The sequence below is a fragment of the Pollicipes pollicipes genome, unplaced genomic scaffold (genome assembly GCF_011947565.3).
Source record: "Pollicipes pollicipes isolate AB1234 unplaced genomic scaffold, Ppol_2.1 Scaffold_7261;HRSCAF=8764_pilon_pilon_pilon, whole genome shotgun sequence".
NCBI classification, from domain to species: domain Eukaryota; kingdom Metazoa; phylum Arthropoda; class Thecostraca; order Pollicipedomorpha; family Pollicipedidae; genus Pollicipes; species Pollicipes pollicipes.
In genome coordinates this window covers 2,369,160-2,435,718 of record NW_023597054.1, presented here as the reverse complement: position 1 = coordinate 2,435,718, position 66,559 = coordinate 2,369,160, and the positions used below count along the sequence as shown (strand labels likewise).

At 51.4% G+C, this 66,559-nt stretch overlaps 2 protein-coding genes across 8 annotated transcripts; one reads left to right on the top strand and one right to left on the bottom strand.

Moving 5' to 3' along the window:
- Positions 1–6,316: 6,316 nt before the first annotated feature.
- LOC119112452 (chondroadherin-like protein) lies at positions 6,317–21,479 on the top strand. The gene is made up of 4 exons (XM_037236651.1): positions 6,317–6,405; positions 19,538–19,670; positions 19,809–20,509; positions 20,843–21,479. Exons 1-4 carry the CDS (start codon positions 6,317–6,319, stop codon positions 21,477–21,479), a joined length of 1,560 nt encoding a protein of 519 aa, XP_037092546.1.
- A 3,970-nt stretch (positions 21,480–25,449) lies between these two features.
- mip40 (Myb-interacting protein 40) lies at positions 25,450–35,044 on the bottom strand. 7 transcript variants are annotated; one of them, XM_037236271.1, is made up of 5 exons: positions 35,017–35,044; positions 32,954–33,075; positions 32,463–32,663; positions 31,424–31,601; positions 25,450–26,504 (listed from the first exon to the last, which is right to left on the bottom strand). In XM_037236271.1, the coding sequence occupies exons 2-5, from the start codon at positions 33,067–33,069 to the stop codon at positions 26,349–26,351; spliced, it is 651 nt and encodes a 216-aa protein (XP_037092166.1). In that variant the 5' UTR covers positions 33,070–33,075; positions 35,017–35,044; the 3' UTR covers positions 25,450–26,348. The 7 variants fall into 7 exon arrangements, with proteins under 7 accessions (XP_037092166.1, XP_037092169.1, XP_037092164.1 ...); XM_037236274.1 differs by having other exon boundaries at positions 33,033–33,075; positions 35,017–35,034; XM_037236269.1 differs by lacking the exon at positions 35,017–35,044 and adding an exon at positions 34,807–35,008.
- Positions 35,045–66,559: the final 31,515 nt, after the last annotated feature.

Below are 66,559 nucleotides of genomic sequence, written 5' to 3'. Positions count from 1 at the left end.
CAGTGTCTACAGCGGTTCCGTCGCGGACACTGCCGACCCATATGGTGCCCTGTGCGGCCGCAGCTAGCCCCCCCCCCCCCCCCCCCCTCTAACACCGTTGAGGCCAGACGCCAATAGAGCGAGTCCGAGTCGCTCAATACCGGAACTACAAGGGGTCTTATCCTTGACGATTAGGTCAAAGCTACAAAGGTTTAACACATTCTTCTTTTCTCGACCTTGGTCATCTCTCTTAGCGCCACATATTCAGTCAGCCTGCAAGCGCCTTCCCCAACGTTTGGACCCACGGCTGAAATCCGTTCCGTAAAAGTCTTGCCTTGTAGACGGCGAAAGCTTTGTGAGGCTCTGGATGTCCCATGACGCCGACATTGCAGCGTTGTCCCGGCGCCGCACTCGGCAATGTGGACGGCCAGGATGGTGGTCCTTCACAGTTTCGAAGAGCTATAAATCTAATGGCGCGACGGAACGGACTGCGTGGTGGGCCAATCACGGGGGTTCAATCTCGTGACTGCCTTGCAGGCAGCGAAACTTTGTGAGGCTCTGTAATGTCTACCATGACCCTGGTCCGCACTGACAAACCCAAACTGTTCAGCGGCATGCACCATTTTTAGGTCATTTTGTGTTTTTGCGGACGACTCCGATGGACAAAAGCATGATTGTTTTTATCGCCATTTTTCTCCGAATCATGCTGATAACAAGGACATTCTCCCCTTGTCACGGTCAGCGACAAACTTCCCGGTCTCACGGAAAGAAGATGAGCACAACTGCCTTATCTATGGTCGTGTATGCCTTGTATGAGTTTCAAGGGCATCCGCGTAACGTAAATTGTAACGCTCTTTACGGCTACAGGTCCACTTGTCAGTTGAGGACAATACAGCTGGTCGTATGGTGTTTACAATGGTCTCAGTCGGACAACCAGGCTGTGCAGCCCAGGCACGTGAATGTACTAGACGATCTTGGTATTTTCACTACCACTTTGTATTTCCATCCCTCATTAACAGGTGACCAGGAGTGCCCATATTCGGCCACCGCGGCGCACAGACCCCACCTTAAAATAGACATTGGTAACCAAAACGCTGAAGGCCACAACACTCCCAACAATAAACATGAAACCTACGAACAAAACAAAAAATCAAACGCACCCAAACGATTAGAAATTCATCATTAATGCTGTCATGGTAGTATTTGTTAGTGAGATATGACCGAAAGCCGCTAGTTTTAAGGCTGATCAGTGGCAGGCCGTTAGTACCATCACCCAACCAGCAGGGTGTTGCGACATAAATTTACTTGACTGACTGTTCTGAATGAGCAAACTGACTTGATTAGATTGACTTGTCTTCTCCGGCCATCACATTATGTGTTAAGGTGTTAACAGGTCCAGGACATTATGCCTTGTTACGGGCGCCGTGACCTCCGTGATAGTTACAAGGTTGCTTCTAGCGCTGGCTTCGGCCGAGCCTCTCACCAAGGTCAATGTGTCCTGAGGTGTGGCCCCGGCCCCGGCCGACGGCTATGACCTGGGCTCCGAGCAGAGTTGCATGTGCCCCTTTTGTGCTAAGGATATTCGACAAGGACCTAACGTGGTGCCAAGCGTGAAATGCGTATAATCAAGGGATATATCAAGCATGAATACTATATGGAAGTATGCCAGCCTCGTGAAGCGCTTGAAAACTGGAACCAAACATATGGAATGAGCTCATGTGAATCAAAACAGCTTTCAAAGTAAGCTTTACTCTGGTAGTCAATGGACTTACATAGTATTTGGCGTCGAGCCGGACGCGTTAACTAGATATAACACTCTTTTGGATGAAATGGTTGGTGCGCCTTTTTTCCAATAGCCTTTTTACACGGGATAGTCAGAAAGCTGGCTCAAGAAACTGAAGTTCATGGCCTTCCACACAGTAACGATAGTAAACGACTCTGATAATGGCAGTTACTCTCCTAAGTCGTGCAAGAAGCGGCAATGGTCTGACGTCCAAGACGGAAACCAAACCGCGTATTGGATAGTGTCCATTACAGATTAGACAGTTGTTGACGAATAGTGAAATATGCTTCTTCGACTCCACCATAACAACCGCATGAAGATTCCTTACACGATTTTACAATATTCTGTAACATCTGATTGTGAATGCTACTGACAACTCAGATAATAATGACACGTTACGTTTCATCAATCGAGTACCACGGAGAAAGATGGCTGTTGAGAAAAAGAAAAAAGATCTAGATGGTCATAAAAAGGGCATTAAAAGACAACCATGTTGGGCTCGGAAAGATGAATTCCACACACATTGTGCCAGATTCAACAAATTGTTGCTGTTAAAATAAAAACTTCAACCAGTCCCGCTTTTTAAGTCAATATTGAGCTGATTTTTTTTTTAGTTGGTGCTTAAGGGCTCACCGACGGCTTAGGCCATTTTGCACCCAACATTTCTTTAGGGTGATAGTGCTAACCGATTCTTTCCCATTTCCGATTAGAAGCTAGCTGAAACTTGAGAAACCCTGAAACGATACGAAGCATGTCAGACCTGGGATGTTAAAATGAATGCGTATTTGCGACAACTGCGCCCATGGCGATCACCTTAAGATCAGTTCTCAAAGTCTTACTTTTTGAAATGATTTATTCTTCCTCAGCAAAGAACGAACGTTTGTCCGAATTCACACTGTGGGCTTTAGGCTTTCAGGCCCAATGGATCATGAGTCCAGCGGGATGCGGATCCATGTCATGTCCCGAAAATGTGCGATTGAATATCTTGAACAGGTGTGATTGAATATTCCGAAGAGGTGCGATCGAATTAATTCCTTTCCATGCACCTGGTGTTTGGCATTCCCGTTGTTCATTGTTCCACGAGCATGTTCACCCGGGCGCGATCGATCGTAACTTATTTCTGGAACGTTCCTCGGCACATGTACGTTATGGACGACGAGCAGCTTACCATATCACTTCCTGACGTCATTGTGAGAGGTGCCGTTTTCTGGAAGTTCTGGTCCATCCAAAATCGAGTCGTTCAATTTTTTCTTTTTTTTGTTGAAAATATTAAAGAGCTACAAGTTACCACCAATGCCCCTAGTCACCACTTGCTCAGCTACATTCCCTCACTCGCGTCAAATGACATACAAGCCATTTAGTGTAGTTAAATAATGAACACCACAGGCTTTCGTGTGGACAGCTTTCGTGAGCACTTCAGATTAACCTAGCGCGATCAACACACGACATCAGGGACGGTAGCCGTAAAACAAGTCTTCCGAACTGGTACCAACTGGGACGAATTGCAAATGTCGTGAGAATTGGTGTTCGCGTTTCCGCCTTAATTTACAAGTGCCGTAGCATCAGAAATAGGTGGTGGTGTACGCGACGATGGTTTCTTTGTGATACTTTTTCTGATGTGCGCTAGCAGCAACTTGTTTATGTTCCAGAACCAATTATTTTTGAAACGAGTGGCACTTTATAAGTTTAGATGGGCATGACTTTGCGACACGATGGAATGATGTCGGTTGTCCAAAAAGTTCCAGAGGTTTTTTAACCTAACCGTCCAATTTCCAAATTCAACTTTCCACATTTTGGGAATTCCGAAAATTCGGAACTCAATCGACACCTCTAGTCACTGCAGGCCCCTCGTCTGTCACCTGTCAGTCTGCAGGTTTACTCGTGGACCTCTGTCGAGAGGGCCGAAACGAAACGGGCATCGAGCGCGCCCGGTCGTGCTCCATCAGACCGTGACATCACCTATATCGGCTGTCCATGCGACGGCGATTGGTTGGAGAACGCGGCGAGCCGAGAAAGTGACGCTGCTCACCGTCCTGCGAGCCATGTGTTAGGACCCGTAAAAAAATCCTTGTGCCATTACGCAAATGTTGGGGACACGAATACCTGTCAGCACCACGGACGAACGAAGAGTCAGTGAGCTGCAAGTATTGGCGCGGGAATATCTGTGGCGCGGGAGTCTGTGCATCTGCATTCTGGTAATTTATCGTCCACGCGGAGATCATTCCTGCTCGGGAAATTCGGGGATTGTTGTGGTTCTTTTCCTTGTATTGACAACAGTCGGAGGTGGGTTTAATGTGCCGCCGCTTCCCTTTCTCTGCCTGCCACTCCGCCAACGGTTAGCAGTGTCGGCTGAACCTTCCAACAATGGCGAAATATACCAGCTGCAGCCTTATCACGTTGCATACATAACTGACGTGCACCCGTATCCAACCACCTACCCCTTCCATTCACATTGTATGTAGCAGGGCCTGACCCTGCAACACCTACTATTGAAATAAACCCACGCATTGATGGGACTATCACATATTTGGAGACATCTCAAACGCTCTTCTCCCCCCCCCCCCCCTCCCCACCTGACCACAAAAAGATTCTGAACTTTGGCATAGCTCCTTTGAATGTCGTACGAAAGAAATTTACTCGAGGTGCTGATCAGGGCTTCAACAGTTCGGAGCAGGACGAAGATCTTCCCCGACTGTAACTGTTGTCCGTGGGCACACGTACTGTCGAAGGCACAGTGAGCCGCTGACGAGAGAGAGCGGCTGAGAGACTCTGGCCGCTGTCGAGCGAGAAGCCGCTGACGGAGAGAGCGGCTGAGAGACTCTGGCCGATGTCGAGCGAGAAGCCGCTGCCGGAGAGAGTGGCGGAGAGAGTCTGGCCGATGTCGAGCAAGAGGCCGTTGACGGAGAGAGCGTCGGGGAGACTCCGGCTGCTGTCGAACAAGAAGCCGCTGGCGGAGAGAGCGACGGAGAGACTCTGGCCGATGTCGAGCGAGAAGCCGCTGACGGAGAGAGCGGCGGAGAGACTCTGGCCGATGTCGAGCAAGAGGCCGTTGACGGAGAGAGCGGCGGAGAGACTCTGGCCGCTGTCAAGCGAGAAGCCGCTGACGGAGAGAGCGGCGGAGAGACTCTGGCCGCTGTCAAGCGAGAAGCCGCTGACGGAGAAAGCGGCGGAGAGACTCTGGCCGCTGTCGAGAAAGAGGCCGCTGACCGGGAGAGCGGCGGAGAGACTCTGGCCGCTGTCGAGCAAGAAGCCGCTGACGGAGAGAGGGGCTGAGAGACTCCGGTCACTGTCAAGCGAATAGCCGCTGACGGGGAGAGCGGCGGGGAGACTCTGGTCGCCGTCGAGCGAGAGTTCGGTGCTGTTCAAGTGGCGATTCCGTTGCTGCTGTTCTGCTCAGCAGCAGGTTCACGCCTGCCGGGAAACGAGGCAGGGGATCGGGTCGGGACACGGTGGGCTCAGCATGCCTAACACAAAAAGGGGATGGGCGCTCAGAACCGCATCGATGCAAACAGACTCTGAAGCAGTGTCAGTGGGACGCACGCCAGCCAAGACTGCTGCCTCCCGCCTCAGCCACACGCCAGCTCGCAGCGGCAGAAGGAGGCTGCCCTTGCGCCCCGGGGCCCGTGCCGGCCCAGTCCTTATCAACGCAGCTGATGGAGCCGTCGCCGTGTCGGAGCTCGACCAGCCGTGAAGCATCCATCACCGGCACCTTTGTTCGGCCGTTCACGCCATCATAAATTCTGATGTTTTCATCATGAGACGGCAGCGGCGGCGGCGGCGGTCGGCGTCGGCCAGCCCGGTGGCCGTTAGCGCCGCTGTCGAGCCGGTGCTCGGTCCGCCGGCGGGCAACACGGCCGGCCGGCTGTCGCGCTCCGGGACCGGGACCGGGACCGGCAGCGTCGCCTGATGCGCGCAGCAGGCGGCTGACTCCTGGCCCGCCAGCACGCCGGCAATAATGATGGGGCGAAGGTAGCCATCCCCGGCCAAAACTGCCCAGCGGGTAACAGCTGGCGATGACGCACAACCATTTTGCCTAGACGAGGTCAGTGAGGATCCTGCTAGCAGAGTCCCTTAAGACACACGAATGTATTGTAGAACAAAGTATAAAATTCGATACATCCATGCAATACCACCCATACGCTGCAACATGAAAAAATAATACCGGCCAAATGGATTAGCCAGGCCGAAAACTGGGTTCCCTATCAATACTTGGCGGGTAGAAGATGCTCTCATGTGCGCACCAGGCAAGAAACGAAAGGTATTTGGATATTACCAAATAGCCTTTGTTCATCGCACGTTGGGTAAGGAAAGCGAAAATATATAAACAGTAGCAGTATATTCGGCTACTCAGTTATGCCCACCTGTCGGTGATGGATGCTTCACGGCTGGTCGAGCTCCGACACGGCGACGGCTCCATCAGTAGCAGTATATTCGGCTACTCAGTTATGCCCACCTGTCGGTGATGGATGCTTCACGGCTGGTCGAGCTCCGACACGGCGACGGCTCCATCAGTAGCAGTATATTCGGCTACTCAGTTATGCCCACCTGTCGGTGATGGATGCTTCACGGCTGGTCGAGCTCCGACACGGCGACGGCTCCATCAGCAGCAGTATATTCGGCTACTCAGTTATGCCCACCTGTCGGTGATGGATGCTTCACGGCTGGTCGAGCTCCGACACGGCGACGGCTCCATCAGCAGCAGTATATTCGGCTACTCAGTTATGCCCGCCTGTCGGTCCAGATGTTGCCTCGTTGATAGCTCGCCCCTGCTGGCTGTTCCGGCACGTCACGCGGCGACATCGAGCTCCCTCTCATGCACCCTGTGTGGTCTTACTGTGGACATTAGCGCTCCACTACCGACCAGCTGTTTGAGCCCCAGCAGTCTTCCCGTTGCTAAGGAGTCCAACTTTCATATCATTTTCCCTTGTTACTTATAATTGACCTTCTGTGGACTGGCCTGAGGCAGCCCTGCCCAGCGGCACCAATGATACTGGCACCCCTGAGTTGATCTGCTGCATCTCGTCTCGTGTCTCCCAACTTTGCAGTTCCATCAGTCAGCCCGACGTGACCTCGTTTCCAGCATTGCATGCTCAGCTCTACGCTATCAGTTCCAGCACTCTGCCAAGAAAGGAAATCATCTCGCTGTTGACTCTGCGGTGACTGGGACTTGGCGCTTTGCCAGATGGAGCGTTCTAGGGGATACGAGTCGTTACCACTCGTTGGTTGTGATCATCAGCAGCTGATTACTGCTCAGCTGATGCGTCATCTCGAGGTACATGCTGCGACAGTACAGCATCCACCGACTGCCAACGAGCTCAAGGTGCCTCTAGGAAGGTCTCCCCTATTTGGGAGAGCTATGTTCGCTGCGCGACGGGGCCCGCCTGCTGGGACGGATCAGCTCGGTCGACCCTGGGACCAGCGCTCTGGCCGGGCCAGCTGAGTAACTCAGAGGGCCCAAGTCTCGGCGCGTGGCTGCCGGTACAGCGATCTCGGAGGCCGGCTGGCGCTCCTCAGCTTTTCGTGACAGCATATTCTTGTAAACTTGGTCGACGACTCCGTGTCCGAGTTGTCATTTGGTCTTTGCTTCACGATCCGTGCGACACGCAGGATTATTGGATCGACTCATCGCGTCATTTCCGTCTCGGAGACTCGGTGCGGCATCGATCCGGTGGCAGCTGCTCGTCTCTCGAGCAGCGTCTGTCGCCGTACCGGCCAGCTCCGGTGACAGCTGCAGCTATCTGGGGCGGAAGCCGGCCAGCTCCGACGACAGCTGCAGCTGTCTGGGGCGGGGGCGTGCCTCATTCCCGACCAGCACTGGTCCTGGGATGGCACGGCTAGGCTGTCCCCAAAACCTGAGCAGGTCATATCAGCGGACACCGTTTGTGCAGTGGATCGGGACTGCTGCAGGGGGAGGGCGGCTGTGCGGGGGTCGGCTGCGGGGAGAGGGCGGGTGTGCGGGGGTCGGCTGCGGGGAGAGGGCGACTGTGCGGGGGTCGGCTGCGGGGAGAGGGCGGCTGTGCTGGGGGTCGGCTGCGGGGAGAGGGCGACTGTGCGGGGGTCGGCTGCGGGGAGAGGGCGACTGTGCTGGCGGTCGGCTGCGGGGAGAGGGCGGACTGTGCGGGGGTCGGCTGCGGGGAAAGCTTGGCTGCGGGTACAGGTCAGCTGCGGGGAGAGGGCGACTGTGCGGGGGTCGGCTGCGGGGAAAGCTTGGCTGCGGGTACAGGTCAGCTGCGGGGAGAGGGCGACTGTGCAGGGGGTCGGCTGCGGGTAAAGCTTGGCTGCGGGTACAGGTCAGCTGCAGGGGGAGAAGGCGGCTGGCTCCGGTCGTCTTCGCTCGGACCCGTGTCAGTGCGCTCCTGATCGGATGGCGGACGGACGACGGACCGGCAGCTGCGGGCAGAGAGGCGGCCGGCACTCCTGCTGCCCCATCACTGAGTGGCGCGGCGTCGGGCAGCTCAGAGTCGCTGACAAAGATGAGCTCAAGAACGGGAGCATATCAATAGCTCTAATGGCGGCCGGAGTGGCCTATTGCACGCTATGATAGCATGGGATGATGACCTGTCAAGTAGGTCATCATAGTGAAACACCCCATTTCGTATTGGTCGAAAGAAAGAAACGTGATATAGCATTTACGGATCAATCTTCTTTTCAGAGCTCCTGGGAATTGCTATCTATCGGACCCGACAATATCCGTCAGAGGCTCGGGTTTCCAGGAGCGGCACATTGGAGATCAGGTTAGGGCACTCACATAGCCATATCCCTCGAGACCCGCTTAATTCGAAGATCTGCTGGTCGTTAATACAGAATTTTCGGCGATGAAGATTGCTAGCCGCCATATTGTGGAAATTCGCTGATGGAAGTTGAGAATTTACCCAATAATGTGGGCATTCATTTATGGCAGATGTGACAAGTGGTTGCCGCTTGCGTCGCTGCGCGAGGAGGCTACGCCGCTAGCGCCGCCATCCACGACGTCACGGTGACTTGCACACCACCTATATGAAGAGGATCTCCCTCAACAGGTGTTGGCCATTTATAACTTGTGGATCAGTCGGACGCATTGTCCGCGCACCGGCTGCGTGACTCAAAGGGGCCGTGGCCCCTGGGCTTTAGATCTGCGTGCCGGCGTCGGTTGACGGTCCCCGGCATCCGGAGGTGCCGTCCGCGCACCGGCTGCGTGACTCAAAGGGGCCGTGGCCCCTGGGCTTTAGATCTGCGTGCCGGCGTCGGTTGACGGTCCCCGGCATCCGGAGGTGCAAGGCTCACTGTCGCTCGAGCTTTGCGGTGTTGCCACAGGGAGAGTCAATGTAAAGCAGTTGACTGGCCCACATACCTTCTCAGTGCAAATTGTGTTAAGCTTCCATTTGTGCTACTATGAACATGCATATTCGATTATGCCGTTCACAGGCCCTCAAATCGCGTTGGAAAAGGGTTTCATGCAATAAATAGCAGCGCCTATCCCATGTTGTACGGGCGAATGCGGACATTTTGTGCCAACCTCCTCGTCACTCTAACACGAAAGTTCCGTTCTGCCTTTTTAACGCTCATGAAGTTCAAGATCTAAATTACGTAAGTTGTTAGTACATTTGCGAGAAACATAATGCATGCAGATAACACAGCAATAATAGCCTTATTCTTTGCAGCATAAACCAGGATAATGGAGAAATAGATGCGTTGGTGTTTCGGCAACATGCCTTCATTGATATGGACATCGGAAGTAGTATTTGCATCGATAAAGGCATGTTGCCGAAAAATCAATGCATCTGCCTCTTCGTTCCCCTGTTGTTGTTGTTTTTTTTTTAACGAGGAACAATTCTTTATTACCGTCTTAAGCTCAAAACCTATATCTCATAGGCGTTTATTGCAGTCAAATATGTCAGGTAAAAACAGACTTCTACTTAATACCGGTGTTTTGCGTAGCTTTCGCAAAAGTACCACCTTTAACCAATACCTGACGTGCTTGTGACTGTTTGTGGTCGTTTTCGGTGGGTATCACCATAACGCCATTCGCCTGACCGATGCATCATTGCTGGGCTTTTTCAACGCTGGGAAAACATCAGGCGTTTTAAGTAAGGTTTGACTGCACTGAGGATGGATTACGTTATATAATCGTTTTATGCTTACTTTTTGATCGAACGATCTTTAAGTTTAGGACATTCTTCTAGCTGGGAATATCAGTATTTGTGAGAGGCTGTTTTGTCGAGCTACTCCAGCGTTTGACAAGCCGACACTGCCTGGCCGTTTTGCAGCTCAACGGTATTGTTCGTCAGAGAAAGTCCAACACAAGCAGCACAAGCGACGACATTGTGGTTGAACACAATCGCACGACTGGCAGCTTGGTGGCAGCTAACATGCTGGCGTGCTCATACTGCCAGGGTCCGTGTAGGTTACTGCCGTCTCGCTGTTCTGGTTGCTGCTCACGGCCGCACGACATCGAAAGAGGACGACTCAACACAGCTGGACTATGTCCACGTAACTGTACCAGTCAGTTCACCAGTCAGTCCACCAGTCAGTCCACCAGTCAGTCCTCCAGTCAGTCCACCGGTCAGTCCAAGAGTCAGTTTACCAGTCAGTTCACCAGTCAGTCCACCAGCAATCCACCAGTAATCCACCAGCAATCCACCAGTCAGTCCACCAGTCAGTCCACCGATCAGTCCACCAGTTGATCCTGGCCAGAAGTTGCCCGCCCGCTGCCCCAGTCCTCCGCGTGTCCTGCCGCCTTCCGCTGCTCTGCGGTGTCAGGGGACACCAATCTTGCGAATAATATTGTCAGGTCGCAAAGCGGTCAGGCAGTCCTGGCTCGTCGAAAGCTGGAGTACCGTAAAAGAAATGGCCTCACGCAAACATGGACAATCAGTGGCGCGCGTTGTGTTTTGGCTTTTAAGATGTGATTAACTGCACCAATTCCTCATGCGTCAGTCAGGTAGTACTGAGCCGTTTCAATTGCATAATGTATTTGCAGTAAGTCTTGAGGAGGGAGCCGGCACGTTTGTGTAGGTCACGGGAGCCAGCGCGGTCAACGGCGAACGGAAACCACGCGCTTGCCGCAGGTATTTGTGAGTGGTTCTGGCTCCAGGGACGGGGATGCGCTTGTCGGACAGGGGCAAAACAGTTCAACACCATATACCGCAAATGCTGCACAGGGCGTGCAATGAGCTTATCTAGATGCCGCGATCCGACGTCCTATGTCGACAAGAGGACTGAGACAAATGGCGACATTTGGTTGTCCCACACCAACAAAGTTGTTTTCTAAGAACAAGGTTATCACCTTCCATTGCTGCCTCTGAGTGCTGCTTGTGTTGAGCCGCGCCAGTCACGTCGGCGTTTTTCGCAAATGTCTCGGCCTATTCTTTTTTAGTTGATTCCGAACGCTTTGTGGAATGACCTGTTTGACACCATACTCGCCCATTACGACAGCAGAGTTTGGCTGCAGCCATCCGGAGGCACCTTGTACGTGTCATCAAATGCATTGACACGGTCCCGTCGTATGACCATGGAGACCCCTTGACCTCCCGCCAACTGGCACCTTCTGGGTCAAACATTCGGGCACATCCGGGACTGAACGCCAGGTACCTACCACGTACGGCAGTCAGGAGTCTAAACTACCCGGACACGACAGTCAGGAGTGTAAACCACCCGGACACGACAGTCAGGAGTCTAAACCACCCGAAAACGACAGTCAGGAGTCTAAACCACCCGGACACGACAGTCAGGAGTTTAAACCACCCGGACGCGACAGTCAGGAGTCTAAACCACCCAGACACGACAGTCAGGAGTCTAAACCACCCGAAAACGCCAGTCGAGCCGGCATAAACGTACATATACCGGTAATTTTCCATTGATAAACCACCAAACCGCAAGCTTGCAACAGGCTGTGACGTAGCTGCTTCGGCGAACGACACGGCCGTCGTCTGAGGACCTAGCGCCATTGGTTTGTCTCATGGGGCGGAAGCTCATTTAACAGTATTCATTATTTAATTCAATATCAAAGCGCAATCCAAACATTCTACACACAGTTCACTCAGTCCCTTTGGACGGTTACATGAAATATTTCCAAATGAATTGCGATGGTCAGGTGAAAAAGCTATGACAGTGATCACAGATGGTGTTCGCAGCCTGGCACACATTTTGGCTGCGTACACAAATTCTAAGTGAGATGGCGTAATCAGGGCAGCTTTGCGGAGTTGCATGAATCATGCTGAAGGAGGCTCAAGTGAATGTCGGCCGCTGGACAGGTTCATGTCTCAGGCTGGCAGTCTCCAGAACCTTGATAGTCTGCCGTGGTGGGGTGAAGTGGGGAATATTCGGAGATAGGTGCTGTCGCTGTCGCTGGCGTCCCACCTGCCTTACACACCAATATGTCGTCGCGCTGATCCATATATCCAGAACTATACAACAAAGCAGTCACACGACCGGTGCGCAGTCGACCGTGCGAGTGGCGGCCGTCGTCGGCGGTGCAAGGCGGCGATCGCCGACGCTGGGCGGCAGCACGGCGCCGGCAAGGAAAATCTAGAAGGCATTCCTCCGTTCTGTGACTTAGTTCTTAAAGGGAAACTCCGGTTCAGTGCTTTTATGACATTATTTTTGGCAAGCCGTATTTGAAGCTTTCAAGTTTGCTTCTGCTTGAGATGCTGCTAATTTTAGAAAATCGCATAGGCTTGTTTTCTGAATGCTGCTTGAGTCATGCTGGTAAGATCGTGCACAAGCCAAAAATAACTGCTGCTGTGTATATAAAGCACGGCGATGGGAGATCTACCTATCTCCGAAATGTGTTATGATAGATTAGAAGTGGGCAAAATCCTCCATCCCCATCTCCGTCGCCCGGCCTTGCTTCCCAGGAAAAGTTTCTTAGCATGCCCCTGGCCTGTCCCCTTACCCACTTTTTAAAACGTTCTTACGCCTACGCTTCAAGGTGCGAAAAGAAGCCTGGACCTCCAACGATTCATCAGACGAGTCAGACGTTCAATGGAAGATCATAATGGGTTGGGTTGGCAGGGTTGGCAGGGTGAGTTGAATTGGTTTGGGTTCGATTCGGCTGAGTCGGATTTGATTGGATTGAATTGAATGAATTGGACTGGATTCGGTTGGATTGGATTGGGTTATACGATAGGGTTGAGTACGGTAAGAACAGGCTATCGCCTACGGTGATTGCTGTCCTTGGCGATCTCCATCCCTGATAAGTTGGTGCGTAATATCCCTATCCCTGGCGATCCTGCTGGATATGAATGCTCCTGGATTGGAGGCTCAGGGCCCCGATCCGGACCTAGACCCTATTTCTTATGATAAGGCACGCGCCGAGACTTGGACACGCCAGGATGGGGGCGAGGACTGGCGTTTGCCGGCCCAAGCCCACGCCCGCCATTATTGGTTGACAGACTGGATTGCTAGCATCAGCGGCGCTGTCGCCTCTGCCAATCAGGGCGCCTGTTGAGTCGGTGCCGGCTGGCCTTCGCCGGACGGGGCAGTTGCGCGTGTCCGCGTGTCTGCTGCTGCCTCGTCAGCACCTCCTGCGGACGGCCACCAGCCGAGCTCTGCCTCCACAGGCCTCCTCCCGACAGCTGCCGGGGCCGGCCAGCCTCCGCTCTGGCTCCTGAGACCTTTCCACCCAGTTGCTCTGACCAGGCACCGCCTCGCTCTGCCTCGATGCGGATTTCTCTCGTCAGGGACTGCTCTGGCCAGACGGCCATCGATCGCGTCCGCGTCCGCCGCCGCTGGCGGCCGGCGGCCCCGTATCGAGCGCTGGCCGCGCCCGGCCGCCGGCGCCCGGCCTGGGCCCTGCACTGCACGGCCACGGCGGCCGGCGCACGCCGCCGGCCCAGCAGGACAGTCACCTGACACACTGCTGACCCAACACGACAGTCACCTGACACACTACCGGCCCGACACGACAGTCACCTGACACACTGCTGACCCTCGAGCTATAGGATTAGGAGTAACTGTGTGACTGCATAGAGGGAAACTACTCGTTTACACCAGCAGGCCTGGTTCCTTCGATCACCTCATTCGTTCCACACTCAAACACTAACACAAGATCTCGTAAATTCAGCGACACACAACACGACATGGATCGCAGCGGCACACACGTTTGCTTGCCGACGGAGGTGCTGCTGCAAAGCACACATTACCTTGTGATGAATTACGGCAACTCATTCTATCAGCACTCTGGCACGGAATGTGCTCTCCATGCGTCGCATTTGAATATCTATATATTGCTACCTAATCGATCAGTTCGCGTTCATGCTTACGGTTCCCTCAGTCCGACAAGTTGATTGCGGGAATTTCATCGTTTTTTGCTCCACTACGGGGTCTTTCCTGCTAATGCTTAACTACAAAGCAACACAAAGTTATAGCAAAATGATAAAGATAGAAGCAAGCTCACACACTCACATGATCACACACACACACACAAACACACACACACACACACAAACACACACACACACACACACACACACACACACACACACACACACACACACACACACACACACACACACACACACACACACACACACACACACACACACACACACACACACACACACACACACACACACACACACACACACACGTACAGACATGCATCAGTCACTGCTTTCATACCACCGTCCACCACACATGACCACTTACGATGCCTCGCAAGACACGAGCGCAGCATTTGTGACATGGCATTGAACTTGAAATCATTGATCAACGGCACACACAGCAACCATATTACGTGGTGCAACACAAGAAAGACAAAGAGAAGTAACGCATACATACACATCAAAGACCATACTTTCATACAACCTTCAGGTTTGCCATACATGCTCACGCGGAAGTATGTACTAGCACTATGTTTTTTCTTCAAAAGCTTGCAAAGGCGTAAGAATTTAAACAATTCGAAAATGAGGGCCGGACGATCATTGCCGATTAGCGATTTCATACAAGGTGGCGTTCCATATTTGTGACAGATTTCCACAATACCCCGTCGCTGACGCGCAAACTATGGGCATTCCACAAACTTGCGTAGTACTGGTCGAGGGCATACCCAACTCTCACAGGTAGGTCTTAGTTCTTGATCCATGAGGAAAGAATGGGTATATCTAGAATGTCCTAGTCGTAGTCGTAGTCGGCATAGGATGATTTCTTCGCGCCGGTTGGTCCTCGTTGGGAAGTTCCATTGTCCTACATTCCTCTTTACCACTTTCAGTGTTGTATGTGGTCCGTGCCAATGCCAGGTTTTGTTGAAAACATTTCTCATGGCGGAGTGCAAAGTCGGCAGGTACTCTCTATATCTTATTTGGGTTTTTAAGTATTTCGTTTAACAGCACTGCCGCTTTTTCCTGCGCACCTGCTATTTAATTTACTTCGATACCACAGTGACCTGGAATCCACACGATTTTAATCTCGTATCCTTTTTCCAGTAAACGGTGCGAGGTTCCAAAATATTTATCCCCATTGGATGGTTAGAAGTCGAATTTTCAGTGCAGTGACCACCGACAAAGAATCAGCGCATATTACACATTTTGGTATACCCTTGCTTTCCACATATTTCATTGCCTGAGGTAAAGCCACGGTTTCAACAACGAACGCTGAACAGTTTTCCGGCAGCTTAAATAAATTGAGCGTAGCTTTCTCCGTGGACGTAGGCACCGCCCACTGCCCAAGTAGTTTTTGAACCGTCCGTAGAAACATAAGTAACATCAGGTGTATCCATTCTTAGTTCACAAAGGTCATTTTGCATTTGACACACATTCAGAGTACTCTTATTTTCATTCGTGAGTTTTTTGGTTTCACATTTGCGTAGCTTCTAAGGTGGCATGGGACATTTATTTGACTCTAAGTCATGGGGAAGTCGAATTCTATCTCTTTACAGATGCTTGTCATTCTTTCGCACAGTGGAAAACCAGAGATTCTTTTCGTATATTCTCTTTCCACTTGGTGTGAAGAAGCCGTTTCAGTGGTAAGCCTCTGACACGGATGATTGTCCTCGCCCCGTGCCTTCATGCAGCATCTTATTGTCAATTCATGTCGTCGAAATCGAGGGGGAAGAATATCTGTTTTGGCCTGTGATGGAACGATAGGCGAAGTTCTCAACGCCCCCGTTGCTATACATAAGGACACATTTTGAATACGTTCTAATGACTCGATCGCTGTGTTATTGGGCCCATCTAGGATGGGGCATGCGTACTCCAAAGTGGGCCTGATCATTGCTTTGTAGATGCGTATGAGGGTGGCTCTATCCGTGCCACAACGTCGGCCAGCCAGACATTTTAGAATTGATATTCTTTTTAAAGCCCTTGCCTTGGTATGCTCAAAATGTTTATTCAAGTGAGTCTGGAGTCCAACATGACTCCGAGGAATTGTACATGTTCAGAATAAATCACAGGCTGGTCATGAATGCGCTGCACTTTGAAGGCGAAAAAAACAAGCCCCCAGTGGTCCACCCAGGCTCAATCGTCATCATACAGCACGTTGGACATATTTCTAGGGGCACCATTAAAAATGTCATTTATCGTGATGTTGAACAGAATAGGGAATATCACCCCACCCTGCACAAGTCTATTTTCTTGTTCATATATGCTGTAGAGTACACCGCATTGCACCTGGAAGGTTTTACCGTCTAGATAAGACTTTAGGTAATGCATTAAGTGGCCTCGGAAACCGAGCCGGTACATTTTCGTGAGGAGTGGCACCTTCGAAGTCAGGTTATATGCGCTCTTTAGCTCAAGGAAGACCGTTAATGCCTATTTATGGTAAAAAAAAACCTCTTCTGACCTCAGACTCCAGTCGAATTAGATGATCAGAGGTGCATCTTCCCGTCCTAGAAGCACATTGATACTCTGATATCATGTTATTTTCTATGCACCATGAAAAGCTTTTGGCCACCATCCTTTCCATTAATTTGCTGAAACACTGGGTCAATTGAATCGGTCTATACGAGTCAGATTTATCGCCCGGTTTGCCAGGCTTCATAATTGGAGTAATAGTGAAGTGTTTCCACTGGACCGGAAAGTTTTCCGAACATCATATATAACGAAACATTTTAAAAACTTCCTCTAACTCTTTGTGTCCGAAGAAAGCATAATTTATTTTATCTGGCCTATCGAGGCGTTTCTTTACGATGTAATGAACTGTTGGACCTCATCCATGGTGAAAACTGTGTTACATACCTCATTGTTGTCCGAAGAAAAATTTGGCACTTCTTGTATCAGTTCATTTCAACGCTGACACACTACCGGCCCAAAACGTCAGTCAGCTGACACACTGCTGGCCCAACACGACAGTCACCTGACACATACAGTCACCAGTCACACGACACGACAGTCAGCTGACGCGCTAACACCAGCTGGCAGCACAGAACTCGTTAAGCGTGCTGAGGAAGCACGAGTAGCCCCAACCGACCAGGGCCTCGCCCGCTATCGCCATACACCGCGCCTCTGGCTACGAGGCATCTCCTTACCCGCTGGCGCGAGACGCTGCTCTTCTGCCAAACAATGGCGCAGTCGTTAACCCAGGCATACCGTTAGGCACAGGCCAAGCCACGTGATCTGCTCAACAAATGATGGAAACGTTTGCGTGCCGTGAGACTGCTGTTGAACCACCTGGGGCTGCATGTTGAATAGCTGACATCATCAGTCAGCAAAACTGTCACTGTCAGTAAAACCTGAAGGAATGAGGCTAAAAACGTGGCTTATCAACACCGATCCAGTGGTATAGACAGCGAGGCACAGCCAACACGCTGCCTCTGGCCTACGGCCCCCCTCTCAACGTGCCTCTCAAAGTCCGGAGGGGCCAGAGAGCCCGGAGGAGCTGAAGATCAAGAGCCTGATTGGAGGGCCCGAAGATCCCGAAAGGTTGGTCGTAAGTTGTATTAGGGACCCCGACCTGTGGACCCAGCCCCTCACATGCTACTCAAAGGGCCTCTTGTATCGATTGGGACCCCGTGGCACATCGAAAGCCCCTATGTTGGCCAGAGGCCACCAGCACTAAACCTTCGGCTCCGTGTCGGACTGAGCCCTGGTTAAGCCTGGCGGCACTGGCCGCCCACTACAGCAGCTAGCAACACTGGACGGCGGGCACCGGACGCGCGGGCGCAGCCGTGTGCTGTGAAATATTTTCGAAAGTATTTCAAAAACATTGCTGCTGTTAAAACGTTAGACTGTGGCATATCTTTCACCTGTGAAATTTTAAGACATTCCTCTGCACGTATAAGCCGTTAAACCACCGATAGACATTCTACCATCAAGTTTTCGCATCCATACGTAAACATACACACATTTCACGATGGCATTCATTACGCATTACGAGTTCGTGGTGCCGAAAATGTGAATCCGTTCTTGTTGAAAGTCTGAAACTCGCAAAGGTAAAATATTCATCCCGGTCCTACCTGCTGAATGTGCGGTTTTATTTCATAACGGGTTCAGAGGTACTTATTTCTTACATGAGGTCGTTTTCACCTGGGTCCACGGGGCTTCAGCCCCCCCCCCCCCCTAACACATCGGATTCGAACGCAGCTCTTCGCCAAAATATTCTCAATGCAATTCCAGAATCTGTCAATCAGGTAAACTGGTTTGGTCTTGAATCATATGGACATTACCACCCGCAGCGGCTGGAAGCGCTCAGCAGCCGTAATTTGGCAGCAAGGCTGGCAGATAGCCGAGTCAAGATGCACTGTAAGCAGCTGAACAATGTTTTAAGGCCCCGGGACAAACTGCCATCGATAGTTCCTTCATCATTGACACGCTACGTGCTCACCTATTTACGTGTTTCGAGCATGCTAGTCTGTGCGCAGTGCGTGGGCAGGTCAATGACAATGGGCCAGGGGCTCGCTCGTAAAAAAACTACCCCGCCGTCGCAAAGAACGGTAACCCCTCCCCTGTGAATTCTGGCTCCACCCCGTATCCCCAGACAGATGACGTGCGCTGCTTATATCAATACACTTGTCCGACCCATTGTGATCTACAATTTACGTACAATCTACGGAACTCTCAGCATCTCTGGAACGCCGAAAATTGCAGCAAAGTATTCGATACTAATATCTTGATAAAGGGTCCTCTTAACCAATATAACATAAGTAGCTCCGGTGCGATGGTTTATTCGGTGCAGTCCGATGTTTATTCGGTGACTGATTCTTTCAGTTTATTGGCTTCACAATAGAGCATGACTTGCTTCACAATGCAGCATGACTTGCTTCCTCCACACTCCACTGTTTTCCGGTTTGTTCTAGATAAAGAAAGCAAGAAAGTGCTATTTGTGCTTGATATGTGCTATTTTTAACAAAGAAGTGCCTGCCACGTTTTATGCAAGAGCTTAGCCGACAAACAGTAAACAATGTGAAATGTCCGACAGGTGAATGCAAGACATTACAACCACTGCACGTGGCTGTACCGAGCGCCCTCTTGTTGCCACACGCGCGGCGAAAGCCAGCCCGAAGCCATGGAAAGAATGGCGTCGCCATCCAATCCGTCTCTCTTTGTAATCCTCTCGTCTCGCCCCAGTGCACTGTTCTAGAACCCCGCCAGTGTAACGGCCTCGTGCGAGCGCGCTAGAATCCCACCAGTGTAACGGTCTCGTGCGAGCCCGCTAGAACCGCGCCAGTGTAACGGCCTCAGGCGAGCGCGCTAGAACCCCGCCAGTGTAACGGTCTCGTGCGAGCGCTCTAGAACCGCGCCAGTGTAACGGCCTGGTGTGAACGTGCGCTCCTTGCTTCTAGAGCGGGGAGGAGCTGGCGGCTGCAGCCATGCTGCGGTCGGCGCTGCTGGTGACCGGTGTCGCCGCTCTGGTGGCCGACAGCGAGGTTGCCTGCCCCGCCGGTTGCCGCTGCACGGTGTCGCCGACGGCGCGCTCCGGCCAGCCGCTGCGCCAGGTGGTCTGTCGCCAGCGGGACCTGGCCGCCCTCCCCGACGCCCTGGACAACGGCACGCAGGTGCTGGACCTGTCCTTTAACCGACTGCGCGGTGGCCTGGCGCAGCTGGGCCAGCTCGACCAGCTGCGCGAGCTGCGGCTGGACAACAACCGGCTGCAGGCGGTGCCGCGCGGCGCGCCGCTGCGCCACCTCCGCCAGCTACGTGTCCTCAGCCTGGCGCGCAACCAAATCCGCACCGTTTACCGGGACACGTTCCGAGGGCTGGGCCGGCTGCGGGAGCTGGTGCTGGCCTCCAACCGGATTAGCTTTATGGAGGAGGAGACGCTGGCCGAGTGTACAGCGCTGACGGCCCTCGACCTCAGCGGCAACCTCCTGACAGCCCTGCCGGCCGCGTGGTTCCGCCCGCTCGTCAACACCACCACGCTCAATCTGTCGTACAACCGGCTGCATCACGTGGCCGCCAACGTGTTCGGCGCGATGGCCGCGCTGCGCTGGCTCGACCTGACCGGCAACCAGATCCTGAGCCTGGACGCGGGAGCGCTGCGAGGTCCGACCGCTCTCGCCATGCTCAACATCAGCCGCAACCGGCTAGCGGTCGTGCCTTCCGCGGCGCTGAGCGGCGCCGCCGGTCTCGACCTCGTCAACCTCGGCGGTAACCCGCTGACCAAGATAGAGGCCGGTGCCTTTATCCGCCTGGACGTGCGGGAGCTGCAGCTGGCGGCGCTGCCTGAGCTGCAGCTGATCGACGACGGCGCCTTTACCGACCTGCCGCGGCTGGCCGTACTGTGGCTCTGTGACAACACGGCACTGCGCTACGTGGCGCCCGGGTTTGTGGCGCGCGCGCCAGCGCTCCGCCGCCTCCTGCTGCACAACACCAGCCTGGCGAGCCTGGCCGGCGCGTGGGCGGCCGGCGCCGCAGCGCTGGAGCTCTCACTGCACGACACGCCTCTGCGCTGTGATTGTGTGCTGGCCTGGCTGGCGTCCGGCGGCGGCGGCAGCGCGCGGCTAGCGACACCTGAGCGGACGCGGTGCACGGCGCCGCCGCCGCTGCGCGGCCGTCGGCTGGACGAGGTGGGCGCGGCGTCGCTCGGCACCAGCTGTGGTCCGACGCTGGTGCCGCTGGGCCCGGCCGAGCGCCGCCTCAACATCGGCCAGCCGCTGACGCTCGAGTGCCGCGCCGCTGGCCGGCCCGAGCCGCGCCTGCGCTGGCTGCCGCCGCACGCCAACGCCAGCCGTCCGTCCGGGACGCTCGTGCTGCGCCATGTGCACGAGGCTGACGCTGGTCGTTACTGGTGTCTGGCGGAGAATTCGCGCGGCTCCGATAACACCTCGGTGCTAGTGCGCGTCCAGGAGATGGACATCCACCTGTTCGCTACCGGCGTCTCGTCGCGCTTCGTCACCCTCGTGTGGAACGGCACGGCGCGTAACAACTTCCCTCAGTACGAGCTGATGTACCGCGCGGTGGCGGACGACTCAGCCGAGAGCGGCGCGGCGGAGGGCGGCGACTACCTGTCGCGCACCGTCACGCCCTTCAGCCGCTCATACACCATCAGCGCGCTCCAGCCAGACACGCGCTACCAGTTCTGTCTCAGCTACCACGACCGCCACGGCCGGCCCGTACGTATCTCGTGCACGCACGTGCGCACGCGCGACGCCAGCTTCATGTCACAGGGCATCCGACGGGAGTGGCCGGCAGCGGCGGCAGCTGTGGCCGGTGTGGCGGTGTTGGTGTTGGCCGGTCTGACGCTGCTGGCCGTGGCGGCGCGCCGCTACCGCAGCCGACTCTACGACGACGTCGACAAAGACACGGCCAGCATCCCGCTGGAGAACTTCTACAGTCCGCTCATCAGCCAGCCGGGCAGCAGCTGACAGTCGCCGTGCGGCGCCGGCCGCGGCTCGGCGCCCTGCTCGCGCCAATGCACCCCGCGGCCGACGCACCGCACACGCCGCCAGTCGACGCCGGCCGCCGGGCCCCGCCTCCACACATCGCGCGGCCCGTCCCGCCAGCCGCAGTGCGACTGTGCCAGCCTGCGCGGGACACCCGTCCCAGCGCGCCGTCCAACAGACGCCAGCGCCACCGGCGCCCAGCGCCCGACATCGGCGGCGCCTAAGGAGCCGACAGGTGTCGCTGTGTCGCAAGGAGACGTCGCCGACGGCATGGTCATGCGCACTGACCAGTCAGTGGCGGACCCAGTCGATATCGAGACGTTGCCTATTATTGATCAGGAGCTGAAGAGCTAGGACGGTGGCTCAGTCGCGACCGGCACGTCCGGCGGAGCTGCTGGTCCCGGCGTATAACCTGAACATGGACTGCGACTTCCGCACTTAAGCACCAAGTATTAGTGAATTAATGTGCCAAACACTACGCTTAACATTCGATGCACCAGCGCTTTATAAATGCACAGGAGAGGTTGGATGACTTGTTTGCTGCTGCGTTGCTGTGCGGAATGGATGAAAACGAAAAGGATGTAAAAAGTGGTTCTTAATAAAGGATGGTGTTTCGGTCTGTGCTATTTAATAGATCACCATGTCAGGCGAAGATGAGGCTGCCAGGCCTGATAGGCAGCCTGTGTTGTTCCCACCTCTGAGAATTGACAGTACGACCAATGTTTGCTCAATGCCTTCGTTGCATCAGTACCTCCTGCTGCACTGAAGGTCGATTATTGTCAGTTGTTGTCAGCTTGTAAGAACATAACGCCGAAAAACCAATACCCTGATGTCGTCCTTGCTTCCATCAATCATTTGACGTCATTGCATCTGTACCGATTTCCAGGCGCTGCCTGTTACAGCAGACGCTGCTGCGGCACAGCTCCGCAGGGCCGGGGCCTCGGCGCCGCGGGCTGGGGCCTCGGGGCCGGGGCCTCGGCGCTGCACGCACGGGTTTTCCGGCCGAGTCCCTGACATTGTCGGAACCCAACCTAATGGAACCGCTGCGGCTGATGTCATCGAGGCGAACCAACGCGACGGAGATTTCAGTCAGCTTCCCGCAGCGCGAACAGGAGTCACCAAACGTCTACTGTAGCAGTCGATGCAGTTACGAATACGCACTAAGTTCACCTAACTTTGGCGCTGTGGCACCAGCCTTGGAACCCTACCCTCCCCAAGGCTAAGCAAATGTTGTGCCAGACAACCTTAAAAATGCACGCGCTATGTTTCTGCCTGACTTGAGCGTCATTGCCCAAACTCTTGCAGCATCCCTGCAGCAGGTGACAATGGACAAACGTAAGGACACATCAGTCAGCTGGCAGACGTAAGGACACATCAGTCAGCTGACAGACTAAGAATACATCAGTCAGCTGACAGACGTAAGGATACATCAGTCAGCTGACAGACTAAGAATGCATCGGTCAGCTGACAGACGTAAGGATACATCAGTCAGCTGACAGATTAAGAATACATCAGTCAACTGACTGACGTAAGGATACATCAGTCAGCTGACAGACGTAAGGACACATCAGTCAGCTGACAGATTAAGAATACATCAGTCAGCTCACAGACGTAAGGATACATCAGTCAGCTGGCAGACGTAAGGATACATCAGTCAGCTGACAGATTAAAAATACATCAGTCAGCTGACAGACGTAAGGATACATCAGTCAGCTGGCAGACGTAAGGACACATCGGTCAGCTGACAGATTAAGAATACATCAGTCAGCTGACAGACGTAAGGATACATCAGTCAGCTGGCAGACGTAAGGATACATCAGTCAGCTGAAAGACTAAGAATACATCAGTCAGCTGACAGACGTAAGGACATATCAGTCAGCTGACAGACTAAGAATACATCAGTCAGCTGAGACCAAGAACACATCAGTCAGCTGACAGACGTAAGGACACATCAGTCAGCTGAAAGACTAAGAATACATCAGTCAGCTGACAGACGTAAGGATACATCAGTCAGCTGACAGGCTAAGAATACGTCAGTCAGCTGACAGACGTAAGGATACATCAGTCAGCTGGCAGACGTAAGGATACACCAGTCAGCTGACAGACTAAGAATACATCAGTCAGCTGTCTGGGGATGGACGGGTCTGTCTGGCGTGGTCAGAACACACGGGGCGACGCCAGGACAAGCACTTGCTGCGTCATGACAGCCGCCCCTGACGCCGGGCACCGAGGGCCGGACAGAACCGCACAGCAGAGGCTGGTGCGACTGCATGAAATGGGACTCCTGGGACTCCACGCGGGACGAAACACCCGAGATCGTGTGCTGGTGTTACCCCACTGAGCTACATCAGACCCTTATACCCAAAGACACCACTTAAACATAACCGGCCAAAACGGCATCTAATGATTTTAGCAACTGATAAGATAAGCCAGACGGATTAAGGAAGACAACAGTCTAGTCCATGGACCCCAAGCTATTACAGCTTCAGTGTTGCCAATGCCATGTTAACCATGGCTGTTGACTACCACGCCGCACAGCGAGCTGATATCGCGCGTCATCCGGCCCTCATTCTGATAACAGGACTCTGCCATTCAACCATATCACTACTAGCAGGACTCTGCCATTCAACCATATCACTACCAACAGGACTCTGCCATTCAACCATATCACTACTAACAGAGCTCTGCCATTCAACCATACCAGACCGCAATGTACTCTCAAAACACTTTCATACGGCATGAAGCGATCGTAAGTTCAAATACCGGCGAATTTAACACTGCATACTGGTCCTTTGCGTGTTGAAGGCACTGACTAGTGACTGTGAGCTGCCTATATCGTGCTTGGTGATTCAGATTACGCCCTCCCCTGCCACTCACCCAATGCCCTCGGAGGCGGGCCAAGTAGCACCAGCGTGTCATTCGCACGTGCGCAGCAGAAACAGCGATCCAGTTGGTACACAATTGTACTGATGGAGTTCGCGATGAAGACCAGCTGCATACTCCGTCATTGACAACCGAGTACCGCCAGTCACGGCCGTCACCGACAACCGAGTACCGCCAGTCACGGCCGTCACCGACAACCGAGTACCGCCAGTCACGGCCGTCACCGACAACCGAGTACCGCCAGTCACGGCCATCATCGACAACCGAGTACCGCCAGTCACGGCCGTCGCCGACAACCGAGCACCGCCAGTCACGGCCGTCATCGACAACCGAGTACCGCCAGTCACGGCCGTCACCGACAACCGAGTACCGCCAGTCACGGCCGTCACCGACAACCGAGTACCGCCAGTCACGGCCGTCACCGACAACCGAGTACCGCCAGTCACGGCCGTCACCGACAACCGAGTACCGCCAGTCACGGCCGTCACCGACAACCGAGTACCGCCAGTCACGGCCATCATCGACAACCGAGTACCGCCAGTCACGGCCGTCGCCGACAACCGAGCACCGCCAGTCACGGCCGTCATCGACAACCGAGTACCGCCAGTCACGGCCGTCACCGACAACCGAGTACCGCCAGTCACGGCCGTCACCGACAACCGAGTACCGCCAGTCACGGCCGTCACCGACAACCGAGTACCGCCAGTCACGGCCGTCACCGACAACCGAGTACCGCCAGTCACGGCCATCATCGACAACCGAGTACCGCCAGTCACGGCCATCATCGACAACCGAGTACCGTCAGTCACGGCCGTCGCCGACAACCGAGCACCGCCAGTCACGGCCGTCATCGACAACCGAGTACCGCCAGTCACGGCCGTCAGACCGATCACATCCGGACGGGGGATGCAGTAGTGCGATGCATGCTGACGTCGTCCACCATACAGGGGGCGGATCTGCGTCAAACAAACATGCACGGGCTGCAGACCGTCGCGCACGGAGCCGATGATAATATATGTGGTGAACAGGTCCGCTGCAGACCGTCAGGCACGGGGCCGATGATAACATATGTGGTGAATAGGTCCGCATTTATTCACTCCCACTTTCACGACTTTGGAACATCACCGCTTGACATTGCCCACTCCACAAAACAACGGACGCCCCAGATGCGAGCCCCGAGCGCCCCGAACAAGGGGCTTGTTCAAGCACGCAGATAGAAGTACATCAGCCCAGCTGAATTGCGGGCAGCCATTGCAGCAATATATTTGGAGACTGTGGGAAAACACGATGCGGACAAAATGCCCGCAAACTACAGCGAAATACCATTAACAGGATGCTCGCTCGCCGCGTGTCATATGTCAACGTTTAGGTGTCTACCGCGCCTGATCCAGCCCGGGCACTGAACGCTACAATGGCACAGCAGGATTACTTTGAAGTTGGTAGGGTACTGCACTCAGAGGAACACAGCTTTGTCTGTCATAAAAACTCTGACAACTCATCTGGGCTCATTTAAGTCTGGCAAGCCGGTTGTGTCGATATTTTCCAAGTTGTTTTCAGCGTTCCTGTAACGACACCTGAAGCGTTGGAGCGTCGCGAGCCGACAGGGTCATCTCACGTGGTGCAGCGTCGCGAGCAGGCCGGGTCATCTCACGTGGTGGAGCGTCGCGAGCCGGCAGGGTCATCTCACGTGGTGGAGCGTCGCGAGCCAGCAGGGTCATCTCACGTGGTGGAGCGTCGCGAGCCCACGGGGTCATTTCGCACGGTGGAGTCGCCGCGGGTTTCCCAGCGAGCCGGCCCGAGCAGCTAGCTATCCGGCTCCGAAGCCGGCCCGAGCAGCTAGCTGTCCGGCACGCAGATGGACTTGGGCAGCTAGCTGTCCGGCACGCAGATGGACTTGGGCAGCTGGCTGTCCGGCACGCAGATGGACTTGGGCAGCTAGCTGTCTGGCACGCAGATGAACTTGGGCAGCTAGCTGTCCGGCACGCAGATGGACTTGAGCAGACGGAAGCTCTCTGCGTAGCGCAGCTCGTTCCTGGCGGCGGCGGCGTGCCAGCGGTCACGCACGCCGCGCCAGCGGCTCAGGTGGTCAGCCAGCAGGCTCGTCTTGTGTGGCGCGTCCTCCGCCTGCGGACAGCCGGCAGCCGTCAGCAGCGGACACGAGGGCAGCGTGGCCGTCAGCCCAGGCCAATTAACAATGTGCAGCTACCTGACCCACACAAGCGTGGAGGATGTGGGCCTGCGGTACAGAACACAAGGACCTTAAGCGACGCAGCAATGTTTGCGGGATTTAAAAGCGTAATGACCCAAGGTTACGTGTACGTCATGCGTCGCGATACGGTCGGAATGGACGAGCGCTATCCGCTTGATGTGGTCGGCCGACGAACTCAAATACGACTGCACGGAGTATAATCTGTGATGAGCTACGGTGGAATCTAGTTCAAAGAAGACCAATGTTCCACATTGTGACCTCATGTGATCAACATGGTTCAACTTTTTTGTGCCACCATTTTGTCTTAGGCCTACATGGCGGCTGCGCCGCACTACTCAACTATCCCATTCTTACCGCATGTTTCAAAATTTCGCTGATCGAGATGATAACATGGCACCAAGAATAGCGTGTGTCATAGCTGTCCCACTCAATGTGGACCCTGTGCCGCCAACTGAGTTAATCGCGGCCTTTACTCGAGATCAAAGCCAGATGACATTTGGGCTATCTACCCAAGGCCACCGGCACCAGACCTTGTCGTGCTGATCAGTGTTTTGTTTGGGACTGAAAAATAAAGCAGGGCCGGAGGTGGTCAGGTCTGAAGGATCCGAACTGCCGCTGCAGGCACTCGGCGTCGCTCTACGTCAGCTGGCGGAGCGACCCACGCTCGAAGCGGCGCGGCGCCAGTGGCGCTGTGGACCGGTGCTCCAGACATCGCTCTCACGCGGGGCGCCAGTGGCGCCGTGGACCGGCGCTCCAGACATCGCTCTCACGCCGCTCGCCCTCCGCGGCCAGCTGGCGCCGGCTAGAGCGAGCCGTGCTCAACACGGGACCCGGGTCACTGCTGTCGCTGGCGCGCTACGAGACTGCCGGTGAGCTGTCGTTCAAGTCGCAGTGCTCTGGCGGTGTGGAAAGCTAGTCTCTGCGCAAAAGCAGCCAGCCTCACAGGCTGACAGCCGTCCAAATCAAATATTGAGTACCATTTCCTATGGGACATCAGCTCGCGCCAAGTCGATCATAAACGTACACCTTTGGCCCCAGCCTATCTCGATTTTCGCGAAACTTGATGAAGATGACGCCTCTGTGAGACGCCATCATATCATATTTGTGGCCAGACAACGACTCCAAGCCCTACTAACATTGCGCACCACCATCACAGCTTGACAATGTTAGCACCTTGCTGCACCCAAATCCTGGTCCCTTCAACAGCGCAGGGATTCTGTTTTATAACGCGACACCATAGGTTGACCTGACCAACATGTTTATGTTTTGGCTATCTTACATCGGTTCAGTTATTTTGTTTTATATCATATACATACTTAATTGGCAGCGTGATAGTACAAGATTTCGAGGCATATAACAACTTTTTGGAAAATCATTGCTGGTAGATTTTTATAATAGCTTTACATGTCCTTTGTCCCCATCTTTTTCCAGATTTCACACTACCGAGTCCATAATACCATGTAGATTTTTTAAATCAGTTGATAGCACAGACTGCCCTACATCATATTGATGCAGGTTCTGCTCAGATATAACGTCTGCTCCACCACGTGTACTGTGTTGTTGTGCACGGGGCAGATGATCCAGGTCCACTTTGACCACGGCGGGATCCGGAACACTATTCAGCGTTCTACTGGGTGACAGGACAGTAACGGTCCACCCAGGGCTATAGTGTCAGAACAGTGACGGCTCATACAGGGCTAAAGTGGCAGGGCAGCGACGGTTCATCCTAGGCTACAGAGGCAGGACAGTGATAGCCAATCCGAGGGCCTAGTGATAGGACAGTGACGGCTCATAGAAGGCTATAGTGTCAGAACAGTGACGGCCCATAGAAGGCTATAGTGGCAGGGCAGCGACGGTTCATCCTAGGCTATAGTGGCAGGACAGCGACGGCTCATACAAGGCTAGAAGCCGAAGCCTTCGGCTTCAGAGCCGAAGCCGAAGCTACGGCATCCCTGGCCTTGGACGCCCTTGACCTTCAAGGGCCCTTCAATGATAAGGTCAGAGCCGAGGCCAGTCTTCGCGGGCGCACTCGCACTTCGCCTTCTTTTCTACGGTTGCGAGGGTCTGTACAGGTAGCCGGCGCGCCCTTAAGTCCAGGTCATCATCAACGAAGGTCTGTAACTGGTCGGCTAATGGCCGGCTCACCCTGGCCATCTGCATCAGTGGCCGGTCTGTGGGAACGGCGCCGCTCAGCCGCCTCTGGTGCTCTCCCGTGGGGAGCATACCACCGACTGGTGGCCATGTTATATACAACGCCTCATCTCACCTGAAAGGTGAATGGCTCCCACTGGGACAGTGAATGGCTCCCGCTGGGACAGTGAATGGCTCCCACTGGGACAGTGAATGGCTCCCGCTGGGACACGCGAGCGTGTTCTCTGCATCGCACGGGTTCGGTCCTCGCTGAAGGGCGGCTCGCACCGACTGGCATTTGAATAGCATGGCGCTGGCAGCAGCACAATTCGCCGAGAACCAGACCGAGGCGGCCTCCCGCCGCTCACCAGGCCAGGGGATGCACACGCTAGTAACCAGCGCGGCGACGGTGCAAGTACCGACAACAGCTTCCATTTGGTCAAAGAAATGGCTGAACGAAAGTAGGCCACAAGTGACAAATGAGAGTGAGGGCATATCGACGAATGGAAAGGACGGCGAAAATACATAACTGAACTGATGTCAAGCATGCTGAGGATGATGGGCTTCGGGCCAGAGCATGACTGGCTTTGGGGCACGCCAACTGCATTGGTAACACGACACTTATAACTTGCTTCTTATTCAACAGATGAATAATAACAGGAAGGAGACAAAGTTATGTCACATGGCCATACATGTGACACGGAACAGCGCATCATCGAGAGAATGGCCGTCCTCAAAAACACTCCAATCATCCCCAGGATTCCACAGAGCGTTTAGCACGCAGCGGCCCACCGCCAGAACACCGGGGCCGATCTTCCCAACGGTGAGCATAAGTGAGTTGCGTATATGTGCCCTAATCTGAAACGACACAGCATCCCTACCTACCGTTTCGCCTTACGACAGCTGGACGCCCACGGCCTCGGCCGAGCCTTTGGCACCATCAGTCTGCTAGCGGCATGCGATCCCAATTTATGCGTCAGTGCGCACGCGCGAACGCAGCCACTGCTGCCCATAGGTCGTTAGCAGGGACGGGTATGGTGGGGATGTGGCCCACCATAGCAGGGACTGGTATGGTGGGGATACGCTCCCCCCCCCCCCCTCCCCGCCCCTCGCTGTGGCACCAGCTAGCTAGTTACCTTACATGCCAAAGTGGCTCGTTATCGAGCAGGACACTGTAAGCTTCTTCGAACGCGAGCGTGCATTGCCCTGTCTTGCGACAGTCTCATGCAGTGAGCCGCAGTCATTTTGCTAGAAGTGAATACGTATGGAGCCTGTGGTGCATACACACTGTGATCGAAGTAACTAATGGACGCCATGCCGGGTGATCAAAGTTCATAGTTGTGCATTGTTGCCCGCTAACTTGTCACCTCAACAGAACTTCTGGAGGTGCAGGTTCTGGTGGACTCATAATGAAAAGCATATCAATCGACGCGCCGTTGTCGATTCAAAGGAAGCAACAATAAATCGGACTGGGGTCATTATGGTGGCACCGGGAACAATCAAACACTGACCAAACCGGTCACGACATGTTTCTGGTGTATCAGAACCCTAAAATGGTCAATTTTCAGCTTGTTTTTTTTTTCTATCGGTCTCATGTCTGATCCGTCGCACATCTCGTCTTTACTTGCACCAGGGACAAGACCACAGAGCACATCTCGTCCTTACTTGCACCAGGGACAAGACCACAGAGAGACCACGTCACGTCGACTGGTACGGCTGGCGGCGATCAGAGGCGGCAACTGTGGTTGGTGGGTTTGGCTGGTGGTTGGTGGGCCACAAATGGACAATTTCGAACTGCGCTGAGCCGTGGGTCATGATACTCTTGGCCCACATGCCCCCCAGTAACCACGACCTGGCTGCTTCTCTCAGTGTCCGCCTGAGATGCCGCTGAGAGATACAACCATAGATAATCACAACAGTCTGTACAGCCTGTAACAACACATTTCAATGCACTTCATGGCATCGACTTACATGGCCCATCACCTATGCATCCGCCGAAATTTGCTAACATTGTCACGACAACATGCATATCCGTTCATATTCTTTTGGTACCATTTTATTTCCTTTTTTGCCTTTGCAATGTGGCCTGGCTATGTGTTGAGAACCTGGACTTCAACGTATGCATGATCCTAAGTCCAGGTCTTCGCCAAGGTTCTGGGTTACAAGCATTGTCTAAGATCCGGACTCCACCCGTATTGCGGACAGAGATCGACCAGTTCCGTGACAGCACCAGTTACCACCAGCAGTTCATTGGCGTGAAGGAATGTTCGTGGCGGATACGATTTAGGAAGGTACGCAATTCATTGTTCTGAATGTCAGTTAATAACCTTGTTAGCGTGAGAGCATGGGGAAAGGGAAGCCACGCGTAGGTCATAGTCATGCACCTGACCGCACGATGGCAGGTTTCACTTCCATGCCTGAGCTGCCCCGGGAACTGCTGTCACGGCTGGTCAGCCCTGGCCGAGTGTGAGCTGCCCCGGGAACTGCTGTCACGACTGGTCAGCCCTGGCCGGGTGTGAGCTGCTCGCAATGTTTTCACTGGAAGCATTTGGCTACATACTGAGAGGGATCTGGTAGTCATTGGTGGCGATTGTTAAACAAGCCCCTGTCACGTGATCGAGATGAGTCCGTCTGCCTGGAGCCGAGAGCAGGTGTTGGCTGGAGGTGCGGCCACGTGACGGCAGGGCCGACGGCGCGCTCAAACCTTGCTGGGGTGAAGCTCGGCCGGCCGAACGGCGGCCGCCGGCGGCTGTAGATCGGCAGGCAGGCGCAGGTCCGCCGGGTGGCCCGACTCGTCAAGCGGCGCGAACACGGGCGCCGGTAGCCGGAACACCAGACCGGACTCGGCGGCCGGCTCCGGGTGCTCTTCCACCGGCTCCCTCCTGGTGGCGGGGGGGGGGGGGGGCGGGGGGTACGCTCAGCGGCGCCGTCCGACACAGCTGTAAGCAGACATGACAGGGTACACTGGACAGAACACGACCACGGCTAACCAGACACCAGAGCGGCCGTCGGCGGGCATGACAGGGTACAATGGACAGAACACGGCTAACCAGACACCAGAGCGACCGTAGGCGGGCATGACAGGGTACATGGACAGAACCGGCTAACCAGACACCGAGCGGCGTCGGCGGCAGAGGTACAATGGACAGAACACGGCTAACCAACACCAGAGCGCCTCAGCAGCATGACAGGGTTACGGACAGAACACGACCACGGCTAACCAGACACCAGAGCGGCCGTCGGCGGGCATGACAGGGTACATTGGACAGAACACGACCACGGCTAACCAGACACCAGAGCGACCGTAGGCGGGCATGACAGGGTACACTGGACAGAACACGACCACGGCTAACCAGCACCACGCGAGTAGGCGGGCATGACGGTAACTGGACAGAAAGCCACGGCAGACACCAGAGCGAGGGGGCTACGGTACATTGGACAGAACACGACCACGGTTAACCAGACACCAGAGGACCGTAGGGGGCACATGACAGGGTACCAGGGAAAGAACACGACCACGGCCTAACCAGACACCGAGCGGCCGTCGGCGGGGGGCATGACAGTGGTACATTGGACAGAACGCGACCACGGCTAACCAGACACCAGAGTGACCGTCGGCAGCCATGACAGGGTACAATGGACAGAACACGACCACGGCTAACCAGACACCAGAGCGACCGTCGGCGGGCCGCACCGCCGCACCCGGCCGACAGCCGACGGCGGGCCCAGGCGTGCGGACGTACTTGGGCGCGGCCAGGCTGGTGTTGGTAGGATCGTTGGCCATCCAGGCGCGGCAGACCGGGTATAGGGCCGTGCTGGGCCCGAACTGAGCCAGGTTTACGCTGCGGTCGAACAGCTTCATGACGTATGTATCGTGGTAGCTGCCCACAGGCGTCTCCCGTCGGCGGCGCTTCCTCACGACGCGGCTCGGTGACGACACGTCCCTGCCGGGCGTCCGGGGGCAGTCCACAGGCGCTGCACATCTGCCGCACCCACCGACAGCCTGACCTTGCACCTCTTGCATTAGGAAATGAGCAAAACGCCCTTTTGGCAGACCAATCAATGCAGGATCCTGCTACAGTGCACCGTGATAAGCTAGCATTGAAGAAGTACAATAATGTCATTTCACCCACATCCTAAAAGGGCAGTAGTGACACAAAACTGTGTGACCTATCATGTATAATGTCGCCAGGTCTACACGGCAGCCTGACAAGCAATGCTGGCTATTACTGACTGAATGTCAATGAGATTGTCATCATCTGAGCTGTCCCACTCAGAGTCTCGCTTGCGGGAGCCGGCCGCCTCCAGTGCACCTTGAAGCTGGTCTCTTGCCTCAGTGATGGCATTCATCTTGGCCTGAAATGTTAAAAAAGCAAATTTAAGCATGGGGTTGTAGCCAACCATTTAAACTAGCTAAAATTAAGCATTGCACAATCCAGATATATGTCAAATGCAACATGCAGAAATGCTTGACTGAAACATGTTGAAATTAATTTACACAAAAATTAGCAATTGTGAAGCCATCTTACTTGTGAATGCAAATAAAGCACTATCAAACCATTTCTTCCCAGTGATTATTGGTACTTGTGGCTGGGTTGGTTACTTTGAGAGTTTTGCAGACAAACCAATATTATTTGCTGTAAAATTGCTGTACTTGACACTAAGTGTTCTAAACTGGTAAGTGTGTGTTTAAGCAGACATCAGATCTATCCTATTCCCTCCTAAAACCACACCTCACACAATGCTGTGCTATTGGACCACAATGTCTGGTTTCCATGCTTAAAAAATTATTTCAGCTGCCCTTGAATTGCCACCACTTTGCTTCAGTTGTGACCAAACAGACCTTGATGCACATTTATCATGCAGTCATCAATGCACTGGGCCACCAGCTATCACCACCATTGGACTTTGCTCAGTCGGCAAGACTTTCAGCACTTGATGACCTATTGTATTGTCATTTACACAAGCTCCATATTTAATTATCCCAGCTCTACCCCAAGAGGCCTGAATAACAAATGCAACATAGACGCCTAGTCAAAGAGTCTCGTTTAGAATGCAGAGAGCCAGCACTCCTAAAACTGTCCCCTGAATACAAAGCATCATTTGACCATTCAACGACTTGAGTCAGGTGGAAACTGAGCCCTTGCGTGCCCAGCATCACCTCAGTACTACTTATTGACCCATGACTCGAGCTGCCTCAGAGATGATCTCTCACATGGTCAGCACTTGCCTCAGTACTAAATGGATATGAAACACTTGCCCAACTCAAATGATTAGAATGGACCCACCCTTGCAGTTATGCTATTCTGATACTGCTGTAATGATGCAGCCCTTGTTACTAGGCCAACACCTTAATTTTACATGAAAAACTTTGTACTTAGTTGTTCCAAGACACATATCTTTGTTGAATGTGCAGCCAGCATGATGCACAAACAGTTTTATAAATAACTTTATTATTTTCATAGCACAGAACATTGCATGTTTATTCATGCACTTAAGTAGCAGACACAGCATGTCTAGCCCAAAACTGTGAATACAATAAAGTCTCTTCCTTTCCCACCAAGATGGGAGAACACAGCTTGTTAGTATCTAGTTACGTGCAACCAAGACGCATACGGTACCCAGCTGACCCATCCCAACCCATCTCAACCACTGGTCTTCTCTGCCAAGCATCAGCTAACATTATGTGGTGCCTCTGATCCTGGCAACAACATTGGCTGGGGCAGACATGCTACAACCAAATCAGGTCGGTGTGTGCCAGGTCAGAGAAGTAGCACATTTTTCACCTCCAATTTTGACAGGACAGAATTCCAGATTTCCCATGCAACTACCATCCCATTTTCAGCCCATAAGTTCCCTTTGGTTTCCATTCCTGTGCCACAAATAAGTTATCAAGCTTCTGCTACTGGATTCTGTTATCCCCAAATCATGCCACATATTTCTCAGCATGGTCTTCAACACATGGGACAATGGGTTTAACTTTTTTGTGTTCACTCATCAGCTTCTTTGCTTGTTTGAATCAGCATCCATGCATGTGCACCATGTTCTCTCCACGGTCTTTCCACAACACCATTGACTGGAACACACCTGATACAAAACGATACAACATAAACACTCATGTGGATACCCTAGGTCGTATGTAACTAAAACCACGGTCTAAGCCCCACATCCGTGAGCGATCCGATAGCCAAGCTGATACGCGAATTGAGTAAAGAACGGCGCGTGAATGGGTAGGGTCTAGAAACCCGGCAATGACCCGACATGCAAGCTTTCCAAAACGGCTCAGCAATTTTTTACTTTGGTACCTGTGTGGTCCGACGGAGGGAAGAGCTACGCTGGCTGCAGGGTTTCGAGTATTGTCGTGCGGGGGAAAAGCTGTGAGGTATCAGCTGACATTGTGACGTCACTGAAAATGGTTTTGCATCGATCGGGATCGGGGTTCTTTCGGGCCGACTGAAGGCCATAAAGCTTTTGATTGTGATATGATGTCACTGGTATTCGGCTGGGTATGTGACGTCACTGGTCGTGAGTTTGTAAGGCTCTTTTGGGTCCACTGAATGACGTAATGCATCAGCTGGCCATGTGTCGTCACTGGTATTCGATTAAACATCAGGCGCGACCGGCCTCGGTCCATCTTTACTTTTCGTACCTGTCTGCTGCAAGCATTTGCGTGCCGCATAAAGGTTTGACCGAATCACCTCAATGTGTGACGTCCCTAATCATCGCTTCATACGAGTGCACTTAGGCCCCACGACCACGGTGTGTCATGGTCCGCGAAGTATCACCAGATAGCGTGGCGTCACTGGTATTCGAATAAATACTGGGCGCAACAGGCCGTGCTTCATTTTTACCTTTGTACCTGTCTACTGCAAGCATTGGCGTGCTGGATGAAAGCTGCCGAACCACCTGGGTGTGTGACGTCACTGGTCATGACTTCTACCGGTGCTTTTCGGCCAACTGAAGACCACAAGGTGTCAGCTAATGACGTCACTGCTATACGACTGATTGTAAGACGTCAATGGTCGTGGGTTTCCACGGGCCCTTTAGGACCGACGAAATGCCGTAAGGCATCAGCTGGCGATATGACGTCACTGGTATTTGGCTGAACATCAGGCAACAGGTCATGCTCCATTTATACCTTTCGTACATGTCTGCTGAAAGTACTGGCGGATTTTTTTGCGGCCAACTGAAGACCATAAAGCATCAGCTAACGATGTGACGTCACTGGCATTCGACTGTACGTGTCGCTGGTCATGAGATTTTACGGCCTCTTTTGGGCCGACGAAAGGTCATACGGCACTGACTGATGATGTGACGTCACTGGTATTCGAATGAACTTCGGGCGCGACAGGCCATGTTCTACCTTTATCTTTGGTACCTGTCCATTGCAAGCATTGCCGTGGAAGGCTCTGCCAAATTACCTGAGTGTGTACGTCACTGACCATTAATTTGTATACTCTTCTGAACCTACTATAGGCCACAAGGCATCAGCTGACGATATGATGTCACTGGGTCTCGACTAGACATCATGCGCAACAGGCCATGCTCTATCCAAGCCATGTTTCGTCTGTACCTTTCGCACCTATCTACTGCAAGTATTCGCGCGACACATAGGGGCTCTGCCGAATTACCTGAGCGTGTGGTGTAACTAGTTATGAGTTTACGCGGGTTTACTCTGGCTGACCGAAGGACATCAAGCATCAACTGACGATATGACGTCACTGGTATTCGACTAAACTCCAGGCGCGACAGGCCATGTTCCATCTTTACCTTTCGTACCTGTCTCTTGGAAGTATTAGCGTGCTGAATGAAAGCTCTGTCGAGTCTCCTGAGTAAGTAACGTCACTGGTCAAGAGCTTTTTACGGGACCATTTGTACCCCCAAACGGTAAAATGCATCAGCTAACGATATGTCGTCATTGGTGTCCGACTTAACATCAGGCGCGACAGGCCATGTTCTATCTCTACCTTTCGTACCCGTCTATTACGAGTATTGACGTGCTGAATTAAGGCTCTGTCGAGTCTCCTGGGCGTGTGACGTTACTGGTCATGAGTTTTTTCTGGCTCCTTGGAACCCTCTATAGGGAAAAATGCATCAGTTGACGACATGATGTCAATGGTGTTCGACTTAACATGAGGCGTAACAGGCCATGTCCCATCTTTGCCTTTCGTGCCTGTAAAGTATTGGTGCGTTAAATGATGGCTCTGCCGAGTCACCTGAGTGTGTGACGTCACTGGTCATTAATTTTTACCAACTATTTTTGGCTGAGCGAAAGCCATAAGTCATTAGCCAACGAAATGACGTCACTGGTAATCCACTGAGTGTGACGTCACTGGTCATGAGCTTTTACGGGCCTTTTTTGGCCGAGTTCAGGCCATTAGGCATCAGATAACGTTATGGCGTCACTTGTATTCGAATTCACATCAGTTGCAATAAGCCATGTTTCATCTTTACCTTTCGCACCTGCCTACTGCAAGTATTCGTGCGCTACAAAAAGGCTCTGTCGATTCGCCTGAGCGTGTAGTGTAACTGGTCATGAGTTTGTGCAGGTTTACTCGGGCTGACTGAAGGACATCAAGCATTAGCTGACGACATGACGTCACTGGTAATCGACTAAACTCCAGACGAATCATCTGAGTGGGTGACGTCGCTGGTCATGAGTTTATACGAATTCACTTGGGCCGCCCAAGGCCACAAAGCAACACCTCCCGTGAAGCATCACAGGATGATATGTCGTCACTGTTATTCGACTTAACATCAGGTCCAACATGCCACGTACTTTCTTTACCTTTCGTACCTGTCTATTAAAGGTATTGACGTGCTGAATGAAGGCTCCGTCAAATCTCCTGGGTGTGTGACGTCACTGGTCACGAGTTTTTTACGGGCTCTTTTGAACCCATTATAGGTTACAATGCATCAGGTGACGACATGACGTTACTGGTGCTCGACTAAACATCAGGCGCAACAGGTCATGTTCCATATTTGCCTTTCGTACCTGGCTGCTGCAAATATTCGCGTGCTATATGAAGGCTCCGCCGAATCACCTGAGTATGTGACGTCACTGATCATCAGTTGGTAGGAGGTCACTTGGCCACCTATGGCTACGAAATTCCTGCAGCAGAGGTGGGAGATGCACCATAGTTAAGCACACCAATTTTATTGTGCGCACAATTAAGTAACAACTTCAAACGCAACGGGCTGTTTCAACGACTAACATTTTGAACAAACGTAAACACAAAACAAAGGTGATCCCAGCCCACAAACCGACGTATATGCAAAACTATTCCGCCCGACATCACAGGATGCGCCCCTGAGCAGCTACGGTCCCGGAATGCCCCGATGGCTAAATAATAATCAAGGGCGCCGCCTAGCGGCCATAAGTCTGGGCCACAGCCCGAATATCAGTGACGTCATATTGTCAGGTGATGCTTGATGTCCTTCAGTCAGCCTGAGTAAGCCCGCGCAAACTCATGACCAGTTACACCACATGCTCAGGTGATTCGGCAGAGCCTTTATGTAGCGCGCGAATACTTGCAGTATAGAGGTGCGAAAGGCAAAGATGGAACATGGCCTGTTGCGCCTGAGATTAAGTCAAATACCAGTGATGTCATATCGTCAACTGATGTCGTGTACCCTATAGGTACAAAAAAGCAGCCCGTAAAGAACTCATGACCAGTGACATTACACACTCAAGAGATTTCACAGAGCTTCCCTTAAGCATGTCAATGCTTACAATAGACAGGTACGAAAGGTAAAGACAAACATGGCCTGTCGCGCCTGGTGTTAAGTTGAATACCAGTGACGTCACATCGCCAGATGATGCTTGATGTCCTTCAGTCAGCCCGAGTAAACCCGCGCAAACTCATAACCAGTCACACCACACGCTCAGGTGATTGGGCAGAGCCTTTATGTGGCGCGCGAATACTTGCAGGTAGATAGGTGCGGAAGGTAAAGATGAAACATGACATGTTGTATCTAATGCTTAATTGAATGCCAATGGCGTCATATCGTTACCTGATGCCTGATGGCATTAAGTCGGCCCAAAAAGGCCCGGGAAAACTCATGACCAATGGCGTCACACACTTAGTGGATTACCAGTGACGACATATCGCTAGATGATGCCTTATGGCTTTCACTCGGCCAACAATAGCCTGTAAAAACTCATGACGACGCACTCAGGTGATTCGGCAGAGCCATCATTAGGCTCGCCAATACTTTAACAGGCGCGAAAGGCAAAGATGGAACATGACATGTTGTGCCTGATGTTAAGTGGAACACCAGTGGCATCATATCGTCAGCTGAAGCATTATACCATATAGGGGGTTGAAAAGAGCCCGTAAGAACTCTTAACTAATGACGTGATATAACACGCGAACGCTTGCAGTAGACAGGTACGAAAGGTAAAGATGGAACATGGCCTGATGCGCTTGATGTTGAGTCGAATACCAGTGACGTCATATCATCCCTTGATGCTTCACAGGATATGATGCTTTGTTGCATTGGGCTGCCCAAGTGAACCTGTATAAACTCATGACCAGTGACGTCACGCACTCAGATGGTTCGGCATCACCTTGATATAGCACGCGAATGCTTGCAGTTAACAGGTACGAAAGGCAAAGATAGAGCTATGGCCTGTTGCGCATGACATCTAGACGAAAACCGGTGACGTCATATGGTCAGCTGATGTGGTATGGCTTACGGTGGGTTCAAAACAGTCTATACAAATTAATGGTTAGTGACGTTACACACTCGGGTAATTCGGCAGAGCCTTCCTTCAGCATTCAAATGCTTGCCATGGACAGGTACCAAAGGTAGAGATGGAGCATGGCCTGTCCCGCCTGAATTTTATTCGGATACCAGTGACGTCACATCTTCAGTTAGTGTCGTATGACCTTTCATCGGCCCAAAAGAGGCCGTAAAATCTGATCACAAGTGACATCACACACAGTCGAATGCCAGTGACGTCACATCATTAGGTTATGCTTTACGGCCCTCAGTTGGCCCCCAAAGATCCATAAAAATGCATGACCAGTGACGTCACACACTCACGTGATTGGGTAGCTTTTATTCATCACGTCAGTGCTTGCAGTAGACAGGCACGAAGGTAAAAATGAAACATGACCTGTTGCGACCAATATTTAGTCGAATATCAGTGACGTCACGATACCCGGTGATATTTCACGGAACATGATACACCGCGGCCGTGGGGCTTAAGTGCACTCGTATCAAGTGATGATAAGTGACGTCACACATTCAGGTGATTCGGTCAAGCTTTTACTCGGCACGCAAATGCTTGCAGCAGACAGGTACGAAAGGTAAAGATAGAATAAGGCCTGTTGCGTCTGATGTTTCATTGAATACCAGCGACGATATATCGTCAGGTGATGCTTTACGGCATTGATTGCACCCAAAAGAGCCCTAAAGCCTCACAACCAGTGACGTCACATATCCAGTCGAATACCAGTGACATCATATCGCTAGCAAATGCCTTGTAGCCTTCAGCCGGCCCAAAAGAACCCCGATCGATGCAAACCCATTTTCAGTGACGTCACTACGTCGGCTGATACCTAACAGCATTTCTCCATCACGGCAGTACAGGAACCCAGCAGGCAACGTAGCTCTCTCCCCACCGTCGGTCTGATGTTGTCTTGGCTAGGAAGTCAGAAAATGTGAAAAATTATGCTCAGTGGTTGTGTGTGTCGGTATGGAAAGAGCGATGCACAGGGTTTTGAATGATGAGATGTAAATCAAACTTTACACAAAATCAGTGTGGTGTGCTACATAATCAGTTAAAATTTACATGTGTATGAGCTTTCATAAATGTGCATGTGCTAAGAACAGGTTAGAGGGTGAAACAATCATGTTCTGTAATGCTCAATATTTTGAGCTGTTGTCACCCTCAGGGGCTCCCCTGTTATAATGTCTTCCCAGCATGCCCTGCTATACTGTGAGTTAAATGCAGGATGAGAGGTTTATTTAGCTTGGTGCTGGGAACTAGGGATGAGGACCTTGCTGATATTATGTGGTATGGTCAGGCAGAAGCACATTCATGGTGTATTCTAGTATCATGAATATGTGTACTGGTACTCATGTACTTGAAATTCCATAGTGCCTACATTTATTCCCTAACTCATTGCCTTGCAGCATTCAACAGAGCCTGCAGTAGCTGAGCTCTTTGACATCAGCTCATTTTAGGCTATGAAATGTTCAGAGCTATCTAGGGTATTCACAGTTACCTAGTTGTCTTTCAGCAAGTTTTTTCATTTCCTTTTCATCTACTGACAAGAGTGTTCCATTGACTGCAGCATTCTTCAGCTGTGGTGGCTCATTTTTGTGAATGCCTGAGGTTTGGTTAACTTCAGGGGTTTCCTTTTGATTTAGTAGTTGTATGATGCATGGTTACAAAATGCTAACATTTGTTTTGTATTTTGTTTCTTTCCAGTAATCTATTTTATTCAAAGTCCAACTTCTTGTTTTTTAATTGTTCAACCTTCTACAAATTTTTGGTGTGGAAGGATTGTTAATTTTTCCATAGATCAAAATGTGTGTTGTTTGTTTAATTGTGGGCATTTCCTGCTGTTGCACTTGCATATTTTCCCCTATTTAGTTCATTTTATAATTGACATGGGTAACTGATAGTGGCATCAGTGTAGCAGGGAAATGAGCTAAGTTCTTAGGTTGAGTTGATGACATTTTTACAGGGAGGTGATGGATGAGGTAGTACTAAATAATTCAAAGGGAAACATTTTCAAAGCTCACTGGCATTATGTGAACAATTAAATATTAAAAGCTGCTGAAAAAACATGACAAAACCTGAAAGTATCAAAGTCCTGCTGAGTACTGCTGGTCACTTTTAGTATCACATAGTGGAAAAAAGTATTTTAAGAACACGACTTACCACCACCATCATCCACTACAAACATTGACTCAGGGACATGCAACATCTTTAAAGCCCTATGAAACCAGGTTCCATGATAAATTTGGGGTGTTTGTCCTGGGTGAATGATCTGGATGTAAAGTGATTATAAATTAAGTTAGATAATGTGAAGAATAATCAATACTGAGATTTGTGGTGAGTGGGTATTTGGTTTTATGGCATTTCTCCTGGCAGAGCATCAACTGCAAGAGAAGTTCTGAGATATTTGTAAGGACTTCATTTAAATGATTGGTATCGACCAGATGGGACGCGTCTGATATGGGTTTGAGCGTGAAGTACGAAAAAGTTGGACAGTCTGTGAAAGTAAATAAGAGTAATGCAAAACCTGCAAATTCTCATGATGCTGTACGTGCACATTATGATTGGTTCGATGTACCGTTCTCGGGTTTTGTTTGATCATCGTACATGCGCTTTGTCAGCTTTTGTTCCTGTCACGTGATAGTTTGCGAAGATGTAAGAACTTGGTGTTTGCAGAGCAAGGCTCTTTGTGACTGCTTCGTGTGTTTCTGACGTGACTGCTATGCACCTCTGGATTTGTATCTGAACTCGTCTGATCCCAGCTGATCGGACTGGCGTGTCATGTGCCGCTTACTTAATATGTGTGTCCCGAGACCAAGAAAGTGGCCTGAAAGCATTCACCCATAGGTTGGTCGGATTCGTATATGCCACAGCATTTATTTGGGACCACGGTTTCAGACGGACCAGCGATATCCTGACTCGGACCCTCCTCGCCCCGAAGGCGTACCCGGCCGTGCCCTGGCCGCCGACAGCCATCTCTGCCCCTTTTCCTCAGCAGGACTCCTCATCCTCCCGCTCCCGGCCTGCACCACCACGGACTAAGACAGGTATGACATCAGTGTCGTTATTTCCAAAAATTATCCTGGTAGCGGAGTACAAATTTTCTATAGTTGATGTGTATACACCCTCCAAAACAGAGGGTAATTACGCATCGTGCCTATACACTCTCCAAAATGGCGGGTAGCTACACACCGGACTTAAACACCCTCCAAAATGGAGGTTGGGTAGGATACGCACAGCCAGAGAAAAATGATACACAAAAAATGCAAATGAACACGCCACAGACGGCCACCTACTCATGCTCCACCACGATCACGCTACTTACGCTTCACCACGGTCACGCTACTCACGCTCCATCAGCTAACAGGTCTTAAAAACAGCTAAGCATTCATGCCCTCCGCCTTCCAACTCACGGTCAACACGCGAGGCCTTGCATGTTCCACCCGAACAGTAGAGACAGACAGCACTCTTAATCGATTTGCCGAGCTAGCGCAAGTACAATGCCTGACAGACCCGTGCAGGCCGGCCAAAAGGGATCGGAGTGGGTCACTCCGCTGACTCCGGTGGATAATGCAATGTATTAATGGATTTTGATACGATTTTACTGATATCATTGCAAAAGATGATCATTTATGTTGCAATTAAACGATATTTTTGTTTCTATAAAACCCTCCTAACTTGCAGGGCCAAGGTTATGGGTTCATGTTGCTCTGGTGTCCTGGTGTTTTGCCGGAGTAAGATGGCTGTCTGCAAACAGTTTTTTGGCTATTTATAGCAACGTTTTTCGACTTAAAAGGATATTTTTGTAAAGCCTGAATTACCAGCTTTAATTTCACACCCTCAAGTGACAAATTTAACTTCGTTTAAATCTCCAGCTGCCATTACATTTTGTACTCCGGATACCAAGAAGTGGCCGAAAATCCAACCACGTGGCGGTTCTGGATGAGTACAAATAAGTCATTCTTCATAATCGTCATGCCCATCGACAGATCTTCCCTCCAAATGTTTACAAATATGTTCAAGGCACTGAGCGCGAGCAGAATATTTATGCTCTTGACAAATCAGTCACAAGGAGGCGAATCATTAAAACCAATTGGAGAGTTTTGCTATGTTCAACCTCCAACCTGAGTTGGGAGGCGGGCGCAAGCCTCTGAATAGTTGAGACGTTTCCGGACGCTGAATTGCGAGTGATTCTCTCATTTGCTTTGCCATGACACAGGGTGGCGCGTCAGTAGGCGGCTGTCTGTGGGAGGTGATTGGGCGTGCGGTTTTCTATGACTTCGTCGCTTCCTTGGCAATTAATGCGGTTCGTCGTCAATGGTAGGTTGTCATGTTCAAGTTTGAGTTTGTCTGCTTAGGGAATAGGAAATGAGAGCTTTGCTAGTCTACAGACCGGTGCGATTCTGGTACTCGTTTCTCATTTTCCGGTATTTTTAAGGCGTTTTTTCCCCAGTCAACATTTACACACTTTATTTTTCACATTTCTATGCATGATTTGCCGTACACCGAGGTGGCAACAGAGGCTGCCGATATTGAGCATCTAAATCTGGTGGGTTCAAGATTTGTGCTCTTGCAGATATCGATACATGGCTCCTGATGAAAGCAGCAAGTCTCAAGCTGTTGCACGTTCTGGTTTTATTTTGTCCTGACACAAAGAGGTAAAATGAGTTTTTCCAAAAGCCTTTTTTGTTGTATCGGGATGGAGTACAAGATATTTCATCGTACCTAGACTCGATCGTGGGGTACAAAATCTCCTGGTATACGTTATACCAGGAAACGTCAAGTTTTCCAACACTGTTCTCAACCGATTTACCGAGCCAGCGCAAGTGCAGTGCGTGGCAGACCCGTCCAGGCCGGCCAAAAGGGATCAGAGTCAGTCACTCCGCTGGCTCCGGCGAATAATACTATGTATTTTTTTATGCACCTTAACCCACATCATTGTGAAATATGATTATTTATGTTGCAATCCACTGACGTTTTTATCCTAATAAACCCTTCTCCTTAATTTGCAGGGCCAGGGTTATGGGTTCATGTTGCTCTGGTGTTCTAGTGTCTTTGCCGGAGTGAGATGGCTGTCTCCGAACAGCTTTTGGGCTATTTATAGCAGTGTTTCGGCTTAAAAGTATACTTTTGTAAAGCCTGCATTACCAGCATTAATTTCACACCCTTCAAGTGACAAATTTGATTTGATTTAAATCCCCAGCTGCTATAACATTTTTATTCTCCGGATACCGGGAAGTGGCGAAAAATCCAACCAGAGGGCGGCTCCGAATGAGTACTAATAAGTCCTTCGTCGTAATGGTGATGCCCATCTCTATACAGCTTCCCTCCATATGTTTACAAATCCGTTCAAGGCATCAGCGCGAGCTGAATATTTATGTTCTTGACAAATCAGTCAGGAGGAGGCGAGTCATTAAAACCAATTGGAGAGTTGTGCTATGTTCAACCTCGAACCTGGGTTGGGAGGCGGGCGCAAGCCTCTGAATAGTAGAGACGTTTCCGACGCTGAGTTGCGAGTGATTCTCTAATTTGCGTTCCCATGACACAACCGGTGTCATGACACAACCAAACATGACACACAACATGTCATTGTACCTAGTCACATTCCTGGAGTACAAAATCTCCTGGTATACATAAGCCAGGAAACGTTAAGTTTTCCAACACTATGACATCGCCGTTGGGTGATAGCTGTTGGGGGGAGAACTTCGGTGGGTGGCGGCTGTTCTAAGAAGAAGCTCTGGGTATAAGCTGTAAAGGGAACTTGTAAGAAGAACTTCGTTGGTTGTTAGCTGTAAGGGGAACTTCGTTGGGTGATTGCTGTTGTAAGGAGAACTTCGGTGGGTGATAGCTGTCGTAAGGGGTGTTTTTGCCGGACATAACACAAATTGCAAAGTCCTGGAGACCGACCCTACGGAGTGTCCTGGTTGCTTTAGGCTCTATTGGCTGAGCAGATTGGTAAAATGGATGGACACATCGCGTCTTCGACCTTTTAAGTCCGGTGCTCCAAAATCGGAATGGGAAAAACTGTTGATCATCCAAAATCTTGTCGGTATTGTGGCCACGAGTAAAGGCATTACCAAACCCAACTGGCTATTGGCCATTGACTGGGACGGTCTGCGGCCGGTGACAGCGGCCGCGCTGAAGGCTAGCTGTCGTCAGGGGCGGCACGGTCAGCTCTGAAGGCCAGCTGTTGTCAGGGGCGGCACGGTCAGCACTGAAGGCCAGCTGTTGTCAGGGGCGACACGGTCAGCACTGAAGGCCAGCTGTCGTCAGGGACGGCACGGTCAGCACTGAAGGCCAGCTGTCGTCAGGGGCGGCTCGGTCAGCACTAAAGGCCAGCTGTCGTCGGGGGCGGCTCGGTCAGCACTGAAGGCCAGCTGTTGTCAGGGGCGGCATGGTCAGCTCTGAACGTTGCGGCGCGTTGAACTTGCTTCGTCTAATTCTGCCGGTCTAAATTCTGGAATTTTACGGCCGTTTGATAGTGGTCACGCACACCGCTCCTAAGCATGAGTTCAGATCTGAAAAATTCACCAATTAGAAAGTTTTGGACAAAATATTGACCCTCGTTGAAATGAAACCTCCAACGAGATCAACTCTCTGCAAACACATCCATTCCACGACCCAACTTGTACACGATGACCTGGCACAAGGACGGAACAGGTACGGACTGAGCGTTTCTGCACCATGAGACGTTTACGCACACAAATGTCTCACAAGAAACCAGCATGAACAAGTTCCCAACGCGGTCCGGAACGGGCAAAGCGGCGGAAGATTGTCATTAAATGTGCGGATGGGCAGCCGTGATGTCAAGCTTGAGTTATCAATTTGAGTCTGAATTTGAATCGTTGTAATTTGAAATGGCAAGTCATTTGTTACTAGCGGCAAGGCAATTGTCAAGTTCGCATCGCTTAATGTTTAAACTTCAGTTTGAAGGAGTCTAGACTGCCCATTGTCACGGAATTCGCAACACCATTACCGTGCTGACCATATCTCCACACAACCGGTCATCCACGATTAAGATAACGCTGAAAAGGAGCCCGATGACGAAGTCGATGTTGAAGGACATATGTTGCCCAGTTTTGTGGGGTTTCGAGCCGGGATGACCATTTTCAGGGGCATGCCATCCTGTTCACTTACGCCCACAAGGCTTCGAATCTCGCTTCTGAGCTGGGAACACGAGCTTGTGCAGCGTATTTGGCGTTGAAGGTGTCCGAAGGGTTATGACAGCATGGAGAGGTGACGCGAAATCGGCCTTCTCAATGGCCGTACCGTTCGAAGTTTAGGGAAATGTCCATTGACTGGTTCATGTCTGAAGTACGCCAGCAGTTATCGTCGCACCTATGGGCAGTCGGCGGCTTTCTAGCGGATGCACGCGTTAAATGCGAGGCCAAATTGCAGGCCGTATTTTGTGACACTATGCAGGTATTTTGGCAGCCTTGCTACTTTTGAAGGATATGAGGCCGGGGATTAAAAACTCTTAGAATAGCGCCGTTTCCGGTGGATGCAAATACGGGTAAAAGATACAAATTCAACAACAGTTACGCAAGCACACTACAAGGAAAGGCCAAGGCACACCCGCGTAACGCCCGGAACACGAATGGGCGCACATATACTACCAGCGCGACTGAACGGCGCGTATAAATGGCTCCAGTGAGCCGGCCCGGTGGCTTCAGTGGCAATGCGGACACGGCCGGTCGGGCTGTGGGTCTGACGTCACTGGAAAAGTTTCATGAATGAATCAGAGGGTGACGTAGTGAGGGGCATGTGCGCCAAGTAATGAAAGTATGTTGTCGAGAGCGGTTGTGCGGTTGAGAGCATATCAACAGTTCGAGTCATACATGTCAGGCAGAGATCGTCAGTGGAACGAAAAGTTTTATGTCTGCGGCACGTGCCTCGGTATATAGTTGAAATGACTGGGTACTGTGAAGCAGTACATTACGGTTTTTACAATCTGAACCGGTTTCTGAAGTCGCTGTTTCAAAATCCCTGCATGTAGATGAATCCGTGCTTGTCTTACCGAAAAATGCCTTAGAACAAACCAGTTCATCTTCTTTTGTAAACATGAATAAATCACCCCTGACGTAGTTTCGCCCCCCCCCCCCCTCCGTTGATGCGACCGCAGCGCCGTCAACGGCCATAAACGGAAACACTAATACGCCGGTCCGCACCAGTGCCGTAATGGGCAACTCGTGAACACTGACTATAGATGTCACTGCTCGTCAGCGCACCAACGCCGCGAATGACGGAACACGGCGGTGACGGTCGGCGCGAGCAGTGCTGACGCACGGCCCTGCGGCTAAAGATCACCGAATCCAGCGGGCACCACCCAACACAGTACCCTGTAGGAAGCTTAAGAGGCGTGTGATTGCCTCTTCCTCCCCTTACCGGCCTAGAAGCCATGAAGGTCGTGTCCACATTTCGTCCAAAGGGACTTAAGTGCTGGAATTAATGCGTTACAGCGTTCCGAGGGGGAACGGATGCGAAAAAAGCTGTCTCGTCGGGGTAAACTTCTCAAAGTAAAACTGAGTTCTTAACATGGATGAGATCTGTGCCAGCGTTTTATGGCACTCGCTTAGGTTAATAAACATTTTTCGCGCTGAATTGCAATGTAGCGTTATTTTCGAACCATAGGTAATAAAAACAAGATGATGCTCCTCACCATGCTTAACAAGCCAATCAGGCATGCTCGTTACGACGAACACCTGTTCCGACACCGACAGCTCCTGACACCGGACACTGGTCGCCGCCAGACCGGTTGCAGGGTCGCTGGTGGCCGCAGAGGCGTAGTCGGGCCATTGCAGGGTCGCTGGTGGCCGCAGAGGCGTAGTCGGGCCATTGCAGGGTCGCTGGTGGCCGCAGAGGCCTAGTCAGGCCATTGCAAGGTCGCTGGTGGCCGCAGAGGCCTAGTCGGGCCATTGCAGGGTCGCTCGTGGGCGTAGAGGCCTAGTCGGGCCATTGCACGATCGCTGGTGGCCGCAAAGGCCTAGTCGGGCCATTGCAGGGTCGCTGGTGGCCGCAGAGGCCTAGTTGGGCCATTGCAGGGTCGCTGGTGGGCGCAGAGGCCTAGTCGGGCCATCGTAGGGTCGCGGGTGGGCACAGAGGCCTAGTCGGTCCAGCGGTGTTTCGTGTGGGAGAGTCTCCTGACGTGTCCCACACGGTGGCTTGCAGTTTGTCCCCCCGCTGAACAGTGGCAGCGGATGTGCGTCAACAAGAGCTGCGGCGTGGCGGGGCACCCCGAGGCACAGATCCGGTTATGGAGTGTCACAGCGAGCGATTCCCGAGCAGTCGGAGCTTTCATGGCGGCAGACACAGGTTCTCGACGGGTTCCCTGTCCGTTACTTTCATGTCGGCAGACACAGGTTCTCAACAAGTTCCCTCGTCACCAGGGAGCTAGAATCGCTTTTGAACTAGGGTGGGAGTGGAAAATTCCATCGCAAAAAGACCGTGCGGGAGTGGAAAAATCAATTCACAAAAGATGGAACTTATGATCTCGTGACTGATGTTTCAGCAAACAAAAACATCTATTGGAGTTGGCATGGACATAACATCAGAAACCTGACAAAACTGTTTTGTTTTTAACATCTTTGTCCATTTAAGTGAAACGATACATTTAAGTATAATAGTCTCACGACAGTGTAATGAGCATTAAAAATTAACACCCACAATTTGATACTGCACCTTGCACTTCCCTTCCACAGCACTTTAAACACAAAACAAAGCGAAAGAACTCAATAACAAAATGACAACAGAAATTTCAACAAGCATACAACACTGTGTATTCTTGTTTTTGTTGTTGTCAGATAGCCTGGTGAGTTGGACGCTCGAAAGGCCTAGCCATTTATCATTATTGAACACCGCCATGAACCAAGACAACGGTTAACCGATGGTTTAACAGGGCAAAGATGGTGGTAAAAATAAGTTCCGTGCTTCAAATCGTCTGGCTCGTTCCCTGTGAACTGTTCACCCTTGGGTGCATATCAAACATGTTTGGGCGGCTGGTGAATTAATCTAATTAGGTATAAAATACGTACTGCTGGCAGTTTTGTACAAGTTTGCAGTTAGGGCATCTTGCAGGAGAAATTGGTCAACATCTCAAACAGCAGATGGTACCTCTAAATGCAATCGAAAACGAAGGAAAAATAGTGATATTACACTCTTATGGTACCAAGAAAAACAAAGGTGATTAAAAAATATGAAGACGTACTTTTCTGGCAAAATTGTGTAATCAGCTGATTTGACTTCAGATCATCTAACATGGGTGCTCAGACGGTGATATTCATCTTGCAAATTTAATTTAGAAGACATTTCTTGAATTTTTCACCCCGCATTTCGGGAGCGATGCAATTGAGTGGCCAAATTTCCTCGGGAAAAAGAAATATGTCGAGTAAAATTTTCTACCAGGCCTTGCTGGTATTTCCACCAGGCTCTGGTTTCGTGGTGTGGTGGTGAGACCAAAAAGATAGGGGATGTGTGAAAACCTTGCATTTGGCACACAGCTGCCGATCGAGATGCATTTTATAAACAAACCAAACTTAACGCGTTCAAGCGGCTGGGGTCGCTGGGGTTCTTGGTCTTGGAGGTACCTGGCGCCCTTGCTCTATGCATACATAGACATGATTCAGATGTAGGTGAGGCGGGACATAGCCATAGGTGTCCAGGTTCTGTGGACTCTCGTTTATGCTTGGTGGTTTCAAGTGAGCTCGGTTTTGGGTGGCATCTGAAAACCTTGGAAAGGGAAATAGTGGATTGCCATGTGCGGACAATGTCAGGCAGGAGTGAAAAATTCACAAAATATGGGGAAAGGAGTGACAAATTCCTCCTCATAGGATGTTGCTTTACATCCAAGGTCGGCAAGTTCTAGGACGCTGTTCGTCACTCTTCCGCTGCAGCTGACTGACGTTGGTGTTTAGACGGGCGCTGGGCTTATGCTGGTCTTGTTGGCGTCTGGACTGAGTGACTGCAGAGGAACACCAGATCGCTTCGTTGTTCACCTGGAGCTCGTTGCTCTGCCGAATGGCGTTGAACCGAGGCGCGCTTGGAAAGTCTCAGTGTCGCCTTCTTGTCAGCGCCGGTGGCCCTTACTGAAACTAGCTGTTCACCGACCACGAGTAGTGACTGAGGGCTCCCCGGCCTAGAGAACTGGCCCGGCCACTTCTCGCCCTAGGACTTCTCGCTCTTGCTCTTATCGGCGTGCTATTCGATATCACTCACCTTTGTCTCAACTTCGTTGCGTACGTTTTCATTAAAGGAACTGTTCGACTTCGGCTTTGAACCGAGATGGCCATTTAAGGGTTAAGCTGTTGTGCGTAGGGCTCTAACACTTAAACAAGTATCTTCACAGCAAATATTTATTCAAGGGCCACTGGAGCAGGAAGTGACCGGACTGTCGTTTGCGCGCGCCGCGGCGTGAGAGAAAACGTATGCAGGCAGAGCTGGCGTGTTGCCGCAGAGGAAAGGCATGTAAGACATGAAACAATTCTTCAGGTGAGGTTTTTACAGGGTGGAACTATTTCTGTCGGCGTGAAGAACTAAGTTAAACGATGGGAAATTATTGTAGGTGCAGCTGGCGGGGCCTAATGAGACCTGATACTGGTGGATTTAATAGTAAATTCTTGCGGAGATTTGATTAGAGATCTATCTTGTGTACACACCGCCCGTCGCTCTCATTTTCATATGAGATGCGTCGTAACAAGGTAAGTGTAATGGAAATTGTACTTGATAAAGGCAAGCTTTTAAAGCGTTTCACTTACACTTAAAAGGAACTTGTGATAACGAGGCTTTTAATAATTTGTTAAACGATGACATCTGACAAAGTGGCCGGTAGACGCATTTTCAGTAGCGCCGCTTATAAGTTTCATCACACCACCTGGTGGTTGCGCTGCCTAGGGTGGTGGCGCTGCCTACATTGGTGGCGCTGCCTACAGGTAACGCCGTCTACGAAAAGACTTGCCGACAGCAGGCCTGCGACGATAGAAAGCTGGAAACGCCAGATTTACAGGGTGTCTTGACCTATACGTGAACCCACTTAGGTTGAGGTTTCAGCTTCCTAGGTCATGACCTTTAGGTCGAATAAGGTCAAACAAGGTCAAATTCCAGGTTGGTCTCCAAAACGCCCCCGGAACCTAAGCAATGTCTAAGCAGAAGGTCACAAGCCCATTTGAGGTCATTGACCTTGTGTGACCCTTTGAAGGTCATGGTGACTGAAATGATACAAGACTGCTCTGCGTTTTGCATTTGAATAAGCGACAAAAAGTACGCTAGGCATTATGTTCCCAAAAACAAAACGTTCGACCCGGGTCATCTTAGACCAGTGACCTGTTCTGAGCTCCAAGAAGTAAATTGAAGATGTATAATGCGGTTCCTGCTGTCAATAGATCCGAAATGAGCACCAGAAACTATCCCATACGGCAAGCCCTGGAGTAATAAATGAGGTTGGTTTTGACCTTGGTCTGATCATCATACCTGACCTTAGGTCAACGTAATTTGCTCATGTAATATTTGTAGTGCCTAAGAAAGCATCTCAGAAGTATGTCTTCATCAAAAACTTCGTTGTTGTATCAGATTGAACGATTCCCTAGAAATTGCCTTCGCTGAAACCATGGGCTGACTTTGACCTGTCATAGGTCAGCGACCTTACAAGGTGCATCGAAAATTTTTGGGTCAAACGATCCGCTATGCAATTTTCTACAGCTATGCAAAATTAGGCGCGGCTACGCCGCGCCCTTCAGAAATCATTCCGGAAAAGCCCTCGGGGGGGAGGGGTTTCAATTTGCCCCCCCCCCCCCCACCCGAGTGCGTGTTAATGTATTCTAGTTCACTTTAATGGTCTAAGATGTTAGAAAACGAAATAATTTTGTCAGGTTCCTGATACCATGTCATGTCCGTGCCAACTTGAAATAAATGTCTTTGTTTGCTGAAGCATCAGTCACGAGCTCATAAGTTTCATCTTTTGTGACTTGATTTTTTCACTCCCGCACGGTCTTTATGCGGTGGAATTTTTCACTCCCGCCGTGGTTCAAAAGCGATTCTAGCTCCCTGCTTAAACGAGTATATATATATAATATAAACGAGTATATATAACAGACCTTTGCTGTGAAGATTCACAGCAAGGGTTTATTCGAGAGTTATTAGAGCAGCAAGTGGCTGGACCGTCGTTTGCGCGCACCGCGGCGTGAGAGAAAACGGATGTAGGCAGAGCTGGCCTGTTGCCGTGGAGGAAAGGCATATAAGTCGTGAAACAATTCGGCAAATGAGGATTTTACAAGGTGGAACTATTTCTGTCGGCGTGGAGAACTAAATCAGACGATAGGAACTGATTGTAGGTATAGCTGGCGGAGCCTCGTGAAACCTGATACTGCATAAGGCACGGTGACATGTAACGAAGTGGGCGGCAGGCGCATTTTCAGTAGCGTCACCCATAAGTTTCATGACGCCACCTATGGTGGTGGCCTGTGACGTTACTGAATACTTAAGATTGCTTATTACTGTCACACATATGTTGAATATTCATATAATATCCAAGATTTGTCGTGCTCAATATTGTCACATGCATTGAAGCATTCCGTCACATATTGTTATAACAGCTGGGGATGCCAGTGTGAAGCACCGTGACGGCGTGAGTATGCGATATTCTATGTCTTCTCTACTCCGAGGCTGAACCATTCGCTGGCTACGCCCCATTGGCAAGACCATTCCTGATATAAGCGGGTGCTCCTGTTGCGGCTTTCTGCCAAGAAGTCCTTTTTTCTCATCGTCGGTTCCGTGGCTTTTTTTTTTGTTCGCCGTTGGTTCAAAACTCGCATCTTTCACTCGAGTTTAGTTGATCTCTTCCCGCATACCCACTATGGGGAAGCACGGAAAACGCAAGAGGGATGACACCGACACAGATTCGAACCCGGCCTCCGACATTGATACGCCTTTGGGCCCAGACGACGGGAGTACTGCCGGCCCCGGCTTGGCCGCCGCATCGCCTGATGACTCTGGCGCGTCCCAGGCCATGACCATTGGTACGCACACTTCCACCAGGGTGGCTGGACAGCACCCGTTTCCGTCGAACGCCCCCGGTTCCGACCGTCGCTCGTCTTTGACCACTCCGGTGCGTGCTCGCCCTGGTGCCGCCCTCGCTCGACAGTGACCAGTGTTACCCTGCCTTCTGAATCAATTCTGGATCCTCTCGGCACGTACGTTGTCGCCCAACCTTGTGATGAAAATGTGCCTTTTCGAAAGATCAACGTTTTCTGGTCATCAAAGCAAATTCAGGCTATCTGCGGCCCATGCGACGTGAAAATTGAAGCACCGGCAAACGGATCACTCATCACAACAACCACTTGCGCACAGACCAGGGCTCTTCTCAAAACAACGGAATTCTGTGGCAAGTATGTACAAGTGTCTCTCCACCATGCCCAAAACACCACCAAATGCACCATCTTCGCGCCTGAGCTCCGTTTCGTGACGGAGGAGAAAATCCTGGCGAGCTCGGGGGCGAAAATGTTTGTCACGTCCGACGTCTGACGACCTTCAGAGATGGCTAGCGTCGCGACACCAGCCTGCTTGTTCTCACTCTTGCTTTCACCTGACTTCCCGAAACGCTCACAGCTGGTTACCTGCGTTATGAAGTTAGAGTGTTCACACCAAATCCACTCAAGTGTTTGAAATGCCAGCGGTTTGGACACGGCATCCAGTTTTGCAAACAAAGCGCCAGCACCTCAGAAATGTTTGAACTGTGGGAGTGCTGATCATGATGCCAACTCTTCTCAGTCTTCCACATGGAGAAAATAAAATAATATTTGCTCTGAAAAGGCCAAGACAGATGTGTCACATCCCGAGGCACAGCGCGCTGTTGAGTCCAGTATGGCATCACAGTCCAGCAAGACATATGCACAGGTAGCAAAAGTCAGTGGTCACATGTGGAACACCAACGGACTCCATTACCCAGCTACCTCCCCGGAAGCTCGTCACCCCTCGCTCTCCTGCCTCAGCTGAGTCAACCAGGCCGACCCAGACCAAAAACATCATTGAGTCGTTCCTGGGTGGGCGCTCGAATGCCCAGACGCCCGTTCGCTCCCTGATGCCCTTCACGCGCCCCAGGCCCATTCCACTGGTTCATGCACTCCAGCCGCCGTGTCTGGGCAGCACCCGTCTCCACCCAACGCCGCTGGTTCCGACCCTCACTCGTTTTCGACCACCCCGGTGTCTGCTCGCCCTGATGCTGACCCTCGTTCGACAGTGACCAGTGTTCGCCTGCCCTCTGAAGCAATTCTGGATCCTCTCCGCTCTTACGTTGCTGTCCAGCCTTATGATGAGAACGTGTCATTCCGGAATATCAACGTTTTCCTGCCATCAAAGCAAATCAACGCCATCTGTGGTCCATGCGAACTCCAAATTGAAGCACCGGCAAACGGATCACGCATCATTAAAAGAACCACTCGCGCACAAATCAAGGTCCTACTCAAAACAACTGAATTTTGTGGCAAGCAAGTAAAAGTCTCCCTGCACCATGCCAGAAGCACCAGTAAGGACACCATCTTCGCGCCTGAGCTCCTTTTCATGACAGAGGACGAGATCCTGGCGGAGCTCAGAGACGAGCAATTTTTCCATGTCCGACGGCTGACGACTTTCAGAGATGGTCAGCGTCGCGACACCAGCCTGCTCATTATCACCTTTGCTACCACCCGACTTCCAGACACGCTCGCCGCTGGTTACCTTCGTTGTAAAGTAAGAATATTCATTCCAAATCCACTCAGGTGTTTCAAATGTCAACGGTTCGGACGCGGCAGCAAGTACTGTAAACAGAGTGCCAGATGCTTGAAGTGCAGCGAGACTCCTCACAAGGGGTCTGCCTGTACATCGCTCCAGAAATGCCTGAGCTGTGTAAGTGCTGATCACGCAGGCAACTATCCTCAGTGTCCCACGTGGAAAAAATAAATTTGTTCTGAAAAGGCAAAGCCAGGTGTGTCGTACCCCGGGGCACGGCGCACTATTGAATCCAAAAAGTAATCGCAGTCCAGCAAAACCTATGCACAAGTTACAAAAGCCACGATGGCCACACGCGGAACACAGACAGACTCTATTGCCCATCTGCCTCCCCTGAAGCTTCTCACCCCGTCCCTGGGTCTCACCTGAGTCAACTACACAGACCCAGAAGAAAAATGCCGTTGAGTCGCCCCTGGCTGGACGCTCGGATGCCTAGGCGCCCGTGCACCCCCGTCCCCAGGCTGGCCGGCGTTCCAGCCCGCCGGCTGTGCGTGATTCGCGTGCGGGTCAGGTTGGCCGGTGTTTCAGCCCGCCGGCCATGAATAGTCGGCGGCCCGGTCCCTCTGGACGCCGCACGAATGTTACCTCCCCTCCCCCCCCCCCCCCCCAACGCAACACGTCCGAACGGAGACAGCTGGTGCCGTCCATCAGTGAGGGTGGCGATGGGACGGCCTCGGTCTGTCTCGTTCGGCTGATTCCCATCAACCGGTAGGGATGGGTCTCATCACTAAATGTCCTTCATCTTACAGTGGAATTGTCGCAGTCACATTTCAAAATGGTGTGAAATGAAAGCACTTTTTGCCGTATAAGCTCCAATCATCATTACTATACAGGAAACATGGTTTCGTCCCACCGACACATGTGACTTAAACATGCCAAATTACTCCTTGTATCGCTGTGACACCGCGGACGGTGAGCGTCGCCAAGGTGGGGTGGCACTGTACATCAGTCAAGAATTAACACACACGCCACTCGCTCTTAACACACCACTTCAGGCTGTTGCATATTTAGTTCGGCTGCATGGCCGTACCATCGACACATGCTCAATGAACATTACACCAAATTATAACAACACGGGGCTCCTACGGCAACTTGACCAACTTGTTGCTCAATTTCAAAACCCTTTCCCTATCCTCGGCGATCTAAACGCTCACAGTCCAACGTGGAGTAACGGCACCCAAGCCGTTGGTCGCCGAGGACATTTGGTTGAAGATTTTAGTGACACACGCAACTTGGTTCTGCTAAACAAAGGCAATAGTGCTTATAGGCACCACCTACCCACTGGAACGGAAACAGCCATTAACTTGTCGTTGTCTTCTTCAATAGAAACTTTCTTTGATTGGACTATTGGAAGAGATGTCCACACCAGCGACCGTTTTCCGGTTAAAATTTATACCACTTTTGATTTTGCCGCTTATGAAGTTCCTCGATATCCACCCCGTTGGAATCCGCGAAAGGCAGACTGGACCAAATGTCAGGAACTTTATGACCAACCATCATCGCTATGATTGACCAGAGCAAGGAGTTGGTCTTGTCACACATATTCTTCATTCTGCGGTAACTACGACAATGCCACTGGCTAAACCTCCACTACGACGCCTCCGTGCGCCATGGTGGACAGATGATGTTAAGAAGGTCATTGCCAGACGTGAACGTGCTTTTCGAAGTTATCAACGCAATCATATTCCACACTGATTCGTCCCCAACTCTAAACGCGCTCGAACCAGGAAATTGTGAGAGCCGCCAAACATTGTTCCTGGTTAAACCTCCCACAACAATTTACATCAGCTACTACGTTAAGCAAAATTTCGGGATTAGTTGGTACACTTTCTGGCAAGCGACCTTCTATTTCTCATCCAGCTCTCCGAATCAATAATACGTTAGTTACATCATCACCGCAGGTCATGCAGGCTCTTGCCCGAAGCATAGCACAATGCAGTTCTTATGACAATTACAAGGCAGGTTTCATAGATCAAGCGGGATCACTATTTCATCAACATCCCCATTGGTTTTTTCCGACAATACAGTGGACTACAACGTACTATTTTCTTTCTCACAGCTCTGCGATGCGATTAAATCCAGTGGTAACACTTCAGTAGGCCAGGATGGACTGCATTGCGCTTTCTTCCGTCAGTTACCTAACAGCATGCATCAGTTTATATTGGAAGTTTTCAATGATTTGTGGTCCTCTCATATTTTTTCCGAAGCATTGAAAGAAACAATAATTCCTGTTTTAAAACCAGGCAAGGACTCACGACCCAGTCAACTACCGTCCAATTGCGCGCTCATCAGTTGCTTGGGAAAACTTATGGAACGCATGGTTGGCAAACGGCTTGCCTGGATAAAAGGCTGTAAAAACTCATCGGATCAGCAATGTGGATTTCGACGTAACCGTACCACCTATGGTCATGCCATTCGTCTCGAGACAGATATTCGCCGCGCATTCCGCCAAAAACGTGAAGTCACTGCTGTGTTCATAGATATTACTTGCGCTTATGATGTGGTATGCAAACCAGCTTTACTTTGTAAACTCAAAAAGTTAGGATTGAAAGGACATTTGGCACACTATCTTGTGGGATTTCTCTCAGGAACTCGGCCGTTCCCTGTAAGATGCCCACCGGCGGTCTCTAATGTTCACATTCTAGAGAACGGTCTTCCACAAGGTACCTGTATATCTAATGCTCTTTAACCTAATGATAGATGATTTATGTGATGATCTTCCTTCAGACATATCGCTTTTTTGCTTTTTGCCGATGACAGCGCGATTTGGTGCACAGATGAACATAATCACTCATTGCCACGCCTTCAGAACGCCCTTCACAAGTCGCAATAATGGTCAAAACGTTATGGTCTCTTCTTTTCCGCCCAAAAATCAGCCGTCATGATTTTCAGTAAAAGGTGACGACCCGAGGTTGTCCACGTCCAAGCACGTTGAGCATGTCCGCACCAAATGCGTGACACGTTTGAATTTGTTTAGGTGCATCTCGGGACCAACGTACGGTGCTGACCTGCATACGCTATTGTTACTATATAAATATTTGGTTCTCCCTGTTATTGAACATGGATCCGTGGTGTATGCAGGTGGCACGGAAATCAGTCTTAAGCCCCTAACTCTTAGACAAAATATGTTCTGGCGACTTGCACAAGGAGCACTGCGCACATCCCCAATTTTGGCATTTGAAGTAGGTGCCTTCATTATGCTTCAGCCCTCCGACGTATTCAGCACACTATAAGGTATGTCACAAAGATAAGACCAAGTCACCCATAAATTACGTTCTTTCGCGAGCCTTCGTGCCACCTGACTTAATAGCACCCTTTGGCAACCGGCACTTCGCAAAGTTTTGTTTATTTTGACTGATTCTAAACGCACCGTCACAACAGCTTATATACAGCAAAAATTCAATCGCATGGTCCCAAATATCCATACCGCCGCTTTACATATACCGATGGATCCATGGCTGAAGACCACACCGGATGCGCGATGCTGTGTAACGGTCATTACTCACAAAAATGTGGGTTACCCGATGCCTCCGTATCCGTATATCTTGTAGAACTGTTTGCCTTATTTCTTTCTTTGCAGCATACCGAGCGACAAAATCATAGGACCAGACCCATAATAATTTGCTTGGATTCTAGGGCGGCCCGTTTGTCACTTATTAACCCTAACCTCACTCACCACCTCGTTGTTCGTATTATCAACATTTATCACCCTTAACGCGCACAAGACAAACGTTAAATTTTTGTGGGTGCCAGGTCATCGGGGTATGAGAGGAAGTGAGAGGGCCGACCAACTGGCTGAGGAAGCATTGGCGTCCCCTGACATAAGACAAGTGCCAGTTGATCATACTTCAATAAAAATGGTCATTCACAATTAAGCGAAACAAGTTCGGCAACGACAGTGGACGGAAACTACCAGGACACAGCTCCAAGACATAGAACCGCAAATTGCACCTTGGCCGTCGGTAAACCGTGCAGACCGTTTGGAAGAAAAGGTCTAAGTACGTCTTCGAATCGGAAACACAAAGCTTCCACGTAGTTATACATATTTGAAACACCCTCGTCCCCTATGTCACCAGTGTGATCGTCCCCTTTCGGTTAAACATCTTTTGCTTCAATGTGACAAATTCCAACACCAGCGGAAGACACTGGAAACATACTGTCGTCACCACAACGTTGCATTACCGTTAGAGATCCTTCGAGATAGTGACCGTCCACATCTTCTTGGCCTTTTATTCAATCTTCTTAAACCAACCGAATGCTTCAGTTATTGTGAAAAGGTAAGCCGTGGCGTTTTTTTTTTTCTTCAAAACAGACTTAAGTTTGAGTTGAAATATACATTTTAAGGGCGTGGAATGTCTCGAACGGGCCGAAACGCCACAAACCAAATAAACTAAACCTATCTCTCTACTCCCTGTCTCTACACTCATCAGACCAGATAGGATTGTTCTCTATTTACACACTTCGGTACTCCTTCAGCTGTTAAGGGAGTAAGAGACCTTGGTAGTCGCACTGCGTCTTGAAACCCAAATCATCGGGACATGGTATTGTTGGGACTTTGGTTCGCGGAGTGATGCGCTTGGGGCAGTTGCCTCCAAACGCATCACTCGCACGCAAAAATTTGGGAGGATTGTAGGTGGGTGAATTGCGTGTGTTGAGGTTGCTTCGAAGGGGGCGTTGAAAGGAGGTATTAGGTGGCGGTGACAACAGTCGTCCCTCGTGGCCCGCCCGCTGCAACCCTATTTTAGTCGCGGGTAGTGTCACGTGCTCCTTTTGGTGGTTTTGGATGGGGTCATTTTCATTTCACGCTGCTCACAGATAATTTTGTGCGTACGTTTTTTTATAGAATAAACGTTTGTGGCCAAAAACACCAAGAAACCTCCGAATCTTACACACTACCAACAGGCATCCACGCCACTCAGTGATATGATAGTTGCGGTCCATGCTCGCTCTGCATGTATGCATGTACGCCGATGGCTGTGTGCAGGCGGTGTCTCAGCTCTACTCCCGAACCGATGGCTGTGTGCAGGCGGTGTCTCAGCTGTACCCCTGAACCGATGGATGTGTGCAGGCGGTGTCTCAGCTGTACCTCCGGACCGGAAGCTGTGTGGAGGCGGTGTCTCAGCTGTGTTTGTGAGGAGCTTGCCGGTCGCCGCCGTCGTCGCCTTTTGCTCTGCCACGCCCCAGAGCTCGTCTATTGGCCTTGGTGGGAAGACAAGCGGTCTGTCTCGTCACCTCCCCGCCCCCGTCCTCCTTCCCCCATAGTTACTGATACACACGTGAGGGCTGCACAACAGCTGGACTGTCGACCTTGCACCATGCTTAGCGTAATTCAATTAACTGAGTTCTGTTGATGTGAGTTAAGCGCTGAGAAATAACTTACGGTTGAAAATGGCTGTGGCTGGAATTACGTTCGGATCCACAGCTCCCCACAGCCAGTCGTCTGTCGGGTTAAATTTGTATAGGTGGCGCTGCGGGCGTTCGTGCCCGACAGGCGGCGCTGCGATTGGAATATCCGGTTCGGGTATCCACGGATCATGTAACGTGTGGCGAACCTGGTAAAAGACTGAGGGAAACTCAAAGCGGGCGATTTGAAAAAGCAAGGATTTTTCAGAACAATGTGCCAGCAGCGCTCATGTCAGCGTGTGGCCTCAACTTGGCCCGCTATGCTGGGGTCGACCATAGCGGCAATGGCTGCTCAGATAGGGACTGCTCGGACAGCTCAGCCTCCTAGGGCCGTTGGGTGCCTGCGGACGTCGGTCGTCATTACTGCCGGCGCGCTTTGTTCGCATTTCTCCTGCGATGCACCAGTGAGCTCGCGAGGTCGCTATTCTATCTATGCATGGGGCAGTGATCACATGCTTCGTCGCATAGAGCGAAGATATTGGGTTTGGAGAGTATTCGTCTCCTTCGTGTGGCGTGAAGTGTAACAGAGTTCAGTTGTTTAGAATAGGACAGGTTGAGGAGGATCCAGGTGTAATGTCTGTGACCAGTTCCGATCATTTGAAGGCAGCACGATGTAAGCCCGAACTGCACATATCTTGTGGCTTTGGAATTCTGGCAATTAGCCAATATTCAAGGCGGCACGAGCACGAGCCACATTGACGTGGCTTGTTCAGTCCTTGATGTAGCTAAGCGTGGCAGTGCAGCGGTCATTTTCACGCACGTGATCTGACGTGACTGATCAGGGGCCACATGTAACGATGTCGTTCATTGATGGCGTGCTGGAGATATACAATAGATATTGAATGTCGTAATCTGCAGTATTGTGGCGTGTTTTGTAATTGATATTACAGCACGGTTTGATGTCTTTGATGTTGTTTGGTCTGTTAGAGAGAACTGAGATGTTCTGTGGTCAGTAAAATAGTGAAGGTGGGCTCTCCGACTCACAGTCGCCTGCCCCATAACATCTGCATTCTTGGGATTACGTTTATTACGATCACGAAATCAAAATTGTTCTGTTTTCCGCCGAAATCGAAACGCCTGTAGGCGGTCTAATCTTCAATTTAAAGTGCTGTTATTGGGCTGGACAAAGCATTTCACTGACGGGCGTGGTTGGTAACTTCCCTGTCAGGTGATGTGGGAGTCCACAAATCACTGTGATATAGTGGACAGAGGTGTGCGATGCACGGGGCATCTTCTCGGTACTAATCTAAAGACTGCCAGTGCAGTGGCGTCCAAGCTGAAGGTCACGGATCATTGGATAACCTCACGTTGTAAGCTGGGGGCGTGATGGCGTGCATAGATCGGAGCCGGGTTACCCTCGGGCAATCATTGATGTGGAGGTCTGCGCGCAGATTGCTCGCGAGCGATTTGACGACCGCAGAGTCCACTCGAGAGGTCACCCAACTCCTGCAGCAGGTTAGGGAACGCATGGCATTATGTAGCAGGTTAAGAAACGCATGACATGTTGCAGGTTAGGGAAGGCGTGACATTACGTTGCAGGTTAGGGAACTACCAGACGGTCACATTTCAATGAAGCTCACGTGTATGTAGTCGATATTCTTGCTGCGGGCAGGAAGGTTTTTTCGTTCTTCATTTATTTAGCTATACTCCACAATCTTATGCTGTCCCGCCCCGCTCTGCCACTTGCCGGGGGCCGGCGGGACAGCTGGTCTCCCAGCTCCGGTGGCCGGTCAGGCTGCTGTCCCGCCCCGCTCTGCCACTTGCCGGGGGCCGGCGGGACAGCTGGTCTCCCAGCTCTGGTGGCCAGTCAGGCCGCTGACACAGCGGCATGAGAGTGGTTTTTGCAGCGTAGCAAAAGAGGCAGCGAAGAAGAACGTTTATGTTACGAACGTTATATCACGTTTTCCTGTTTCCGTTATGGAGAAATCTGGATTCGTCTATTGCGATACGGGATGCTCCCTATTCATGTATACTCTGTGGGCAACATTCACAGCGGGCAGTGGCATTGTGACTGACAGTTATAACGTACTCTCAAACCTCTCCCTTTTTTACCGCTCTTATAGGCAGCATGACTGCCAATGTCCAAAGTGTTGGCTTAGATCTGTTTTCTGATAGCAAAGAAACGAGCGTCTCAGTTGCTCCGTATGCACCTAATAAAGATCTGCTTTGGCAAGTTCTGTTGTCATGGCCTGTGGCTTCCTCTGCCCGCGGCCATACATGTCTAGTTTTGATGTTTTGCCGAGCTGCCTGATATGATTCTGTCCATTTTTAGTTTTTTTTTTCTCATGTGGATTATGGTCATTGATAGCAATGTCGGCGTGTTCTGTTGCCTGCGATGCGTGGTCACGTGAGCTATGAGCTCCTGCTCCCTCTCCCTGTTGCCCCCATCCTCGGGGGTGTTATGGGCGAGTGGTCAAAGCTTCGGACTTTGACATGGGTGGCCCACGCTGGGATCCCGGCTACGCCATGGCCGTTGAGCGCCAATATGATGATTGTTGTCACTGACGCTCCTTAAAAGATCGTGACTACGTGCGTCGCGATCCTTTTGTATGGGTGTTTTTTTGTGATTTTTTGGGGGCCAACAACTCCCTCATGGCGCCGTCTTACAGCATCTGATCCTCGTTTGGCGGGGGTGGTGTCGGGTCCCAACGCTCCACTGGAGTCAGTGCATCCGGCGGCGCGTACTCCCGGGAGGAATGGGTGGGGGGGGGGGGGGGGCTCGTGGATCGTTGGCGCTGGTCTGCACTGCCTGCTTCAGCTCGGAGATGTGATATTGAGGGTAATGGTTCCCGTTTAGTTGTCACGTACAACATGTTGCTTTTCCCATTTAGTTGTCACGTGCAATATTTTTTTTCTGAGGACTCTTCGGTGTTGTAGCCAAACACTTGGTTGCGGAAGCCATGTGACCGCAGGTGGTGGCGCCTCCCAATTCCAGTCACCCATTTTCAGGTCGCTCTCGCCTTGCGTGCCCCGCTGTGGGCAAGGCTCTGGTGGTGGTCAGCACTAAGTCTCGACTCGTTTTGCATGCTTGTAAGTCCGGTGAAGCTCATGGAGTAATCCATCGTATGTTTCTGCAGATAGCTGCTGTTATTGTAGCCGTTATGCTTGCTTTGTGTCGTGCTGTGCTCATCGTGTTATGAAACTTGTGGACTGGCAAGCTTTTTATGCATCATTCAAACGTTGAAAAACGCAGGCTCGCTCTGCTGTTTTTTTTTCCCGAAAGGAAATATTCCAAGTTCGTACATGTTGAGGCAGGGGCAAGCATCCGATACGATGGAATAAGCTCAGTAACGGCTATCGGTAGGCCTTAAGTGCAAAACACCCCTCTAGAAATGTCGCCGTTTAGTAAATAATTGTATCGATACCCGCTAGGGGACGGGGTGATGCACTGGTAGTAGTCATGCCTGCCAAAAATGGCTTACTAAATGGCGCGAGTTTGCGGAACCCGGATGTTGTGTGTTTTTTTTACCGTGTTGTGGTGTGTTTGTATAATGGGCCGTGATGTTAGATTTTTGGTGGCATTTACGTTCTGGTTATTGCATTGTTCTCAAGTTAATGGATTCCCAGTCTTATTTTCGCCATGTCCAGCATCGCAGCCAAAGTTCCTGCACCATGTAGCCTAAAGTGTGATGATTATTCGATATCAGCAAATTTCACATAAGCTCCATCACATACGCACACGACCCGCCTCTGTCTTTATTTGTCCTGTATCCACGCAAAGCCCCACTCGTCTAGGCCTGTTGCATGCACCACTGGACCGAACGGCACCCCCGTCCGCACGCCGGGCACATCCCCCGCAAAGGGGTCGCGGTGTCGGATAAGGCATAGCGTTTGGGTCCAGAGTAGCGTGTAGCTCTGCTCCACCGTTTTCCATTATCCTTCATTCCATAGCTCTGAAATGTTCATTATCGGCCGAAAGAGCTCAAATCCTAGCAACCAAATAACCAAATCCTTTTGGAAGCATCGGCTCAACGCATCAGCCGAGTTGCAAGCCAGTTGTCCGTCGATGCCACGAACTGTGCCGACCTGCGGCGGACACGAATAACTCGGTGGTCATGCTATTTCATCGTGAGCAAAGAAAGAGCCAAATCCACGCTGCGTCTCCGTGACGTTGGGCGTGTCTGCGTGACCTTGAAATATCCTGCACGAAATAGTACAAGTTCATGGGCGTCGAGCTCAGAAACAAGGTGTGAAAAAAATGGCACGGCTGTGAATTGCACTCCGTGGTCTTCAAACGTGCTATCTCAAACTCGTACAAATGTGGAACACTCTCTGTATTACACTGGCAGTGTTCTAGCAGGTCACCTTGTGATTAAAAGAAGTTGCACTAGACCACCATCGAGACGTAGTGTTTCATGTTTTTTGTCTCGATGTCTGACACCTTTTTGTTCATAAAGAGGAAGATTACTGCCAAGATGCCGCTGTCAGCACGTGACTGACGCTCTGTGAGGGGCGGCACCGGAGCCGGGCGGCGGCTGGGGGGAGCCGAGCGGTGCACGGCCGACGGCCTGGTGATCGACTGCGGCCGGGGTGGGCCGCACCGACCGATGGATGGCACGTGGTGGATTCAGCGAAGTCAGTTTGTAGAGGATTTTTCAAATTGATGCAACAACGGAGTGTAAGACAAAGCTATACATGTCGGAGATGCTTTCTTAGTTGCTTTCTTAGCTTTCTTAGACTCAGTTGCGTGGCACATGAAGCGCGGCGATGTAGAGCTGCTATAGACAGTTTCTGGATTTTATAAGCACAGAGAGCCGCGCATGTAACTCACAACACATACCGCTGCTTTCCGTCATCACTGCTGCTGGACAAACGCAGGCCCAGCGGCGGTGACAGCTGGCGGCGCCACCGCTGGTCCTCGTGCCTCTTCTGCCGCAAATGTCGAAGAAGGCTCTTCTTTTCAGCGCGTCGTGCCCGCCGCCTCTGGCGCCGCGCCTCACACAGCGCCTTCGCCTTTTTCGACATTGTCCAAGCCTGTGGGAAGAATAAAGGTGATATTAGGCTTGACAGTTCAGACGTAATGAACGCTGCGCAACACCCTATGCCAGCAAAGAAACCGACACACCTCTTCCTGCAGAAACAGCTGTTCACATTCTGCCAGGGAAGGCGATGTTACACCTGCCTGAGAAGGCTGGGCCATGGACAGATTGGTAGCGTCTTCTCGTTCCTTTCTGTTTCTTTGTTTTCTACAAACTTGTTTGGCAGTCTCTTCCCTTCTTTTATGTCTAAGTATTCTAAGAACTAAGTTTAAGAGCGCTCACCCAGTTTTTGTCCGGCACACCAGCGGGTTGAAGCACCGGCCTTTCCACTTCAATGAGGTACTTAAGCCTTTCCCAGATTTCAGGCGTTGTGGTGATTTGCAGGTGGGCGGTCAGTTCGGTTTTCAAATGGTAGCAGGCAGTGAGTTTCATTGGACGGCCGTCCACTTCGGCGGTCTGTAGGCAAAACACCGGGGTTTTGCGTTTCAGGGCACAGCAACTATTGCCTGGTGGCACAGTTATCTATGTCGACAGCATTACTTTCCGTTGCGTCGGCAGTCAGGCACTCACCTGAGCGCTGTAAACGTCCTCAACCGGGATGCCTATGACATGGCTGGGTCGTCCAGCACAGGCCAAGAACATCCAGGTCAATAAGCCGTCACGTGCCGCTCTTGCTGTCGCTGGCCGGACGGCCAGATCACCGTCCGGAACTCTTGCCAGCTCCCTTGCGTAGTCGGACTGCAGGCAGAGCAGTGCACGGTCACCACAGCGGTGTGGGCGGTGCGGTGTGAGGTGTGTTTCAGTTGTGTGAGGTAGGATGACCGCCCCGTGTCCTCTTCCCTCCGTCCTCACTCGGCCTGTCCTCTTGGTGTGGCCGGTCACAGGTGGTGGAGCTCTCCGACATGGGACGCGGGTAACAGTGACAGACACCAATCACGGTAGGGGAACTGGCTGTGGAGTACGTCGGCGA

What these genes read in the sequence shown, in the direction of transcription:
- LOC119112452 (XM_037236651.1), top strand. Translation starts at nt 6,317, where the DNA reads ATGGATGCTTCACGGCTGGTCGAGCTCCGACACGGCGACGGCTCCATC. An exon ending in CCCTGGACAACGGCACGCAG is followed by an intron (nt 19,671 to 19,808) that starts GTGCTGGACCTG and finishes CACCTCCGCCAG; the next exon opens with CTACGTGTCCTCAGCCTGGC. An exon ending in CTGGCGAGCCTGGCCGGCGC is followed by an intron (nt 20,510 to 20,842) that starts GTGGGCGGCCGG and finishes CGCCAACGCCAG; the next exon opens with CCGTCCGTCCGGGACGCTCG.
- mip40 (XM_037236267.1), bottom strand. Translation starts at nt 34,888, where the DNA reads ATGTGGGGCTTAGACCGTGGTTTTAGTTACATACGACCTAGG. An exon ending in TTAGTTACATACGACCTAGG is followed by an intron (nt 33,076 to 34,846) that starts GTATCCACATGA and finishes TTAACATTTCAG; the next exon opens with GCCAAGATGAATGCCATCAC. An exon ending in GACAATCTCATTGACATTCA is followed by an intron (nt 32,664 to 32,953) that starts GTCAGTAATAGC and finishes GACGCCCGGCAG; the next exon opens with GGACGTGTCGTCACCGAGCC.